Here is a 64705-nt window from a genome sequence, read left to right on the forward strand (position 1 = left end):
TTCCAGAAGAACCACCAAGCCATCTCTTCAGCCCCTGAAGATCTTTAAATTATGTATATGCATGTGTGTGGGTACATACATGTGAGTGCTAGTGCCTGAGGCCAGAACCCTAACCATGGCTGACCTGAAACTCCTCACAATTTATCTCAGGCTGGCCTCTAACCCACAGGGATCCAACTGCCTTTGCCTGCCAAGGATTAATGATGCGCCACCATGCCCAGCTCCCCAGATGATATTTTAAAAACAGACTTCCTAGCACAATTTGGTGGACAACTGTTATCACAGCACTCAGAAATTGCAAGTAGGAGAATCATGAATTCTAGGCCAGCCTTAGCTACATGATGAGATTGTCTCAAAAAACAAACAAAAAACCAAAAGCCAGAATGTGGCTCAGTGGTAGAACACTTTCTGGGAGCCTGGGTTCTATCCCCACCACCACAAAAATCAACCAGCCAACTACCCTAGAGTTTCTGAATATGTGTAATTCGGGATTAAGTTCACTAGCCCAGGCTTCTAGCTTAAATAAACTTAGAAGGTTGAACTTACAAGTTCTGTTGGAAGTACTAGCAAAAAAAGGGGGGAGGGTCAAGGTTTTTTGTTTGGTTGGGTTTTATTTTAGGGGGGCTACATCTCAATATGTAGCACATGCTGGCTTCCAAGTTGAAGCAATCCTCCTGCCCCAGCGTCCCAAATGCCACATGCCCTGTCAACGTCTGAATCTTATGCTTCAGTCTCAGTGAAAACAAGGTCAAAGTGGAAATTGAAAAATCTTAAACCTCGGAAAGTCTTGGATTTCTTAAACTGAGACCACAAACCTGGGGGTTAAGAGAAGGTGTTTTTGAGCTGCTGCATAAGCTGAGAAGAATGTGATCGAAGAGTGAAACCATGTCTTGGGGCAGGAAGAGGAGATGATCACGAGGAAGCTAGCCCACCTACAGAGAAAGAGGGAGCATGGAGGTGGAGCAGGCTCAGAATTGGGGAGGGAAAGAGAAGTAGGCATTTAGGACTTAGATGAAATGCAGGCCGGGCACGGTGGCATATGTAATCTCAGCTCTCGGTTTGAGGATGGAGGAAAAGCCTGGTCTACAGAGGGAGACCCTGAAAAGAGTGCCTGCTATAAGCCGCAAAAATATATGAAGTAGGATTTCAGCTGATTATGACAAGATAATACCTGGAAAGAAGCCAAGGGCCTTCCAGAGGTCAATCTGAGGCTCACGGAGTCCTGGTGATACTGACTTTTGAGTATTAGCCATTTCCTATAATAACACATGAATTTCTCATGTGTTATTATAGCTTTTCCATCATTCATTGGGCACCATTTCCTCTCTACTAAAGGAATATTTAGATAACCCTCTGTGCAGTAACGCAGCCAGGATCCCTAATTTCAGGCCTGTCTGTCATTACTGTCATTAGCAGCATCTGGCCAGGACCATCCCTGGACACATGAAAGTATCTAATTAGAGATACCTCTGCACTCTCTAAGAACAGACTTAAGCATCTAGACTATCTGTTTGAGAAGGCCTGGCGGATGTGCTAATTAAGCTTAACTTTCTTCCTTTCCCAAATCTTATCTCTAGTTTTAGATCTACCTTTAACTATTAACTCAGAACTAAAGTGTTTCTGCTTACAGGTACATCAAGCTGACTCAGGCTGCTGATAGACTCTTAACACTTTAACTAACCACTTCTAAGAATATAGTTGAGCACATAAAATCCCCCTTGCTCAGATATTAACCGAATTTAGCCCTCAGTGGATTCTATTCCCCATTAGTCACTTCCCTTTTGGGTTGCAGATGATGGCTGGCAGTTACTGCTCTTTTGTGTGGGTCTTATTGCCCCTCCTTTTGACCCTGAGGGAATTCAGGTCTGGTGACCTTGCTTTAACCCGAGCATTGCTATTGCATGTTTATATAACTACAAACCTCAGAGACTTGGGAGGAAGAGATGGAGAAGAAAAAGAGAGAAGGAAGAACTAGATGGGTAAGAACTGGAGGGGAGGCCAGGCGGTGGTGGCGCACGCCTTTAATCCCGGCACTCGGGAGGTAGAGGCAGGTGGATCTCTGTGAGTTCAAGGCCAACCTGGGCTACCAAGTGAGTTCCAGGAAAGGCTCAAAGCTACACAGAGAAACCCTGTCTCGAAAAACCAAAAGAAAAAAGAAAAAAAAAAAAAAAAGAACTGGAGGGGAATAAACTGAGATGGGGAAGAACAAGATTGAAGGGCTAGAAGAGAATAATAGAGGAATGAGATGGAAGATGAGGAAGAGCCAGATGGGGAAGAACAAGATGAGGAAGAAGGAGATGGGAGAGAAGGAGATGAAAGAGGAGATGGGAAAGAACTGGATGGATGAGAACCTAGAAGGGGCAGAACTAAGATGAGAGAATTAAGATAGAACGTAGAGGACAGCAGATAAATGTAGAGAGAAATCAAGCAAGAAAGGAGCTAGGCATGAGAGCAGAACTGAAGCTGTGTAGACAGAATTTTATCCCAGAGGAATAAAATAGATGAACAAAGAACTCAGTGTACTTAGATTCTTTTCCCGAAACTTATTCACACTGTTCGTAGCTTCTCTTCTGGTTCCCTGGGAAGAAGGTTACTAAGGCCGGATCATAATTCACTAAAAGTGAGGAGAAAGGATCTCAAGATGAAGAAATGCATTATTATTGAAGAAGAAAAATGAGGAAGAAGGTGTTCCTCAGGAAGGGGAAATTCACAGAGACGATGACATCATCGTAAGATCAGGTCCCTGGCATACAGAGGAGTCCCTACAGAAAAGAATGTATACTTTTTATAGGAAAGATGCAGTTTTACTATATTGGCCTGATCATTTCAATTAGGACTTACTAGTCTGTAAAATTGTGCAACCCTTTCCAATTGTAAAGTTCCCTAATAATGTATTTGAAATATTAATTTGTTTCCTTTTGTTTGTTTTTTGAGACAGGATTTCTCTATGTAGCCCTGGCTGTCCAGGAACTCTCCTCAAACTCAGAGATCTGCCTATCTCTTCCTCCCCAGTGCTGGGTGCAAAGGTGTGCACCACCACTGCTTGACTGAAATTTTAATTTTTCTAATTAAAGCTCATTGTAATATCTGTTTTAAACCCATACTTAAAAGATGATCACTTAACCATCACAGTCGAGAAGATAGGGTGTCAAAAAAAAAAAAAAAGCTGGGCAGTGGTGGTGCACACCTTTAATCCCAGCACTCAGAGCCAGAGCCAAGTGGATCTCTGTGAGTTCAAGGCCAGCCTGGTCTACAGAGCAAGAGCCAGGACAGGCACCAAAACTACACAGAGAAACCCTGTCTTTAAAAAAAAAAAAAAAAAAAAAAAAAAAAAAAAAAACTCCATACTATACAATGGTTCACCCAACCCCCACTAACAGGACAGGAAGCAACCCCTCTTCCCATCCAGCCCTGCTAAACTTGTCCTAACACCCCTCCTTCTCACCTTCCTTAAGGCACAACTAAGCCTGATATACCCAGAACCCTGCCCCTCCTCTTCCTACTCCACCTGGTTCACTCATCCCTTGAAGGAGCCTGACCCCAACCTGGGCTAGACCTCGGTATTCCCATGAGTCTGTAAAAGGGTTACATTTTATTATCATTGCAAAGTGCTTAGGTCCCACGTTGAATATGAGCCAAGGGCAGGGAAGATTCTTGCATCCTGATCACAACCGTATTTACAGCATCTTGAATGACAGACATCTAGACCTCAGAAGGTCCAGGTACTTGGTGAGTTTTTCCAGGAAGTCCTCTCTTTTAGGATGGGAAGACAGAGATATCTACACTGTCTCCATCAAAGAATCTGGGGTAGAATCCTCAGTGATGTACCCCTGAAGTTCCGTGGTGCTTGCCTGGCTCTTGAGGAAGGCAGTCAGTTCCGCTCCAGCAGCTCAGCAAAGTGGATCATCAGTCCAGTGGATGGAAAGTGGTCAGCAGTAGCGAGAGCAGCAGTAAAAAGACCCCAACAGCCACCGGTGGGGTCCAAACCCTGGCTCAACTGCTGGTTGACCGCCCTCCCCACAGTACCAGACCTAGGCCAGGCGGCCATCCGGCTCCGCCTGGCCTAGCAGATCCTCTGCGAGACTGGTGAGTTCGTTCTCCTCCAGCGCCTCCACCAGGCGCTGCAGCGTGGCACGGCGGCCCTCGGCTTGCATGAAGCGGCGCAGAAGCTGGAAGGCCTGCTCATATAGCCCATCTCGCTCGTACTCATAGGCCAGCGAGTCGAGAGCAGGATCCCTCAGTGCTCGACAGTTACGCTGCAGCGAGCGCCCCACCCTGCGCCATTTGAGGCCCACTGAGCGAGCGAACGTCTGCTGGTCTTGCAGAGTCAGTGGCCGGTTCACTGCCGAGAAAATGAGGAGACGTGGGTGAGCACCGGTTCCCTAGAGCCAGCACCCTCCCGCGCCTGCCCGCGGATCCCTGGGCCCAGTCATGCTCCAGCCCAGATCAACCTATTGGTGACCCCGCTTCTGCTGGTGAACCTCACCTATGGGCTGACCATGGAACAGAAAAGTTTGGCAGGCCGCCGGCAGTGGTTTCTCCTTGGCCGGAGAGGGAACCAGGGACTTAGAAGCGGCTGAGTCAACTTGTATGGTTCCACCCTGGCCAGTGCAGTCGCACGTCAGCTTGCCCAGCTCCTTCTCCAGTTCCGCGAGTTCCTCGTCCCGGAGCCGGTCCGGCTGCGCAAGAGGGTGCACAGTAAGTGCTGCTTTTGGGCCGCAAATCCCCGCCCATCCCATCCTAACTCCAGATGGTAGCACCTTCTGGGCTAAGATGTAATTCAAACAGCGCTCCTCGTCGGTCAGCCAAGTGTCCAGCTGCTCTGCGCCAGCATGCAACTCCAATTGCAGCCGCACGGCTTCCAGGGCAAGTGCGGAGGCCATGCACCTCTGCAGCGCGGCGCGCAGCGCCCCCTCGCGGTAGGCTTGAAGGAAACGGCCGCACAGCAGGCGCCCGCAGAAACGCAATTGCACGATGAGCTGCGGGTCGCTGCAATGGATCTTGAGTATCTGCAGTACGTCAGGGCTGTCCGCACTCTCTGCAGAGGCGAGCAGTCAGGCCACCTGCTGTCCCCAAACAGGACTTCTCTCCAAGCAGCCAGAGCAGGAGGCTAAGCCTATAGTCAGACCATTCTCCCGACCCCAACCAGCTACAGCTTCCTGTGGTCTCTGCCCTGAGAAGGGGAAGGGGAACAGGAAGGATAGGCACTGGGGAAGGATTGGGCAAAGAGTATTGCAGTGAGAGGGGAAAAGGAGACAGAAAAGTGCAATTAGTAGCAAAGAGTGAACTGGTTGCTCAGAAGTGGGGATGGATTACAGCAAGGTGACATTAGAAAAGAAACATGTATATCTAGATAGACACAGACAAGTGCACAAATGTCTACACTCAAGGACATATGAGCAGGAAGCAAAGGTTGCGGACCTCACACAGCCGGGCGGAGGGGTGGGGGGAGCCAGCGACGGGGTCCTCCCGCTCTCCTCATACCTCTTCCAACCCCACACCAAAACAACCTTTTTCTTCAAGGTGTCTGAGCCCCCGAGGCAAAGACGTGGGGCCCCAAACCCAGTCCCACTCACAACGTCCCACAGTGTGTGTCCTCCACCTGTCCAGCCACACACCTGACAGTGCAGTCTGCAGGGCCTGGTATATGGCCACCTTCTTCTGGGGATCTGTGTAGGCTTCAGACAGGACCACCTTGTCCATCGAAGACTCCAAAAACAGGTATGCGCTGCCTACCCACTCTTCATGCCCATTCTGCCCAGCTGCCATCTCGCCTCCTAGAAATGCAAACAATTTGTCTCCAGGCTTGGAAACAAATATCCAGTCTCACGTGGCCTCGCTGGCCTTCCACAGAAGTCCCAACTTTTGGCTCTGCCCACAGTCTGGCCCACAGTCCGACCCAGACTTGAACCCGGGATTGTCCCTCCACCACTTGTGACAAGAAGTCTAGGGTCACAGTAACAGAATAAGAGAAGTGGGCCCTGCAGTGGGCCCCAGGCCAGTATGTCCCTCTTACCAAAGCTGACAAAAGACATCTTCCTTCTGGATCGTGCCCATGCTTCGAGATCAACTGGGTTCATGTCTTAGCTTTGCCTTCAGCTTAACAGTAAGTTCCCAAAACCCTTTCAGGTGCAAAGTACCACTATGTTCCCACTATACCTGGCTTCACTTAATTTTCACTGCCTAGATCCAAGTTTGGATGTGAAAAGCAAGGCTGACCAGTCTACACATCCCACTCACCATTCATCAAGAGCCAGTCAAAACTCAATATAGGACTCAAACTAGACACCTTTAGTCCCAGCACGCGGGAGGCAGACCCAGGCGGATCTCTGTGAGTTTGAGGCCAGCCTGGGCTACAGAGTGAGATCCAGGACAGGCACCAAAGCTACATAGAGAAACCCTGTCTCAAAAAAAAAAAAAAAAGAAGAGAAAAAAAAACAGAAAAAGAAAAAGAAAGAAACTCACCTCTGCATCCCCGAGTGGACCACTAAGGAAGTGGCATTAATTTCCCTACCCTTGGGGTTGAATTGGAGGGAAGGAATAGGTCTCTTTGGCTACTGTTTAGAAAGAACCTATCTGAGGGAAGGAGAGAGCCTACATGGAAAGAAACAAGGCCAAGCGATGAGAACATACACTTTTTTCTTTTCTTCTTTTCCTTTTTCTTTCTTTTTTATTTATTTATTTTTTCTTTTGAGACAGGATCCCTCTGTGTAGCCCTGCCTGGCCTGGAACTCACCATGTAGATGAGATTGACCTCCACCTCACAGAGATCTGCCTGCCTCTGCCTCCCAAGTGCTGGAATTAAAGGCATAAGCTACCATATCTGGCAGAACATGCACTCTTATTTTTTCATTGTTTTGCCTGCTTGTATGCCTACACGCACACCTGGTGCTCATAGAGACCAGAAAAGGGTATCAATTTCCTGGGATAGATGGTTGTGAGCCATCGTGTGGGTGATGGGCATCTAACTGGGTCCTCTGGAAGAGCAGCCAGTGCTCTTGACTGTTTAGCTCTATATTGCATCGCAGGACATACAGGGTTTTTTTTTAAAGACTTATTTATTTTTATGTACACTGGTGTTTTGCCTTCGTGCATGTCTGTGTGAAGGTATCAGGTCCCCCGGAACTGAAGTTGCAATCAGTTGTGAGCTGCCATGTGGGTGCTGGGAATTGAACCAGAGTCCTCGGGGTGCTCTTAACCCCTCAGTCATCTCTCCAGCCTCCAGGACATACACTCTTGTTTTTGTTTTGTTTTGTTTGTTTTTTGAGACAGGGTTTCTCTTTGTAGCCCTAGCTGTCCTGGATCTCGCTCTGTAGACCAGGCTGTCCTCAGCTCACTGAGATCTGCTTACCTCTGCCTCCTGAGTGCTGCGTTTAAAGACGTGTGCCACCACCGCCTGGCAGGTCATACACTCTTAACCATAGATCCACATCATGACTGCTCAGTTATGTAAGCTAAATCATTCTACTTTGTTATAAGTCCCTTGTTTTCTTCAGGTGTTCCTAAACAGATTCCCTAATTGTCAAGAGAGACAGAGCCCCTCGGTGCCATGATCTCTTCCATCTATCACCTGTCAGAATCCTGCTTCTAAACCTCTAATGAGGGTCAAGGTTAAGAAAGCCCCTGGTTGGAGGCTATATAGCAGAAGGGACCCTAGGATGACTGTGGCTTATAAAAAGTTTTGGTTTTACTCAATTACTGGGCAAGCCTCAGTGAAACATTTCACTATTAGGATAAGAATTTGTACCGTATCAAGCTGATAATAGAAAAAAATTAATTAATTAATTAAAAAAAGAAAGTCCTGGGCAAGGTATCATACAAACCTTGCCAAGAGAAATGATAAGTTGGTTGGCAATTTAGGGGACACATTTTTGAAACCCCTCCATCAGTCTCTTCATAGAAAACATAATAATACATGTATATGTATGAAAACAGCCTGCAAGTTATTGTTTCTCACTGGGGGGGGGTTGATTTCAATTTTCTTTGTATTTAGCAATATCTCCTATTTTGCATACAATAGACATGTTTCTTTAGTATTAAGAGAAAAGAGATGAGGCATAGTGGGACATGTCTTTAATCCAGCATTCAGGAGGCAGAGGCAGGAGAATCTCTTAGTTTCAAGGCCAGTCTGGTCTACAGAGAGAGATCCAGGACAGCTAGGGTTACACAGAGAATCTCTCTCTCTCTCTCTCTCTCTCTCTCTCTCTCTCTCTCTCTCTCTCCCTCCCTCCCTCCCTCCCTCCCTCTCTCAATCTCTCTCTCTCTCTTTCTCTCTCTCTCTCTCTCTCTCTCTCTCTCTCTCTCTCTCTCTCTCTCTCTCACACACACACACACACACACACACACACACACACACACACACACAGAGGAAAAAAAGAAAAAAAAGAAATCCTTCCCAGGAGTCCTTCCACGAATGCCTACCACCCACTGAGAGGCTTCTAGGCTTGGGTCCTAGGACACCAATACTAACTCAATAACAAATGCCCCCATTAACCCGTAACGGTCCCCAGGCAACCCCACTCCTGGCTGGGTGGACAAGCATAGCATCCCACTAGAGAACTGAAAGTCTGAGATTCCCATACCATCAGGGCACGCCCCCCGCTTGGCTACGCTGTACGCCACTTAGCAGAGGGAGGTTCCCAGACTCCCCACTACCCCGCCTTCAAGCTAGGTTCACACACGCCGTGGCTCAGGCACAAAGGGGGCTCTCAGAACCGTTCCGGGCCAGCCCTGAAGCCAGATCCTCTCGCCTGCAGGGCCCTGACACCCATTTAGTTGATACCCACTTACTTAAGACAAGAAACCAAGGAAGGTGAAGGTCCAAAGACCCTCGCGCCTCCCACCGAAGCAGCCCAACAGGCACCCACCACTAGCTAGCCGGCAACTGCGTGTCACCCCGGCGCGGTGCCCACCCTCGGGAGCCGGATCGCTCTCTGCTCCGGTTGCACCATGGGAGCCCACCCATTCTCCGCACTAACCTGGCGGCCACACACTCGCGGGGCTCCGCTGCGCGCGGCTTCCGGGTGTGCGCGGAGACGCAGGGGCGGCGCCCCAGCCCGAGCCGCCGGGTCAGCCCGCGCGTCCCGCCTTCTCCGCTCAGGGCCTCTCCTTCCTGCCCCGCTGTCCTCCGTGGCCAGTCCCCTGCCTCCGGGCAAAGTCCTCCTAGTCCGCTGAGCAGGTAAGAAAACGACACCCAAGGTTACATGGCAGGACGAACTGCCCGCTAGTCATGACCTAAGCAGCTTGAGGTTTTTGAGGCCGAAGGACTCCAGAGTGAGAGCTGCCAAACTTAATTCAGTTCTTGGGGTTCAATGAGAGGGTGTTTCCTGGAGATGAGAATTTTTCTGGCGCCCCCTAGGAATCTAGTTCGGTGATCTAATCTCTGCTACTCTTTAACACTTAAAATGGGGGACCGTGATTCCAGAACAAGCCTGGCTCGGGGTATACGAAACTCTAGAGTATTCTTGGAGCAAATTCCACGAGAAACCATACGCTTGGAAGACATGGGGAAATTAAATGGCAAGTGGTATGAACATTTACAAAAACCTTCAGCACCTTGAAACAAAACTGTCAGCTTCAAAAAGAACTCACAGCTTCCAACAACCCCATCCTCCTTCTAAAAGCTGAGTGGGTCTGTGGAGTTCCAGCCGAACCTTAATTAGCCAGGGCTACGCAAGGATCAGGGTCCTAACTTGAACAACAACTCCTCAAGGTGCCAGAGCAGTCCGGCTCCAAAGCCGCAAGCTTTTTTCCACAGGTCTGTCACAGAAAGCATGCGGGAAGTCAGTTCCTGGGGGTGGAGACAGCACGAAGGAGCCTCGTTTCCTGATTGGCTAATGATCTAAAAAAAAAAAAAAAACACCACTAAATACACGCCTGATAAACACAGCAGCCCCTTTCTAGTGGAACGGCTGAGGACACGATTCCTCAAATCAAAACGGATGGAGTCAAGTAAAGTTTGTTGAACAAATGAGAAAGTAGTTTAAAGAACCGTTGATAGCCGGGCTTGGCGGCACATACCCTTAGTCACAGCACTCCAAAGCAGAGGCAAGTGGATCTCTGTGAGTTCAAGGCCAGCCTGGTCTACATAGTGAGTTCCAGGCCAGCCAAGGCTTTTTGAAAAAGAGGAAAAGGAGGAAGAAGAGGAGGAGGAGGTGATGGGGGTGGTGTTGGTGGTGCTGGTTGGAGAGATGGCTCAGGTGTTAAGAGCACTGGCTGCTCTTCCAGAGGTCGAGTTCAATTCTCAGCAACCACATGGTGGCTCACAACCAACTGTAATGAGATCTGGTGCCCTCTTCTGGCCTGCAGGTATACACGCAGGCAAAACACTGTATACATAAGTAAATAAATCTTTAAAAAATAAAAATGAAAGAAGGGGCCGGGCAGTGGTGGCCCACGCCTTTAATCCCAGCACTTGGGAGGCAGAGCCAGGCGGATCTTTGTGAGTTTGAGGCCAGCCTGGTCTACCGAGCGAGATCCAGGACAAGCACCAAAACTACACAGAGAGACCCTGTCTCGAAAAACAAAAGGAAGGAAGGAAGGAAGGAAGGAAGGAAGGAAGGAAGGAAGGAAGGAAGGAAGGAAGGAAGGAAGGAAGGAAGGAAGGAAGGAAGGAAGGAAGGAAGGAAGACCAAACCACTGAGGCTGGAGTATCTCACCTTCAACACCAGGCAGGCTACACATCAGAGATGAGACAGAAGAAAAAAGAAGAGAGGCAAGAGGGGAAAGAAGTGTGTGTGTGTGTGTGTGTGTGTGTGTGTGTGTGTGTGTCTCACAAGCACTGAGCTACACCCTTAACCCTTTGGGGAAAATTAATAACATTCTGAACAGAAACCTCTGCGTTTTCTTTTCTTTTTTGTTTGTTTGTTTATTTTGTTTCGTTTATTTATTTGTTTGTTTTGTTTGGGTTTTTTTTTGAGACAGGATTTTTCTGTATAAAGGTCCTGGCTGTCCTGGAACTCACTCTGTAGACCAGGCTGGCCTTGAACTCAGAGGCCTTGAACACCTGCCTCTACCTCCTGAGTGCCAAGATTAAAGGCCTGCACCAAGCCCAGCTAGCATTTTCTTTTTTTTTTCCCCAGGGCTGAGGACCGAACCCAGGGCCTTACGCTTGCTAGGCAAGCACACTACCACTGAGCTAAATCCCCAACCCTGCATTTTCTTTTTTTAATTAACTAATTTATTTAATGTGTATTGTTTGCATGTATGTCTATGTAACATGAGTGTGCAGTGCCGTGGAGGCTAGAAGAGGGTATTAGAATTCCTAGAACTGTAGTTACAAAATCCCCACCTTCTATGAGGGCAATGAATGCTCTTAATTGATGAGCCATCTCTTTTTGGTTTTTTTGTTTTGTTTTGTTTTTTGAGACAGGGTTTCTCTGTATAGCTTTTGGTGCCTGTTCAGGATCTCACTCTGTAGACCAGACTGGCCTCAAACTCACAGAGATCTGCCTGGCTCTGCCTCCTGAGTGCTGGGATTACAGGCGTGCGCACCGCCACCTGGATCTCTTCAGTCTTTAAATGATTAAAAAATCATTTTTAGATTTGCATTTTTATGTGTATGGGTGTTGGTCTGCATGTATGTATGGGTGTGTGTGCCTGGTGCCCACAGAAGCTAGAAGAAGTGTCACATCCCTGGAACTGGAGTTAAGGACAGTTGTGAGCCACCATGTGGGTGCTGGGGCCAAGCCTGGATCCTCTGGAAGAACAGCCAGCTCTCTTAGCTGCTAAGCCATCTCTCCAGGCCCATCCTGTTGTTGTTTTTTAAATCTATCATTTATTTATTTACCCATGTGCATATGTGTTTGGAAGTGCTCCATCCAGGGTGGACATGCATGCCAGTGGAGGTCAGAGGACAACTTACAGAAGTCACTTCTTTCTGCCACTGATTCCCAGGGATAGAACTCAGGTCATCAGTGTTGAGGGCAAGTGCCTTTATCTGCTGAGCCATCTCACAGGCTGGGATCTCTACATTTTCTGCAAGTTTTGGATAGCATCTCCCAGGCTATTGGCATCTCCCAAGCGTTGGCAGTTCCGAAATCCTTCGGCCTTTCTGAGCCCAGGGCTTCCTCTTTCGCTCTAGGCCCAGTTGCTGGGAGCAGCAGACCCTGTCCCCCAGCCACACCATGGTGGAGCCCGTAGAAAAACTGCCGGAGGAAGTGTTGGCACTCATCTTCCGTGAACTGCCTCTCAGGGACCGTGCGGTGGCTGCCAGAGTCTGCAGGGCCTGGGCTGTGGCCGCCACGGGCAGTGCTGTGTGGCACGATACCAGTGTCAGGTGAGTTGCTGCCTGCCAACCACTGTCTTCAGACTTGACAACACGCAAACCCATTGGCCGCCTACCATACACCAATTAGTACTGGGTAGTTTCGTTTTGTTTTCTTGAGGACCGGGGATTGAACCTAGGGTCTCACACTTGCTAGGCAAGGATTCTACCACTAAGCTCTGACCCCAACCCCCAAGGAATGTTCTAAGTGCCTTACATAAATTAACTCATATAATCCTCATAAGAAGCTCCTGTAGCAGGTAGATAGTATCTCCTTTGCACAGGCAGGAAACTGAGGCTTAGAGACGTAAGCCACTTGGGCCTGGAGGCTTCAACTAAGTGGCAGAGGCAGAATTTGAATCTGGCAGTCTGGAGGCCCTGCTCTACTTCCACAGACTAATGAGCAAGCCTAGTTCCTTAAATAAAAAAAAAACATTGGTTTTTCACAGGGCTGGGGGGGGTGGGTGTTCAACCTGAGGCAGAAGCCTCTGAAGACTTCTAAAAGAATAGAGCCAGGCATTGTTGGCGCAGGCCTTTAATCCCAGCACTCGGGAGGCAGAAGCAGGAGGATCTCTGTGAGTTCGAGGCCAGCATGGGTCTACGGAACATGTTCCAAGATAGGCTCCAAAACTACAGAGAAACCCCGTCTTGAAAAAAAAAAATCAAAATAAGGGGGCTGGAGAGATGGCTCAGAGGTTAAGAGCACTGGCAGCTCTTCCAGAGGTCCTGAGTTCAATTCCCAGCAACCACATGGTGGCTCACAGCCATCTGTAATGAGATCTGGCGCCCTCTTCTGGCATAGTCATAAATTCAGGCAGAATACTGTATACATAATAAATAAGTTCAGGGGGAAAAGACCTTAAAAAATTAAAATAAACAAGCAAATAAACAGAATGGAAGTTCCCATCACAGAAAATAGGGAGGGCCGGTGGAACCCAAAGTGAGGGCACATAGAGATGGCTCCTCAGTTAAGAGCACTAGCTGCTTTTCCACAAGACCTGGATTCGATTCCCAGCTCCCACACAGCAGTCATAACCGGCTGTAATTCCAGTCCTAGAGGATCCAGCGACGTCTTCTGACCTCCTCAAACACCAGGCACACCTGGGGTGCACAGACATACATGCAAGCAAAACAACTATACACCAAAAAATCAATACATTAATTTGTTTTTTAAAAAGTTTCTTCCTCTATTCATGGTGATACCGCTAATTCCTTTCTGTGTCGCTCTAACACAAGTTGTGACTGTGAGCTGGAAGACTTGTTGCCACCCTATCTGTCCGCCTGCCTGGACCATATTCACAACCTAAGGCTGGAATATGAGCCATCAAAGAAGCCCAGCCGCCGTGCGGCCACTGAGCTACTGACTGCTCTGGCAGGCCGAGCCCCAGGACTTCGAGGCCTACGCTTGGAATGCCGCGGAGAGAAGCCACTTTTCGATGCCGGCGGCGACATCCTGAGCGCTGTGCATGCAGTCTGCAGAACCGCTCACCAACTGCACCATCTCGACCTGCGCCGCTTGCCCTACACGCTGGACGACTCACTGGTGCTTCAGGCTGCACGTGACTGTCCCGAGCTCCGCAGTCTTTTCCTGGACAACCATGCACTGGTGGACAATGTGCAGCCCAGCTCTGTGCTCAAGCTTTTGGAGGCCTGCCCGCACCTACGCGCCCTTGGACTGCACCTGGCCAGTCTGTCGCGTGCCGCGCTGGAAATGCTGGCCGCGCCACATCGCGCCCCTTTTGCACTCCTGGCACTGCGGTGCGCGTGCCCCGAAGATGCTCGTGCGCCCCTCCTGCCTGATGAAGCCTGGGCGGCATTGAGTTGCCGCCACCCTGGGCTGGAGGTGGAGCTGGAACTGGAGCCCGCGCTTCCAGACGAGGCCGTAACGCGTGTCCTGCAACCTGCAGTACCAGTGGCTGTGCTGCGTCTCAACCTCTCGGGTGACACGGTAGGGCCAGTGCGCTTCGCAGCGCGCCACTACGCCGAAACTTTGCGCGCCCTCGAGGTGCGCGCGTCCGCTTCCACCGAGCTGCACACCGCTCTGGAGGAGCTGGCGGCGCGCTGCGCGGCCTTGAGGGAGATACACTGCTTCTGCGTGGTGAGACCCTCGGTACTGGACGCCTTCCGCGCGCACTGTCCGCGCCTGCGCAGCTACACGCTCAAACTAAAGCGTGAGCCGCATCCCTGGCGGCCCACGCTGGTGCGGTGATTGGGCAATCTCACCACTCCGGGACCGCGCAGACCCGAAGCCACTGAAAGGCCTGAGCAAGTTGCGCAGGCACTTGCCAGCGGCTAGCCCTGTCCTTAGTAGTCCGTTGACTATGATGCTTCTCGGGAATTGTGGCCTATGAGGACATCCAGACCAGATCCAGGCTCCATAGATTCACGGGGCCTTCTCAACCTCGGTGTCTCTGCCCATTCTAGGCTCTCCCTCCCCTCTGTTCACTCTGCGCCAGCTGCGAGGCTCGGAGGCCCAGAGCTGGGGGAGGGCAGGCACAAATACAAGCCAAAAGTCAAGGGTGAGTGTGAAGTAAATAAATCCTTTAGTATTCCTGCGTCCTGTGATCTCGAGTCAGCTCTGAAGGGGAGGGCAGGAAATTCACAAAGGCTGGACGAGCAAGCAGAACGGCTAGAAGTGCAAGAACGGAGATCTCAGGGGCTTTTGTGCTGTGACTTTGCTGGGTCGGGATCGGTGCACTCTGTATCCCAGGGATGACCAATTCCCTGGCGTTCCGATAGTCAGGGGAGGGCCAGCAGCACCCAGCACTCTTTCTGTCCGCCCTCCCTTACCTAGGCTTCACTATGTCCACAGATGAACTTCTAGGACTTCTAGCCCACAGATGATTTCTCCCAATCAACCCAGAAAGAGAGGGACTTGAGAAGGATGAGACTCGAACCTGGGTTCCCCTCCTCATGCCCACACACCTACGTTGCAGTCAGCCCTTTCTCTCTGCGGGTGGCTGGGCCGCTGTCCGAGCCCCGCCTCTAGGGTTCGCACGCGGCCCCCGCCTGACCCGGCGCCCAGGGGCGGAGTAGGGCGGGGCGGGCGGCAAACGCAGCACTTTCGCGGCTTTGACAAGCCCGCAGCGGCCGGGCTGGAACGCTGAGCCCGGCCGAGACTGCGCCATGCAGGAAGCGCCAGCTGCGCTGCCCACGGAGCCAGGCCCCAGCCCGGTACCTGCCTTCCTCGGCAAGCTATGGGCGCTGGTGGGCGACCCAGGCACAGACCACCTCATCCGATGGAGCCCGGTGAGGGCTGGGGCCCCTCAACTCCCTCAGTGGTCCCCGGGGTCCCTCCAATGTCTGTGAACACCCATGTCTACCCAGCCCCCGCCTGGGACTGGGCTGTGAGTACCTCGGTTCAGCTGTCCAGAGTGGATCACGGTGGAAGGGGTAGGTGAGATAAGGATGAGGAGGAGTAAGGGTCCTAGAGCCCAAGGGACCTAAGTAATTCTCTCTTTATTTACTTCATCGACTGATGAGAAAACAGGCCAAGGGAAGGGAAGGGCTGGCTCTACCTCTGGCTCAGGGTCACATAGTGAGTCTGGGACGTGCTAGTTCTTTCTGAGAACCGAGTCTGGGTCTGGCTCGGGGTAGGGATTACTTGTGGTTATGGCAGAGTAGGCCTCCTATGGTTCTGACCTGGTTAAGTCCCACCTCCCAGTGAGGTGCAAACCTGGACCCCAGAGTGAGTGAGTGTGGCTCAGCAGTGGGTGGCCGCCACTCACCTAGTCTGGTCTGCACCCGGTGGGCGTCCTTCGTTCTTGGTAGAGCGGGACCAGCTTCCTCGTAAGTGATCAGAGCCGCTTCGCCAAGGAAGTACTGCCCCAGTATTTCAAGCACAGCAACATGGCGAGCTTTGTTCGCCAACTCAACATGTGTGAGTCCCTCTGCCAGGCGGGGAGCGGGTTGGGGTTACTTGGTGCAGAGGATGGAGCGGCTCACACTCATGCCCCCGCCCCCCCCCCGACCCCGACCCCGCACCGTTCCCCAGACGGTTTTCGGAAGGTGGTGAGCATTGAGCAAGGTGGCCTGCTCAGGCCAGAGCGTGACCACGTTGAATTCCAGCACCCAAGCTTCGTGCGAGGCCGAGAGCAGCTACTGGAGCGCGTCCGCCGCAAGGTGGGACAAACTGAAAAAAAAAAAAAAAATGGGAAAACACCAGTGTTGGTACTTCTGGCTCGGTTTTATGTGACCCTGTCCGGGATGATGCCTCCTCCCTACAGGTACCTGCCCTGCGAGGTGATGACAGCCGATGGCGTCCTGAAGACCTGGGCCGACTGCTGGGAGAGGTGCAAGCTTTGAGGGGAGTACAAGAGAGCACCGAGGCCCGGCTGCAGGAACTCAGGCAGTGCGGGACAGGGAAGGAAGGGTGGAGTTATGGGTGATCGAATCCCGGCACCGCGGGGCTCTGGGCAGCTCCTTCCACTCTTAGGCTAGAGCCTCCATCCAGACCATGGGTTCGGCTCTGGAACTTTAGCCTCGTAGGATACAGGTCCCTTCTGCTGGTGACCTCTCCACTCTGTGGGGGCTTGGGGTGCCTGAGCAAACTGGGGCGCCTCAGCATCTCCCCACCCCTTCCCCCCAGGCAGAATGAGATCTTGTGGCGAGAGGTGGTGACCTTGCGGCAGAGCCACAGCCAGCAGCACCGGGTCATCGGCAAGGTGTTCACCTACCCCTACCTCTCCTCCTCCTCTTCCCCACTCCTGGGTCATCGGCAAGGTGTTCACCTACCCCTACCTCTCCTCCTCCCCACTCCTGGGCACCCTATACCTCCACCCCTGTCCCTCAGACCCGCCAGAAATCGCCTTTCTAAGGTGAGGGGCCTGGCCTAAAGTATGAATTAACCCTTTCTTTTCAGCTAATCCAGTGCCTGTTTGGGCCGCTTCAGACAGGTCCCAGCAGTACAGGAACCAAGAGAAAGCTGTGAGTCCCAAAGCGTGCAGTGCTCACACCCACATCCCCACTGCCAGGAGTCCCTCCCTTGTGAGGGACCCCCTCCAGAGACTTCGCCAGGAATCTTTATTCCTGCCTCCATCCGGGACTCCCCCTACCGCTTACCCCCAACTCCATCACTCATCACCTCCACTTCACACCCCCCTCCCCTCTCTTCCATTCCAGGGCTGTAATTACCCTCAAATTCCTATGCCCAAAGTAGGCACCCCTAGCTTGGGGCTCAAACTAAGCTCTCTCCCTCCCCTCTCAACCCCCAAAGGGCCCCCATCTCTCAGGGAACCCCTTCCACTCCAGCATGTGACTGATGCCCTGGAAACAGGCCTCAGCTCTGCTGACTTGGCTGCTGGGGCCTGAGGGAGGGAGAGAGGGGGGAGGGAGGTGCAGGCTGAGGGGCATGGAGGCCTAACCTGCCCACCCTGCACAGGTCCCTGATGCTAGATGAGGGGAGCTCATGCCCAGCACCTGCCAGATTCAATGCCTGCCCCCTATCTGGTGCCCTCTTCCAGGACCCCTACTTTATCCAGTCGGTAGGTGGTGTTTCCTCCTCCTCCTCTTCCTAGGGCATAGGGAGGATTGTGAGGAGCCTGCTTCTTCTCCCCATTTCCCCCCTAAAAGATGGACGCCACCATTCTACCAACCAGACCTAGGCTCCCCAGCATAGATAGATTCCTTTTCAAACCCTGACCCTCAGTCCTGGTTCAGGTGGGTGCTTGTTGGGCTGTTTCTATAGCTAGAGGCCAAAGGCTAGGCCAAGCCTTCTTCTTGCAGCCCCTTCCAGAGAGTACCTTGGGCCTCAGCCCTCACAGGGCCAGAGGGCCCATCATCTCTGACATCCCAGAAGACGCTCCGTCTCCGGAAGGACACAGGCTTTCTCCCTCCATTGGTGGCAGGAGGTAAGGAGGACGGGGCTGCCTTCTGGGGACCCTATGGGAAAGAGCCCAGAGCCCAGAAGCCTGTGGGGGTGGGAAGAGGTCGGTGTCAGGGTCTGGTTGAAGCTTTTCTCTGGTGCAGGGTGAAGGGTCTGGCGCCGCTCAAAGAAGAGCCGGCCAGCCCAGGGGGGGATGGCGAGGCCGGGCTGGCCCTGGCCCCAAACGAGTGTGACTTCTGCGTGACAGCGCCCCCACCGCTGCCTGTGGCTGTGGTGCAGGCCATCCTGGAAGGGAAAGGGAGCTACAGCCCTGAGGGGCCCAGGAGTGTGCAACAGCCTGAACCAAGGGGCCCCAGGGAGGTACCTGACAGGTGAGCAGAGCCACTGTTGATGCGTGAGAGATAGAGCCACATGTACTGGCCAAAGAAGAGTCTGCTTTGTCTGTCCTGTGGTGGCTAAGGGAGGGCACTGGGCATCAGACTCTCATGACCCTGACCTGATTTCTCAGAGTACGCTCCAAAGAGCATCAAAATTATTTAGAAAATGAAAACTCCTCATCAAGTCGCTAAGCACCCTGAAATTAGTTCACTAGGATGATTATAATTCACAGGAGCTTAACAATCAATGGTAGCTGGTCTTAGTGGCACAGGGGTGTCAACCCAACTACTTGGGAAACTGAGGCAGGAGTATCATAAGTTCAAGGTCTGCCTGGGCTACAGTGGGAACTCAAGACCAATGTTGGTGACTTAGTGAGACTCTGTCTAAATATAAAAGGAAGATCTGGCAGGATGGCTCGGCAGGTGGAGCACTTGCCACAAAAGCCCCTTGACCTGAGTTCAACCCCTAAAACCCATGTAAAGTGGAAGGAGAGAATCACTCCACAAACTGTCCCCTCTGACCTCTACACATGCCCCACCCCCAAGACACATAATACACACAATAAATAAAATAAATCTGCCAGGTGGTGGTGGCGCACACCTTTAATCCCAGCACTCAAGAGGCAGAGGCAGGCGGATCTCTGTGAGTTCGAGGCTAGCCTGGTCTACAGAGCTGTTACACAGAGAAACCCTGTTTCCAAAAATCACATAAATAAATAAAAAATAGAAATAAAAGGGAAAGGGTGGCTGGGCTGGAGACATAGCTTAGTGGTGGAGTATGTGCCTAACATGCTCAAGACCTAAATTCTAACTCCAAGACTGGAACACCCGTGCATCCACAACAAAAACCAAATAGAAAACCTTTACTTGTATTTACACTTATATAGGAAGGGGACCTCTCCCAAGACCTCGGGTCTTAGGTAGGAAGCAAAAGCAAATCAAGGTGACCTATTAGAAGCTGGGCATGGTGACATACCCCCCCCACGCGCTGTTGTAATGCCCGAACTATGGAGGAGGTGGTGGCAGAAGGGTCAGGAGTTCAAGGTCATACTTAGCTAGTCAAAGTTCATGGACGGCCTAAGCTACCCGAGACCCTTTCTCAAACAACAGCAAAGATACTCCTTTAGCACCCAGGAGGTTGAGGCAAGAGGATTGCTGTAAGTTTGAGGCCAGCCAGGGCTACATAACAAGAGGATGTCTCACTCCCACAAAATTTAAAAGGGGGGAAAATCTTCTTTTTTAGGGAGGGGATTGAAAGAAAGTATTGTCTCTTAGCATGTTCTAGTTGTTGGGGCAACTTAAACCTGAGGGTGCAAGTTCCATAGGAGCGACCAGGAGGTGGGTATTATAGACCAATAGTGTTTTTTGTGCACAGGGGAACTCTGGGCCTGGAGCGGGGTAACCGGAGCCCCGAGAGTCTGCTGCCCCCAATGCTGTTTCGGCCTCCCCCTGAAACCGTGGAGTCCATAGCACCCACGGATGTGAGTATCTCTTCGCCTGGAGCAGGGCACGAGACACAGGCAGTTGGGCTGTCTGTCTGTGCAGCCTGTGAGGGCACCACTTACCCGAGCTCTTCCCAGGTGCTGGGCCCTAACCTGCAAGGACGAGAATGGACCCTGATGGACTTGGACATGGACTTGTCTCTGGTAAGAAAGGCGTGGCTGAAGGTTGGTTTGGCTCATGGCTGGAGAATTGCCCCCCCCGGGGGCGGGGGTTCCCCAGCTCTCTTCCTCACCTCCTGGGCTCCCCTCTGAGCTGCTTCCTGGGGTTCTCCCATGCAGATGCAGCCCTTGTCTCAAGAGAGGGGCGAGGCTGAGCTGACTGTCAAGGAGCTGAATTCTTCAGGTGTAGGTAATGGTGGTGGGGACTCCTGGGCAGAAACCACCACGATCTGAATTACCATGATCGGGTGGGCTGGGCAGCTTAGGTTGGGGAGGGATGACCCTGAATTCAGGCTGCCCCGTAGAGTCTTCTGGAGTCACCCATACTATCATCATTGTGTGAGAGGAGTAAGGTCAGGAATGATATATTTTTCTTTCCATTTATTTATTTATTTATTTATTTTGGTTTTTCGAGACAGGGTTTCTCTGTGTAGTTTTGGTGTCTGTCCTGGATCTCACGCTGGCCTTGAACTCACAGAGATCCGCCTGACTCTGCCTCCCCCACCACAGCCCAGCAGGAATGATGTTTTAAGCTAGATATGGTAGTGCATGCTTGTAATCCCAGCACTTAGGGGTCTGAAGCAGGAAGATGAGCTCGAGGCCAGCCTGGGCTATGCAGCAAGACCCTGGCTTTCAAGGGTGCGTGTGCATGTGCATGTGTGTGTAATGTTACATCCTAACTGCAGGAGGGCTCTCCTAAGCACCGCCTACTCCTCCTAGGGAAAGACCACACCCTGGGAACCCCACTCCTGCTGGACGTTCCCGCGGATTTGGAGGGTACAGCCTGTCCGTGCCTGGGGCTTTGACCCTTTACAATACCCCTGAAAGCAGTGCCTCCTACTTAGACCCTGGAGCCAGTCCTTCCTCCCCCTGAAGCCCGCACCCCTCTGAAAAAGCCTGGCTAAGGAACCGGCACGCAGCACACACCCCCTTAGGCTTCCTGGCGTCCCCTGGGGGGAGGTGAACGAAGCCCCCGTTATGCGCAGCCTCTCTCCACTACCCTAGCGAGTCCTGCAACATAAACTGCATTCCCCAAACTCTGTTTCTGGTCTCTCCTTTTTTTCTATCAAACAAAGATCACTAGAGTCATGGGTGGGCGACGACTTTGCGTTCATATAAGTGTCCGGATGCTTGGACTTAGAAACGTCCAGACGCTTGGACTTTCATGGAAGCCCCTACCTGGAGAATGGTGGTACCTGGAGAGTCAGTGCCCAACTCTCCCACTGGCAATGAGATGCCAGCCACTGTAACCTCCGAGAAGCAGGCGTTTCTGCGCCACATCCAACTCCTCCATACACGTGTCTCTGACTCTGGGCAAGTCAGTTCCCTTCTCTAAACTTATCAGTGACAGGCAGAGGGAGGAATCGTAGGACAAATTAAAAGCACCTAGCAATCAGAAGGCCCGGAGTGGGCTGAAGAGCTGAACTGACCCCCTGACTCAAACCCGGGTGCTCTGGGGCGGGGGAGGAAAACCGACTATGTGTCCTCCCCTGCCAGCGCGTGGCCACCGCGTCCAGCGTCCGAGTTCGCAGAGCCAGAGAAGCGTGCCCCTCCCCCCGCCCATTCCCGGCAGCCCTGGCCGCCCCGCCCCCTTGGCAGCTGCTGTTCGCGTCCCCACCCCGCTTGCTCGGCCCTTTCTGCACTGTCATCTGCCCCGGTGAAGCTCAACTCTGGAGTGGGGCCGTCCGAAACGCTCCGGACCACAAGCCGGACTCCACCCAGCAGGGAGGGAAAGGAAACAGATTGGGCAGAATTACCGTGCCGCACCACCAGCAGCGGAGCTCCAAGGTCTGTGGGCCCCGCCCTCCCGCAGGTCTGAAGCTTTGGGACTGGTGAGGGGGACCCTTGCGGTTGCGCATGCGCGACCGGCTCCTGCAGGTTCTACCCTAGTTTCCCAACAAACCCCAGCCAGCCAGCAAGCTGGGGGTCCCAGACCAAACCAGGTCACCTGGGGCTCAAAATAACATTTAGGCTTGCCCTTTGATGCACTGGCCAGGGCATAACCAGCTCACCTTAGAACTGTGCTAACCTCAAAGGAAGGCCCCAAATCAGCTAGGGTCTAGCCTGGGGGGTGGTGGCCTTTAATGCCAACACTTGGGAGGTAGAGGCAGGCGGATCTCTGAGTTCCAGGCCAACTTGGTCTACAGAGCCAGTTCCAGGACAGCCAGGGCTACAAATAGTGAAAGCTTGTCTCGAAAAAAAGATAGATGATAGATAGATAGATACATAGATAGGTGACAGATAGATGATTAGATAGATAGATAGATAGATAGATAGATAATGACAGATAGAGATAGATAGATAGATAGATAGATAGATAGATAGATAGAGATAGAGATAGATAGATCAGCTGGGGTCTAAAACAGCTAAGGTCTCTGCTTCCCAGACAAGACTAAAGGTAATACTTAAGTTACTGGGGAGCCAGCTAACATAAAAATAACTTGGGGTACAGGGAGGGAGAAAGAGAAGGCCAATACAGCCTCAAAGTCTGGCCAGAATGGGTGCAGGCCTCACCCCCTTCCTTGTAACCAGTGATGGGAGACAGTCTTTGGAAGCCTCATTGAGGGGAGCAGAGGTCCTGAACACAGAGTTTAGTGATCCCTGAAAACACAGTAATGAGGACCATGGCACACAAAAGGAGCTAGCTACCTTTGAATTCCCAAGAATTGGGGTAGACATGGGAGCATTTGTCTTGAGGGCTAGATCCATTGAGTAGAGGGGAGAGAGGAGAATCCCAGGCAACAGCATCCGCAAAAGCTGAAGTGCCAGGAGCATAGTTAGTTCTTGCAGGACTGAATGGTGGATGGAAATGGCAAAGAGCCTAGATTTGGAAGGGAGGGAATTAAAATAGTCGGACCAGGTAGCTTAGACTCTTTGATGGGTAGTGGGGACGGAGGATAGGCCTGGCATTCAACCAGGCAAGAGACATTATAGTTTAAGGTAGGCCAAGTCAGATTCCAGTTTTTACTGGGTTTCTCTGAGCCTGTCTCTTCACCCACAGAACTGGAACAATAAACGCTAGCCCAGAGTTGTCAAAGTCACTGTGTTGGGGGGAGGGGAGGGGAGAGAGGGGAGGTGTGGGCATGGGTGAGGTACTCCGAGGCACTCATTGTTCCAGGAGGCAAAGTGCTGATGGTGGGCTTAAGGGCAGAAGCTGATGCAGTGTGACTATAGGGCCTCTGGCACAGAGAGGGCGTGAAGAGGGGAGACAGTGGGAAGAAATGTCCCTGGTCTGTGCTTAGTGGCCCTGGGGGAGGGCTGACACTTAGATATGAGGCGTGAAGTGACCAGGAACAGTACAGTGAGAGAGTCCTGAGACCTGGGAGGCATGGTTGTGTGTGTGTGTGTGTGTGTGTGTGTGTGTGTGTGTTCCAATGACCTAGGAAAGAAGGTAGAACAGGGGCATTTAGGGTGGAAGAGACCTAGAAGGATGCTGTATGGACAAAGCTGAGGCAAAAGGAACAAAGGAACAGCCAGGTTTCCTTTTTCCTTAATGCCAGGGTCCTTGCTGGCTGGGTCAGGCCACCCAACCCAAGTGAGCAGTAGTCCTCGGTTGATAAGAGAGATGAGCAGAGTAGATTAATTTGCACCCAGTTCGGTAGAGGCAGCCTCTCAAAATGGGGATAATCCACGGAGAGGAAACTAAAAATTTGGTAAGCGTTCCTTAACGGTTTTTAAGAGCTGGGTCTTGGGTGTTTCAAGGTCAAGTAAGAGATGACTGTGAGTCACTGCCAGGCCATCAGGAAAACAAGTCGGTCCTGGATGCCAGGAGGTCTGTCAAAATTCAGAACTCAATTCTCCTGCTTAGTAAGGACCCAGAAGAGCCACAGACCATGTTGACATTGCAGTGTGGTGATGAGTGAAGGGCAAGGTTCTGGAATGCCTGCCCCTTGGGGTTAGGTGAATGGAGCGTGCATGCCTCCACACTTTAGGCTTCGGATGCAGACCAGATTGTATGAGAGATCAGGCAGGCTGCCCTGATCCAGGATTTGCTGCTGGGGTTCAGAGAGGGGGTATGAACCAATCCTAGGGTTTTCTGTCAGTTTAGGTAAGGAATTGGGTTTAGAAAAAATAATTCAGTTGGATTAACTGGGTCTCAACTGGTGGCCAGCTCGGCAGGTGGCTGGGGCTTAGGAGGGACGTCCTAGCTGCAGTGAGCAGCAATCAGCTGACAGGTAGAGACTAGAACAGGAACCTGAGGAGTCAGGACAGCAGCAGCCAAGAAGCTGGAGGGTGAGTTCTGTGCCCTGGCCTCCAGGTCTTCCGCTGAAGAACCATCCAGACTCTGATGCTGAGGTGAACTTAGATCACTCCTGGGAGAGGTCAGTGTGTGGGAACACCAGCCGCCCCTCCCCCCATTTCTCCCCTTCTCTTTGATATAGCCCAAACATGGGCAACGTGCAGGAGCGGCCATCGGAGACCATTGACCGGGAACGGAAACGGCTGGTAGATACGTTGCAGGCTGACTCTGGGCTGCTGCTGGACGCGCTGGTGGCCCGGGGCGTGCTCACCGGGCCTGAGTATGAAGCCTTGGATGCGATGCCTGATGCAGAGCGCAGGGTGCGCCGCCTGCTGCTGTTGGTGCAGAGCAAGGGCGAGGCAGCCTGCCAGGAGCTACTGCGCTGTGCCCAGCACACCATGCGTTCGCCAGACCCCGCCTGGGATTGGCAGCACGTGGGGCCTGGTGAGCACCAAGAGGGTGGAGCCTTGTTGAGATCGGGGGCGTGGCTTGGGGTGAGGCAAAACTAAGGGTAAGTGGAGGCCAGAGAGTGTGGAGGTCACTAACCACAGAGGGGTGAATTGAGCCTCAAGTATTCCACTTCCTCCCCAGGCTACCGGGACCGCAGCTATGACCCTCCATGCTCAGGCCACTGGACGCCTGAGGCACCCAGTTCAGGGACCACATGTCCTGGACTGCCCAGAGCTTCAGAGCAAGAGGAGGTCGGAGGCCCTGAGGGCTCTGAGGCAGTGCAATCTGGAACTCCAGAGGAGCCAGAACTAGAAGTTGAAGCCTCAGAAGGGGATGAACCAGACCTGGAACAACAAACGGAACCGGAACCGGAACCGGAACCAGAGCCTGAACTAGAACAAGAGCCTGAACTAGAACAAGAGCCGGAGCCGGAGCCGGAGCCGGAGCCGGAGCCGGAGCCTGACTTCCAAGAAGATGAGTCTGAAGGTTGTACCTAAACCCTTGCTTATAGGCTTGTTAGAGGTTGTAATGAGGGCTGGTACCCATTCCACTGACCATCGTCCTCTTCGTCTCTAGATTCCTGAAGGCCAGAATCCTGACCTGTACAAATCCTATCCAAGCTGGATAAGACCTGGGAACCTGCCAGAGCTTGACCCAATGCACCAAGACTCCATTTTCTGCAAAATGAATAAACTTGGGAGGGTTAGCCTGGACCTGACTCTCCACAACTCTGGCTCTTTGCTCAGGAACTGAGGGTAGGTGTGGGTTTGAATCCCACTGACCTGAGCAGGCTTGTGTGAAACACCCCACCCCTACAACCTCATTCCACCCCCAAAATAGCCCAAACCATGTGTCTGGAGGTCTCAGATCCAGGCCCCAATGGGACCTGACACCCCCCCACACACACACACACCACGCTCTTTTTCACTTCAGGAGCCAGCTGGGAGCCTGTGGAGACAACAGTCCTACTTCATGGGAATCACTAGGCTTGGTAGACTGAGAAAGGGAAGGGGACAGGCATCCCCCACCCCACACTTGATGAGGGAAGTCTTGGAGCTCACAGTCTTTAAGGGGGACCTGAGAGGGAACTTGAGTAGACAGAAGCCACACACATCATTGTAACTGCTGTTTAATTATCTGGCTTTCCCCTGAACTGGGAGCTCAGTGAGGGGTCTAAGCAGTCACAGACATACACAAGGAGCTCTGTACATATCTATTTACGTCAGTGAATAAGAACTTCCCAGCTATGATTCCAAGCTTCACAGATGAGAAAATAAAAGGCCAGGGTAGGAACAGTACTGGCTCAATCCCTCACAGCGGAATCGAGACGTGAAAATGGAGGCATTCACCAGCTCTGTACTTCTCCTGGCCCGAGACGGGCTCAGAACTTAAGATAACAAATCCCATAGGCCTGACCTGCAGGTTTGATTGTGGTTGCTTCCAGCCTGGACCAACCACTGCCAGAGACCAGCTGTGAGGGTGTGGTCAAAGACACGCACAACCCAGACGAGGGTGGGGGCTGAGGGTGGGGGCCAGGGGCTGGACTCACAAGTCCAGTGTGTCTGCCTGGTGTGATAAGAGGGGGACTAGGAACAAATGGTACCTTTCCAAAGTGTCCCATCCCCTCCACTGCACTTTCAGGCCCTGCTGCCTCCCAGCCCCCACTGGAGGCATGAATAATGCATGGAGGCATGGAGGCAAACACATGGAATAACACATGACCAGTGAGAGGAGCAAAATGCTGAAACGCGGATTCCAGCCCAGCTGGGTCTCTGAGCCCGACTGAAAGCCAGGACCCTATGCTCTGGCAAGCCACCTCAGAGGGGATCCCCACTCCCACTAGACCCAGTGAGAGGTAGACGGTAGGTATGAATGCTGAAGAGCACCAATAGGCCAGGTGGGGGAAGGGAAAGGCCAGTACCAGACACCAAAAGTCATCTCATGCAGGAACAAGTTTCTATTCCCCAATCAACCCACATTCCTATTCACACTCAGGTCCCCTCCTCTCCCCAGGTCTCCCCTGTTCAGGAGTTTATGTGACATGCTGCTGCTAGTTTGCAGGCCCCAGGAAGACTAGCAAGGACAAAAACCTTCTGACGTTGCCTCTCATCTTCCCAAGATGCTCCTGGTCGCCCCAGTGCCCCCCCCCACAAGAAACACCTAGGCTATAGAACCATAAAGAGCTTCATATTCCAGTCTGAGACCTCTGTCAAGAGCTTCTGTCTATAATCCTTAGCCAACATCAGTCCGGGAGCAGGCGGCCCAGCTCTGCTTCGTCCAGTCGGTTGGTGGTCATGATGTGTTCCAGCTGCTGCCGGTAGCGTCCCAAGTCCTTCATAAAGTGGGGCACTCGGGTATTATCTAGTATTCCATGGGGCTTCAGTTGGTCCACATCTTCATAGGAGACCTACAGGGAGAAAACTAAGCCTCAGGGCTAATCACAACCTCTGGCTTTTAAGCAGCTAGTCCCAGATCTACTAATGGCTCAGGGCCATTTGCTCCTGTGATGACTCCTCTATTCCTGACCTACAATAGACCTACCTCTATTTCTCTGTTCCTACAATAGGTACCCTCAGGCTCAGCCCTGGGTCTGTTCTCTTTTTCTCTACATCTTCCATCTATGTTCTACAACCCATTCTCCTCCATCCCAGATTATCCCCTCACCTTAAGCAGCATTCAATTGATACCTGGGTATCTCTCAGGTGTCTCTCACATCCAACACCAGACTGCTGAATGTCAGCTGTCAGTCGTCACCACAGTCAGGTCCAAGAAAGGGAAGCTGGGTTCTCATCTTCCCGTTCAGGGAGTCAAACAGAGTTCTACTATCTGTAGTTTATCTCTTTGCAACCATGATACTGCCAGGTTAGGTCAAACCATGATCAATTCTGTAAGAGTGAAAGGCCTCCTCCATTTGCCTTTCTTCCGTACACATGACATCCAGTAGGAGCCTCCTAAAGCAAAGCTGTGCCACACCTTTATTATAGCCCCTCCAGTTCCCCTTTGCTTCTGAGAAGGTTTGCTTCCCTCAATGCAATACAGGACTTGGGTTTTGCTCCATGGTCATTTCTCCAGCCTCCTTCCTCAGAACTTCCTGACTGCTCCCTTGTCCTGGAACACTCTCCTCCTTTGAAATGTATGCATATATCTGCAGGCTGGGTCACACATCTCATCTGGGATACCAAAGTTTTATCTCTTCTTGTCTGCGTACCTCCACTCAAGTTCTTACCACCAGAGAGGCCTGGTATCCAGGCCTCCATCAAATATGTACTCAAAGGTACAGGGAGGAAGGAGGAGGAGTCGCCTGAGGCCTCTGTAAGCCTGCAGCCCTTACCTTGCCCAGTGAGGTCAGCAGCGGGAAATCGATGGTCTGACGGTGCCGCAGGATGCGGACAATACCATCCAGGTACACCTGGTCCTTGCTGAAGCAGCCTGTGGGAACGAGAATCAGTCAGTCCTTACCTAAACCCACCCTTCACTTTGCACTAGCTTAGGCATTGCCCTGGCTCCGCAGCTCCCACCTGGCTGGGAAGTATCCGTCTGTCCTCGCTTGGCCCGGACACAGTACTCCCAGCGTACAGCCTCATCCTGCACATATTGGGCCAGATCCTGGAAGAGCTGGCGGAAGGACATGCGCGCAGCCTGGTGAATGGTGTAGTAGAGCAGGGCCGCCCGCCACAGGAAGGGTTGCTTTCTAAACAGCACACTGTGCAGGCTGGCCAGGCCCTCCTCAGTGGGGTTGGCTGGCCGAAGCCCATACTGCAATCTGCCTTCAGTGCTGTGCCACGGTTGTCTGGCATTGTTCACACCACGCAGGTAGTGAGTGCCTGTGGGGAGGACGAGGAGGTGGCTGAACTCACTCCAAGGACCTCTAGTGGAGAAGCTTAGATCTTCATGCCCCCAAACTCACCCCATGCAAGTCATCCCAAGCCCTACCTAAATTCATTCTCACCCAACTCCAGCAACAAGAAGACTCTTGGTCCAGCAGACCCCTCCCTGCCTATTTTCTCATCTCCTGCACACCAGTTCATACTGTGCCCTGGCTCTCCTAGAGACCAAGCGCAGGCCATCCCGCCCCAACATCCTAGTGCCCAGGCCCATCATCTTGACAGTCACACAAATGCCCCAATCAAAATCACTGCTTGCCAGAGCAACAAGATTCTTGTCTGATGAGGACAGTGACTAGTGTCCTGTGCTTGCCTTCCTATCCTGGTCTCCTAAACTCCTATCCATGTGGTCTCTTCAAGCAATTCCCTTCTTAGGATCTGGCCTGCCACCCACCCTGGTGGGCCTGTATGTTAGCTGGTCTGGTGGAACCCTCAGATTCTTTCTGGCCTGTTAGGACCTTGCAACCTTCCCCTCACCAGAGGAACTGGAGAGACAACCAAAGGAAGAAGAATGAAGGGCAGCAAAGAGGGTGGGCAGGCATGTCTGACCTACTTCTATGAATGAGAAGGAAGGAGTATCTGCTTAGGGACGAACAGGCCTGTCTTCTCCCAGAGGGAAGGAAGGAGGAGAAAGCCCCACACTGCCCTGCCCTGATCTCTTAATACCTTTCGATTCTACCCACCCTCACAAATGCCACCCACAGACTGACCGATCTCATGCCGCAGCATGCCCTCCAACCAATACTGGCGGGCTCCAGTCAAGTTGATGGCCAGCGTGGGTCGGCTGTTCTCCACCATCATCACTGCCTGGGACAGCAGGTCCTCACTCAGCTGTACCACAACCTGCAAGGTGGCAGGGCTCTGAGCCATGGCTCACAAGCCCTGAAAGGTAGTGGGCAGCCAGGCTCCTGATGCTACAAGGCAGCCAGGCTAAACACCGGTCAGGACATCCACCCTTCAAATCCAGCTCTTACGTATCTGGAGCTGGAGCACGGATATGTTTGGGGATTACAGCTGGCCAGGTGTGTAACCGGGCCTATCAGTTAGGTGGTCTGATTGGGGGCATATAGAATATGGGTCCCGTAGAAAGGGCAAACTTACCTCCCCAACGCAGCCCTCCTTCTGCATGTATTTTCGCACAATGGACCAAATTTGGCACTTGGTCAGCAGCTGGCCCCCTGTGGCGGCCTCAAAGTGTTCATAAGTGCCAAACTTCTCCAGGACAGCCTCAATGATGCCAACTGCCTGCACACAGGGCCACAGTCACTAGTCAGGCTAGGTCCCTTGAGTAGTCAGGGCCAGGGTGAAATGGGCAGGCTGGACTGACCTGATGGATGAACTGTCCAGAGGCCTCCTGGTACTTCTCCAGCACACTCATTGGCATCGGTTCCTGGTACTCGAACTGTGGATTGTAGGTGTAATGGGACTGGAAGAATTTCTCCCGTTCCTGGTCCATGTTGGTTGGCCGCAGGGCCACTAACATGCAGGGGCTCTTGTTGCTACCATTGCCTACATACTTTCGAGTCTTAGCAATGTGAGGTAAGGAGGCCGCAGGCCGTAGGGTCCCTCCACCTGGATCACATCCCCGTCCAAGTGGCGCTTTGCCTCGCCCCCGCTGGCCAGTACTATTTACACTGTAGGTGCTCTCACTGCGACGCATGTGGCTACGGTTTCCCAAGTGCAGCTTTGAGAAGGTCTGCCACATAGGCTGAGACTGTAGTGATGAGGGAACTGCCAGAGCCAAAGGCATAGCCAGGGACTGAGGCCAGGGGTACAAGGGTGGCCCATTTCGGTTTGAGGGCTTCAACCTATGGCGCTGAGATGAGGGGCTAGCAGGTGGGCTGGGGGGTGCCTGCTCATACACCTGAGCCCCTGAATCCAGCACCATTCTGTCCTGAGGGTTACATCCAGCTCGGTCGTTCCAACTTCCCACACTGTTGACCTCTAGGGACACAGAAGGGCACGCAGAGACCAGCATGAGGGGATGTGGTCAGAGGAGAAAGCCCTGTGTCCACGTTATCCTTGTTGGATCCAGGGTCTGCTGCCAGGAACCTGAGAAACGATCCCCCCTCCCCAGTATCCAGTCCTTCCACCAGGTTTACCCAAGCAGTCTGAGGTGAGGCAAAGCGAGAGGAAGACTTTTATACATTTTCCTACTCACTAAAATCCTCTCAGATGGTTAGCTCTAGAGCTAAAACTAAGGCCCTAAACATGGTTCTAACCTCAGTGCTTAGCACTTACCCAGTCTGGGAGTTGGCAAAATGCAGCCTCAGATCCCTAGATGGACCATAGGTAAGGGAAGCCCACAGACTGCTTTACAGATGGCATCTTCTCAGTCCCATTTTGTCCCCTTTACCTAGCTCTGTCTATATCCTCCAGCCCATCTGTGATCAGTCTGAATGAGTATGCCCTGCTCAGGCCAGTCCCCACAGGAAATACTGTCTCTCCCATTGGTCATCTATTCAGAACTGAATTACAGTCTGCTTTTGGGAATCAGAGGAAAACCAGTACATTCAAACTAGCCCCTGGCCTGTCTCCTATCTGAGGTATCTCCCTAGCAGTCATCCGAGGCACAGGTACTCACCCCTGACTCTGTGCCAGGGCTCAGTGCAATCCAGTCTCTCCCCAGACACTGACTGGAGACGCCAGCCTCTGACCTCCCTTGCCTGGTCAGGGACTCAACTCCAACATTCCTCCTTGATCCTACATCACCAGGCTTCCTCTCCACCGGGTTCTGTCCATCAGCATAAATAAATGCTGTTATTCCTCCATCTTAAAAACAAAACAAAACCTCTACATGAATCCACACACAACACCCTCCAGCTGATCTTTGTTGTAGCACAATACCCCGAGTCGTGCACACCATCTCCCACTTCTTTCCTGTTCTCTCCCAAGTTCACTCACACTGATTATGCATTTGTCCTGCTCTCCATTAAACTGAGCTGATCAAGTTCACTAATGATCATCATATTGATCTATAGCTTTTATCCTGGAACCATAACGCCCATTTCCCTTTCCAAATACACTAGGCGTTAGTTTGCCTCCCACATCCCTGGCTGTTTCTTCTTGGTCTTCCCAACTTCTTAACACTGTAACACCCCAAGACTTGTCTATGGTAACTTCTCTCTTCCATTAAACTCACACCCTAGAATCCTATGATCCCATCCAATTTTGTGGTTTCTGGTTTTGCTTTGATGAAGGGGATCAAACCCAGAGCCTTGTAAACACTGAGTATGTCCTCTCCTACTGGCCTATGTCCCTGGTCCTACCATTAACTTTAGATCACTATAGTGACTTCCAATACATATATAATTTTGTTTAAGATAGAGTCTCCCTATGTAGACCATACTAACCTTCAACTCACAGTCTTCCTGTCTCAACCTCTCTAGTCCTGGGTCATGGTTAAGCCAACATACCTGACCTTCCAAGATATCTTTAATATTTAATAGTGAATTGCCCACTGTGTAAAAAGGTAGCACCCACATATAGTAGCATGGGTCACTTTCTTACTTTCCTAAAAAATTTAGAAAAAAAAATGCCCTACACACACACACACACACACACACACACACACACACAGAGAGAGAGAGAGAGAGACAGAGAGAGACAGAGAGAGACAGAGAGAGAGTTTAGCGTGTTGAGTGAGTAGGGAAGTGGAGAGGTCCGAGAAGAGTTGGAGGAGGATAAAAACATGATCAAAATACATGAAAATGTTTTTGGCGTTCTTTTTTGGTTTTTGTTGTTGTTTTGTGTAGCCCTGGCTGTCTTGGAACTATGTAGACCAGGCTGGCCTCAAACTTGGAGAACCACATACCTCTGCCTCCCGAGTGCTGGGATTAAAGGCAAAGCATTTGACACTACGGCCCCACATAATAATGTTTTAATAAAAAAAATTTAGAGGCTGGAGAGATGGCTCAGCGGTTAAGAGCACTGGCTGCTCTTTCAGAGGACCTGAGTTCAATTCCCAGCACCACATGTCAACTCACAACCATCTATAACAGGATCTGATGCCCTCTCCTGGCATGCAGGTATACAGGCAGAGCACTCACACATTCAAAAATAAATAAATAAAAATAAAATAAATTTAAAAACAGAAGAAAAGCTGCCCTCCATCAGATGTAGTGATACATGTCTGTAATCCCAGCACTCCTGAGGATGAAACAGGAGAACTGTCAATTCCAGGCCAGCCTGGGCTACATAGCAATACCTGTCTCAAAAGCTTTAAAAAGAGAGAAAAGAAAGGATGAAAGAAAATCAGCTTTAGCAAATTTCGACAAAAGAGCCCATCTCCTCTCTCTTCTGGAACCTTTTTTTTTTTTCTTTCGAGACAGGGTTTCTCTGGGTAGCTTTGCTCCTTTCCTGGATCTCACTCTGCAGCCCAGGCTGGCCTCGAACTCACCGAGATCCTCCTGGCTCTGCCTCCTGAGTGCTGGGATTAAAGGCGTGCGCCACCACCGCCCGGCTGGAACTGTTTTTTCTGTAGCAGCTGTTGCCATCTAAAGTGTACTGCAGTGAACTTTGTATCTGGTGGTTTTATCTGTTTTCTCCTTTCCAGGATCTGCAGCTGTGTTTCCAAAACCCAGAACAGTTCCTGATCCCGCATTGTAATCGATAAAGGAGTGAGCCCGAGTCCTCCTAAGAACTGGAGTCGTCGCAGGGCTGGAGCGGCGGCACAACAATTAAGAGCCCTTGCCGCTCTCCCAGAGGACCCAAACACAGTTCCTAGCGTCCATGTTGGACAGCTCACAACTACCTCTGACTCCAGGGGCAGCGGGTTCAACGCCCTCTTCCGGCCTGCACAGGCACATGCACATACCCATAAATTAATAAATATAAAAAACAAATCTTAAAAAAAAAAAAAAAGAACCAGAATCATCCCTTCCCCAAACTTAGATTCCCCATCTAGACCTGCTCTTCCTCCTCGGAGCCCTCCTCCGACCTTGTCTAGTGATCGGCTATGTGAAAAAAGGTTTCAAGTCTTAGATCTCACTCGCCCTCAAACTGCATGCTTTCCTGGACGCCTACTGACTACTGCCTGGGCCAGTTCATCCATTTCCCCTTCGTTCGTTCCAACCTACCTCCTCGTAATGACCAGAATGCACCTGTTTCTTTCACGTCTCAGGTTCTTCTGCCAAGAATTCTTTGGCCAATGTGTCCCTGGAGTAACCTCTTAACCATTTTTCAGGGCTCGGTTTAGGCCTCACTTTCTCTGAGAAGCCTTCCCGATGTGTAAAGGGTCCCAGGGTCTCGATGGCTTCTTGACAGCCCTAGGCTGTCACGGTTGGAGGCTAGGTCCATATTCCCCACCGTTCCCTGAACTCCCCGAGGTCAGGGAGGGTCTGATCTACCCTCTCGTCCCAAGCACTCACTAGACGCAGAATGAATGAAGGCAAGGTGAGGATGGAGACCCTGAAGGCGGGGTCTGGAGACAAATGAGAGGGTGTGGCCCACACCAATAAGAACCCCTAGACAGAGGTTGACGTGAGAGAAGAACCAATGGGAACCGAGAGATCCGAGGGGCGTGCCCTGGAGGCCAATAAAGGGCGTGGGGCAGGGTGAAGGGCGTGCCCAATGGAGGGCGGGGCTAGAAGACAATGGAGTGGGGGAATTCTCTGGTAAATGAAGAGGGAGGGGTCAGGTCGCATGCTTAGTCTCGGTCTTTGGAGTGGGATGCGGGTTCGGTTCGCGTGCCGTGCCCCCACCTGTTCGCACCTCTATTGCTGTCCGCAATTCCTGCTCCTCAAAGCCGATCGCTGGCCTCCGAGACTGTGGGAGCCGGCGCCAAAGACGCACGCAATCGGGCGCGCGCACGCTCACACGGACATGCGCAGGCTCACGTCAGTCTCCGCGGTAGCGCGAGCTTAAAGCCACTGTGGGCGGAGCCAGGAGTGCGAAGGGGGCGGGATCACTGCCACGCTACGCCCCCGGGCGGGATGTGGTCCTAACCCTCCCCCTCCACAAGTTTCCCCACTTCTAAAGCGACTCGCGAGGGCGGGGGAGACACTTATTGCCGGCGGGTGGATACGTGGGTACTGGGTTCTTCCGCGGGAGCCCAGGGTTTGGGGCACGCAATTCACAAAGAGAGCAGATGTCTGCACAGGCGAGATGCTGTCAGAATACTAGGATTGCAACCAGGATTAGGAGTGCCACTGTGCACGGACCCCTAATTTCACCGCTGCTTTCAACACCCGCGTGCCCCAACACAGATTCCGACGCGCGGTGGACGTGGCTTTATTACGCAGGCAGACGGGTCAGGAGCAGGGACCCGAGGGGAGGCAGGAGGACAGCGAGGGCGTGGGCGTCGGCACGAGGCTGAAGAGGGCACGGCGGCCAGCAGAAGGTGAGGGCGGTGGGCCGGCCTGCAGAGAGCTGAGTGCTGCCTGGCGATGCTCTCGGGACACGTCCCCGCGCAGGTCCAAGAGGGCGGAGACATGATCCTCGCTGCAGGAATATCGCCACGCGTGGCGCCTCAGCCCCGCCCTTGCCATCCCGGGCTCCTCCTCCCCTGTCCCCTCCCACGCACCTCACGTCGGGAAATTTTTGCCTCAGGCCTGCCACCTCGAGGCCAAGCAGCGTGGGATCGTGGAGGTTGAGCAGTTCCCTTAGCGCGAGCAGCACCGGCGCGCAGTGAGCGCTCTCCTCCAGGCCCTGAACACATTGGGGCAGGGTTTCCAGCCGCCCTCGGCTCCCACCCGACTACTGAGATTCTCGACCGTCTGCCCTCCCAACGAGCTCTCACCAGACCCAGGAAAAGCTCCTTGAGCTGGGCAGCATCGTGCCGAAGGCGCTCGGCCGCCTGGGTCCGCTCGTCCGCACCGCGGCACACCAGGCGGCCCTGCATCAGCGCGCGCAGGTACTGCAACACCACGGTTCGTTCCGCCTCCGCCAGCAGCAGCTGCAGGGCAGGCACGCAGTTTGAGTACAGATTCCCATCGGCCGTGCCCCTGCCCCAGCCTCCCTCTCCCTGCTCCACCTGAACGGCAGGCTTCCGCACACGCCAGAAATCCTGGCAGAAGTGCGACGTCTGCTCACACACACCGTCCAACAACTCAGAACTCAACAGCCACTGGCGGGAGGGCAGAGATGCGAACAGGGGCTAGGGAAAGCATGGCAGAGACAGGCTAGAGCAACGATCCGGATCCCGCAGGGACCCTCAGACATGTACCGTGTCCCCCCTCCCACGCCCATCCTGACCGGAATGGAAGCCTCACCTGGAGCTCAACCTGCAGTGCTTCCAATACCAGGCGGCAGATCCTCCTCTGTACGTCATCCAACGCGGACTCTATTGGAGCCAAGACCCCCGAAGCTTCTCCGTCGGGCAGCAGGACAGATAACGAAGAGCTGAACCAACCAAAAGTAACGACTTCAGGACCAAGGCCAAGGCTCGCGCGGGCCTCAAGGAGTCATCCATTCTGGCGCCACCTTGTGGTGCAAAGTGTGTGGTGGGAGCGGGGGCCGGAAGGGTGGCTCTGAGCTGATGGCGGTCTCGGGTATTCTGAAGGGCTAGGAAGGGCATACCCAGAGGTACGCCTCTAAGGTAACCTCGAGTTAAGTCATCCTTCCTGTTACTTCGTTTCCTCATCGGTAAGGGAGTGGAGCTCATTTTAGTCAAGCGGGAGCTAAGAAGCATCAGCTTGTATGTCTGTCTGTCCTTGTGCCTACCACCAAGAGCATAATACTCAAGAAGAGAGCCGGGCCTGGTGGAGGCTGAAGATGGAAGATTGCGACCAGTCTGAGGCCAGCCTGGACCACAGAGTGAAACTCTTGTCTCAGAGCAGGAGGAGCAGAGGGAAATTTTCCTGTTCATGGCTGTAACTTCACACACTATCTGATCTAGAGTAACGCCTTGATCGATATTTGCTGAAAGAACGTGGTAGATATTCACGTCTTTATCTCAAATGAGTCTCGGACTATTCTACTGTAACCCAAGGAATACTAATAAGAAAGTGACAGGTACCCAGGTACAACTAGCAATGAGCAGAGCTGGGATTGGAAACCCACCTTTGGGGGCCCAAAGTGGTTCTAATGTGGGTGGCATCCATGCCTGTGGGGAATCCAGAAGTGTTAGTACCTCAGTGCCGACTGGTGATTGAAGGCAGCCAGTAGGTAGGGCACATAGTGAGGGGCTTCTCCCCTCAGGTGGTCTCGAGAGAACCGGATCAGAGCGTCACTGAAGCTGCAGAGGGTAGAGGGGACTCTGGGGTTTGCTGCTGCTCTGGCACCCCCCCACACACACACACAACTGCAGCCCCACGTCCAAGCCCTTGTTTAAAGGAGCCCTCGCCCACTGGTGAGGGGTGCCCCTATTCCCGCAGAGCCCTCTGGCTGTCGGGGATTGTGAACGAGTCCCCGCTTGGCAAACCTCCTCAAGAATGCGGCCAGTTCTGACAGTGCCATGTCATGCACCCGCCGATGCAGTGAGTCACTGATCAGGCTGGTCACTTGAATGTTCTCGGCCAGGATCTACAGGCAGGGAGGGGCAGCCTTTAGAAATTCCCTAGAGCTGCCCACCTCCCTTTCCTGGTGGGAGCTGCTGCTTACCTTGGGTACTTGCCACCCACCTGCAGGACAATGGCTGGCATTGGTGAGTGGTAGAAGCCCGACGGGTCTGTGTTGGGCTCCTGTTCCTTGCTCCACTCAGCTACCTCCCCATCTAGTGCCTTCTGCAGCCACTGAGCCACACTCGCCTTGGAAGAAAGGACAAGGAGCAAGACTTGCCAGGGCATCGGCAAGACATTCAACTAGACAACGGGCACAGCGATGGCACAGCACCTCAGTTCTCTGCCCTAACTAGTCACCTGGACTTGGGCCACAAATGCTGCCTCCAGTTGCTCGATGTTCTCCGGGGTCAGGAGGGGCGCTAGCTGGGACACATCCGCCTCGGGCCCTAGCTCCAAGTTCCCCATCATTTCTTTCCTAGAGACGGAGGGCAGGACGTCACGCTGAGCCTCTAATCTCCCCCACTTGCCACTTCCCCAAGAACACTCACCCCATGTACACATGCAATGCCCAGTGCAGCAAGGCGAAGGCGTCCGCAGCTCCCAGCTCAGGCCCGGAGAGGAGCTGCTGCACGCTGCGGCGCAGGCCACTGTGCAGGGTGTGGGCCCAAAGCTGCACCACATTGTAGTGTGGTGGGCAGCAGGGTGCTACTAGTGCCTCAGCTGTTGCCAACTCGGCAGGCAGAGCTACCTGCAGAGCCTCAAGCCACCCTGCTAGGGCCCCGGGCTCGGGCAGCACTGGCGGCGATGAGAAATGGACCCGCTCCAGGCCCTCCTGCAGTGCCCGAAGACATCGCTGTCGCCAGTCTCGCGGCGCCTGCCCCAGGATGGTACGCTCAGTCTCCACCTCTGCCACGCGAACAGCAGCTACCAGCAGGGCTGGATCCTCACGTGCTAGCCGCCCTGCAGCCCCTGCAGCTGCCTCCACTGCTCGGCCCAAGGCCTCAGCCAGAAGGCCCAGCCCCTGGAAGAGGGGCAACTCCAGCCCTCCTAGGGGTGCCCAGGTCTCCTCTTGCAGCTGCTCTAGCTCCCGTAGGCTCACATACGCCTCCAAGAATCGCTGAGCATCAATCAGGGTCTGTGTGTGGGCCATTGCAGCTGGCACTAGTGAAGAAAGGAGTCGGCTTGAGGTCTCAGTCTTCCCACCTGTGCTGTTGGTACAGCAAGGGATGCTGAGGTCCTGAGACTGGGGCGGGGTATCAAATATTTAGTAATACGCACAGTAGAGCATTGGTTAATCTGAACATTCAGGCTCAGGCCTAGAGTTGGGCCACATGTCAATCCCTGAGCCAATAGAACAAGAAATCAAGAATGCTAGGGAGGTGGATAGGAGGCTGGAGAGATGGCTCAGTGGTTATGAGCACTTGTTGATCTTTTGCACAGGACCTGGGTTTGATTCCCAGCACCCATGTGGCCTCTCACAATGGCCTCTAACTCCAGTTCCAGGGGATTTAAGTCTTCTTTTGACCCCTGCATGTACCAGGCACTCATGTGGTACACATACATACATACATTCAGGCCCTCAAACATACACTTAAAATAAAAAAATCTTTAAAAAAGAATGTTAGAGGGCAGACAAAATAAATGAGAGACCATGCTGGCTGCTATTTACCCATCTTGTTAGGGAAATATTTACAAACATAGCTACATATATATTTATATTTATGTGGATATACATTGATGCATACATATGGATGCAGGTATTATTGAATTTGTATAGATACATGTGTAATTTTGGGGGGGATGCTTGGGATTGAATTTAGGGTCCTGAACATACTAAGCACATGTTCTACCACTGAACTACATCCAAAGCCCTTTCAATGTCCATGTTGACTCTAACATCCCAAGCTTGAGAACCCCAGAATGAGCTGGTTATGTACCCTATTTCTTACACCCTTTGAGGCTGAGGTTACTCTCTGGGATGTCCCTGGTGCATCTCTCCATGTAATCACTTCCCGAGTGTCCCAGCTGCTGATCAGTTGGGGTGTTTGTGGACTTTAAGAAACTGAGCCAGGTCCTCCATACTCACCGGCTTGTAGTCTTGGCAGCAACTGAGTCAGGACCTGGAGTTGCTTGTGCTGGACAACACGTTCCCTCAGGGGCGCCAGGGTCTGTGAGGTCTGAGACAACCCCTGGAGTAGGTGATGGGCCTGGCTCAGGGCTTCACGGGTTCCCTGCACAGCCTCAAGGGCTCGAGCCAGTTGCCACACACCAGTCTGTACACCTTCCAGGTACGACTGCACCACCGACTGTGGAGAGTTCGATTGTCAGGCCTGGCCAGCCCTGCAGCCCACTCCAACACTCCTCTCCCCTGTCCTGTACCCACCTTAATCCGTGCTTCCAGGAAACGGGTCCGCTGCACTTCGCGGCTGCGGTACTGGCCCAGCCGGGCCAGCTGCTCTGGCCGGTAGAAGATGCCCGAGGCCCACTTGAGCGCCGCACCCCGAGCCAGCTGTTCTGCCCTTTCCTGCTCTGGCCACTCAGGCCCTGGACAGGAAGAGCCTGGGCAGTTGTGCCAGTCGGGGAGGGCCTCCAGCTAACAAACCTGCTGCCCGGCTGTTTCCTCGGCCGATCGCCCGGACAGCCCACCCTTTGCTATCCTGTCAAGTTCTAGCCAGACCTGGCAGGAAAACCTAGCCCACTCTGTCCATTTTTCTTGCCATCATCCTCCCCCCAGCCAAGCTAGCAAGGCTCATACCAGGAAGAAGTGTGGGCTGGATTCTGTCCTTGGCTGCTGAGTCCATGGTGTGCCTTGGGGAGCTGGAGATGTGGTAGGAGTGGAGGTGAGAGCCTGGAGAAGACCAGGCAGGCTGACTATTCCTTTGGCCCCTCTGAGAAAGAAGAGCGAGCTCCTTGCCTAGCCCGCTAAGGAAATAGGGGAGAGGGAGGTATGATAGAAGGGGGGATACCTGGGAGGCCTTGGCTCTCTCTGAGGTTCTGGGTTGTACCTCTGCAGATGCCAAGTGTGAGAGCATGCAAATAGGCCTAACGTGCTAGCTGCAAGTCCCTTTTCTGCTCCGTAACACCCTGGAAACTTGGTACAGAACTTACCAGATCTGACCGGTATCCAGCTCTCCCTCCTCTGCAAACGGCCTTGGCCTTGAGAATGGCCTTCTCTCTCCTGCAGAGCTGGGCACACCCTCACAGCTCACGGGACCTAAGTGACTCCAGCTCCTGGGTCACCCGCAGCCAAATTCCTCTCCCCAAGGAAGCCTCTCTCCCACTTCCCAGCCCAGACGCCCCTTCTTCTCCCCAAGGCCCCTCCCTTTCCAAGGCAGAAAGGAAGGAAGTTGAGTCTCTGGCACTTTATTCCCAACAGGAAAAGCATCTGCACTGAGGTGGGGAGAGCTGGGCGCCACTTCCTGTGGGGTGGGGGCAGGCGTCAACTCCCTGGGATCATCAAGTCTTGAGGAGCCCACCTAGGACTTGTAAGAGCTCAGGAAACACGCACATATGCACATATGCAGCTGACTTGGCCTCAAGCTGGTTTGAAGGATGACCCTCTCATGTGTTGATGTGGCTGTAAACATGACAGTATAACTACTGATGACCCCTCCCGCCCCCTACCTCCCCCTCCCCCCCACACACACAGAAAAGGATATGAACCTCTGTAGAGGAAAGAGCACCTGTGGTGAGGAGAGCCTGTAGTGGGAGATGGCAGTTAGGAATCATAAGAGTTATTTTGTTCCTAAAACTGATAGGGAGCCACGGAGGACATTGGATGATAATAATGTAGCCACCACTTGGGGCAGCAGGCAAATCCATCCATCCGGGTAGAGACCTGGCTGCAGAAGGGTAGGCTGATGGGGGCTTGCAGCTAAAGCTCTGAGTCAGTTTTGATGTACAAAGACCCAAGCCCTTGCTAAATATGAATACCTCAGAAAGACTGCCCCAATTTCAGAGCTAGCACCGTGGGCTCTATTATAAGTAGGTTTTGTGAATTTTGCTTGTTTTACTCTCTTACAAGTATGAATCCTCAATAGTTTTGCTGAAGGCAGTTTGCTTCCTAGAGGAACTGACCAAAATAAACCGGTAACAAGTGATAACAATGTTAAAAATAAGACTTGTGGCTGGGGATTTAGTTCAGTGGTAGAGCTTGCCTAGCAAGCCCAAAGCCCTGGGTTCGGTCCTCAGCTCCGGGGTGGGGAGGTGGGGGGGGGGGAGAAAAAAAAGACTCGTCAGCTGGCAAGATGGCTCAGAAGTTAAGAGCCCTGGCTGCTCTTGCAGAGGACTGGGTTCAGTTCTCAGCACCTATATGGCAGCTCACATTGCCTGTTAACTCCAGCTTCTGGAGATCTGACACCCTCTTCTAAACCTCCCTGAGCACCTGCACACTGTGCACAAACCTACACATATACAAGTAATAAAAATAAAATAAAAACCTTTAAAAAAAATAACGAGACTTACAAACACACAGTCCTTTCTATATGTCAAGAACTGCCTTAAAGGCTTTGCTTATAACCACACATATGTGTGCATGGACTGAGAAGTGGTTATAAATGAGACTCTGGCCTCTGTGAACTGTATGTGGCCTGGAGGCCAGAGGAAAACGATGCTGGAACTAAAGAGGAGTCTCGGAGATGGAAGAGGTGGGCAAGCTAGATATAGTTAGTGCTTGCTAGTCTGGCAAGAAGCCAAGAAGGCAAGGACGATCTCAAAACAGCAAGGAAGCTTCAGGAGCAGTTGTAAGTTAACAGGCTAAGTTTATCAGGTGGTATAGCTTCCCTGCCCTAGATTGGGGGGATGGTGGGTCGGGCAGCTAGTAGTTTGGAGGCCAGTTAGCAAGGAAGATTTGGGTGGTTCCCTCTTCTCTGCTGCCGGGACTGCTCACTGACATTCCCCCACCCCCACTTCCTTTTATACAATTTGTCAAGTCTACTAGCTGTCCTAGGGTTGCTTTCGTCTTCTTTGCTAATGGTGCATTTGCTGACGGTCCCCGAAGTTTTACGTTCAGATCTGCAGACAGGAATTGCACCAGATACCCTGGGAGGGCGCGAGACGGAAGCGGAAGCAGCGGTGATAGCTCCGGTGGCCCGGCGACTATGAACGGAAGCGGAAGTGGCGCCGCCGCCGGCCTGGCCTGGCCTGGCTGAGGGGAGGCGGGCGGGCGGGCGGGCGCGATGGCGGAGGCCGGGCCACAGGCGCCACCGCCCCCGGGTACTCCAAGCAGGCACGAGAAGAGTCTGGGACTTCTCACCACCAAGTTCGTGTCGCTTCTGCAGGAAGCCAAGGACGGCGTGCTTGACCTCAAGCTGGTGCGGCCCGGGCGGAGGGGGCGACAGGGGAGATGCTGGCCCAGGCCTGGACCAGTAGCGGGAACCACGGGGGCTGCCCCGCCAGGTCCCCCAACAGCCGGCCGCCATCCGTGTGCTTCCTCACCCGGGAGAGGCGGGAGGCTCTTTTCATTCACGCCGGCCATGGAGCGTCAGCTCTGAGTCGGGGCTGCAGGTGCCGGCCCTCGTGGCCCTCCGTGGCCAGCCCAGGGAAACGAGCATCAGAATAGCAGGACTCAACTAAGCCAGGACGTTTCCCAGCACGCTGCTGGAATGACTGGAAGGAACTCCAGGGGAGGGACGCAAGACTACCCCCATTCCAGACTAAAGGTATCGGGGTACTCACTTAAGGGTGGGACTAGCATTCTCCATTCTCTTGTACTTACCAGGCAGCCGACACTCTAGCTGTGCGCCAGAAGCGGCGGATTTACGACATCACCAACGTGTTGGAAGGTATTGGTCTGATCGAGAAAAAATCCAAGAACAGCATCCAGTGGAAGTGAGTAGGGATGGACGTTAGAGAGGGCAGAAGTGTGGGGTGTGGGGTGATGGTTGTAGGGGAGAGCAGAGGTATGGGACCCAGAGTTCTCAGCAGTCCCTCTCAGTCTCTCATTCCTCCGGTTCAGGGGTGTGGGGCCAGGTTGCAATACCCGGGAAATTGCCGACAAGCTGATTGAACTCAAGGCAGAGATCGAGGAGCTGCAGCAACGAGAGCAAGAACTTGACCAGCACAAGGTGTGGGTGCAACAGAGCATCCGGAATGTCACAGAGGACGTCCAGAACAGATGATATCCTCTGGCCGTCCCTGCTCTGGGGAGTGGGCAAGGGGTCCTCAGCTGGTTTTGCTCTATGGAGCTTTGGGCCCTGTCGCTCTTGGGAGAATGATCCTGCAGCCCCTGGTCAGATTCAGACTTGAGGCTTCCCTTCTCTTCCAATCTTAGCCCATGATCCTTACCCACTTGGACCCCAGGTTCCAGAACAGCCTCTGAGGGCTTGTTGTGTGTCAGACATCTGCTAAAACACTGGGTCTTCTGTGGTCTGCCATCTGGCACAATAAGAAAAGCATCAGCTGTTCTCCTTAACCCTCACACCTTGGCCTACGTGACTCATGAAGACATCTGCAGATGCTTTGCTGGTGAGCAGAGCCTGGGGAGGGGGAGATGGAGGTGGGACTGAGCTAAGCTACAGAGACCTGAGCATCAGGTTCAGTGCTCAAGGAGGAGTTCCATCTCCTAAAAGGGCTCCTGATGCCCGCTTAAAGAGAAACCAGGCAGAGTCTCAGTATAAAAGTCACTGGAACTCTGTTGAGACCAACAGTACTGAGGGTACAAGGGTCCCAGTGTGTCCCTGGGTTTGGTTCTTAGATATGATAGAGGAAAAGGGAGACTGTGTATGTTTGTGCACAGTCTTTCACACTTGTATTCCCAGGGTGGGGTGGGATCAGTGGTGTCCATTTCTAATCTGTAGCTAGTGTATGTAGGAACTGTTCATGCTATTCCATCTTGTATCTTGGTCTTGGGAAAACTTAGATCTGTTTCTAGGGATCAGTGTCATTTGAGGAGTGAGGTGCTACCTGTGGCCAGTGACCTCACTCCAGAATGTGATTATACTTTAATCCTAGCACTGGGAGGCAGGGGAAGGGAGATGTCTGAGTTTGAAGTCAGCCTGGGATACACTGCAAGTTCCAGGACAGCCAGAGCTGTTACACAAAGAAACCCTGTCTTGAAAAAAACAAACAAAAAAGACTCAAAAGGAAGAAAAAAAGTGTGTTTGTACTAGATTTTCTGGTTACTGAGCATAAGTTTTTGGGGAGAAAAGAGTTTTAGCTTTACCTAGCACTCTGGTATGGTAGAGGCTTAATATTCAGTCTCTTAGAGACTGGTCTCTTGTCCTGCTCCAGTGAACAGACCCTTCCTGTCCTAGCTCATAATGAGCTCACAGGCCCTGACGCATTCTCCCTGTCATTCTAGGAGACACCCTCCTTGCCATCCGGGCCCCATCGGGCACCAGTCTAGAGGTGCCCATCCCAGAGGTAGGTGCTCATCCCTGAAAGGCGGTGTCAACCGAGGGCGGATACTGGCTGTGGAGCTTGATAAGTTCTGGGTGGGGTAGGTAGGGGGAGGCCTGGAGTTTGGGGTTATCTGGGTGGACTGGCAGCCGAGGAGTGGGATGACAGTCTGGCTCTCATCCAAAGTCAGGCGGGAGCCTTGCCTGCTCTCAATTCTACTTTGCACCCACCTCCAGGGTCTCAATGGTCAGAAGAAGTACCAGATTCACTTGAAGAGCATGAGTGGCCCCATCGAGGTGCTGCTCGTGAACAAGGAGGCATGGAGTTCACCCCCTGTGGCTGTGCCTGTACCTCCCCCTGAGGATCTGCTCCAGAGTCCACCTGCTGTTTCTACCCCTCCACCTCTGCCCAAGCCTGCCTTAGCTCAACCCCAAGAAACCTCTCGTCCATGCAGTCCCCAGCTAACTGTCCCCGCTCCCGTCCTTGGCAGCACTGAAGTCTCAGGGGTGGCAGGCCAGACAGCTGAGATTGCAGGTGAGACACTCCGGTAAGATGGGATGGGTTGTTTCCTGAAGCCCACACGAAGGTGCCTGTGTTAGGGAGTACTGTACTAAGAATTGGCAAAGGCTGCTGGGTCCCTGCCTAGCTTTCCTTGGTGTCGCAGTGAATGTGGCCTTTTACATTATGTTTTTCCTTTATTTATTTGTAAGGGGGCGGCATGCCACAACATTCATGTGGAGGTCAGAAGAGGTCAGATGGCAACTTGAAGAGATTAGTTCTCTCTCTCTTTTTTTTCTGGTTTTTCGAGACAGGGTTTCTCTGTGTAGTTTTGGAGCCTGTCCTGGAACTCGCTTTGTAGACCAGGCTGGCCTCGGACTCACAGAGATCTACCACCTGGCCTTTTTTTTTTTTTTTTAAAGTTTTATTTATTACATAATTACATAGTGTTCTGCCTGCGTGTATGCCTGCAGGCCAGAAGAGGGCACCAGATCTCACTATAGATGGTTGTGAGCCACCATGCTGGGAACTGAACTCAGGACCTCAGCCAGTGCTCTCAACCTCTGAGCCATCTCTCCAGCTCCGTTCTCTCCTTTAATATGGGTTCTGGGGATCGAACTCAGATCATCAGGTTTGGCCACAAGTGTCTTTACTCATTGGCCATCTCACTTGCCATGAATATGCCTTTTCTAACAAGGAAGCTTTGACTGTACGGAGCATTAGTAGGGAAGTTTATCCAAATTGGACAGTATTTAATGGATCCTGGCAACCCCAGAGTCTCCCTCCTCCAGGACTTGTGCTCCATCTTCAGTGATCTTTTCTAGATTGCTCCTTGGTAACTGGTGGTGGCTAATTCTCCTTGGGCTTGGGTACCAGCATGTGGTTGTCCTGGCCAAGTTCTAGGATCCATTTCCTGACTCCATGTGATTGGGTTTGGGGATGTGGTTGCAGTGAGTGGTGGCCCTGGAACTGAAAACAAGGATGGTGGTGAGCTCAGCTCACTCCCGCTGGGCCTGACAGCACTGGACACTCGGCCTCTGCAGTCTTCTGCCCTCCTGGACAGCAGCAGCAGCAGCAGCAGTAGCAGTAGCAGCAGCAGCAGTAGCAGCAGTTCATCTGGACCCAACCCTTCTACCTCCTTTGAGCCCATCAAGGCAGACCCCACAGGTGGTGAGTGCTTACTGAGTGGTGGGGGCCAGCAGGGAAAGCCAGCCCAATGCTTTGTCAAGCACATAGCTGGAAAGTGCTTTCCTGCTAGCCCTGTTCTCTGCAGCCAGGCAAGGGTGTCTAGTCTCAGGGTCAGTGCTGGTGCCTTTTGCCCCCTATCTGCCACCATTTGGAACATCACAGAGCCTCACTTGTTACTCTTTGTACTTACCTTACCATTCTTGTTTCCTTTCTTTGTCTAGATGCCTTTAAAAAGTAATCCATGTTCACACACACACACACACACACACACACACACACACACACACACACACCACCCCTCCCCGCTGTAGCTCTTGGTGCAGCCCCTAGCCCAACAGGTTTCTGAAGTTAGGTATAGGTCTGGTACTTTCTTGGTCCCCACTGAAGTTCTTTCCTCGTTTGTCTTTACTCTCAGCTCTTGGCTTAAATGTTGGTGCTTCCCATATCATACCTGGGGAGAGCCTCAGCTCTAGGGATAATGGGCTTCAGCCTCTACGTAGTCTAGGTGTTTCACCCAGCCTCCACATCTCTGTCTGACATCCATCTTCTGTTTCCCTGGTGGACACCTCATTGCTGCATGTCTTCAACTGAACTTGTCCACCCTGCTCCCAGTTTGACTTTCGACTCTATCACTGGCCCTCGTCACCGGGCTGGAGGCACCTCTGTCACCTCAGTTCTTGATCCCTCTGCTGCCCACCTTATACCAGCCAAGTAGATTCTGTGAAGCATCTCTTCTCATCCCTCTTTCGTTCTCAGCACTCCAGATAACTCTGAGCATCTTAATTATTCTAGATTTATAGTCATCTTTTCCTTTAAAGCTTTTTTATTTTTGTAATTTCATACATGTATACAATGTGTTTTTTTTTATTGTTGTCTTTTTGAGACAGGTTGCCTATGTAGCCATGGCTGTCCTGGAACTTGCTATGTAGACCAGGCTGGCCTCTGCCTCCTAAATGCTGGGATTAAAGGTGTGTGCCACCATACCCAGCTCTATATATTTTGATCTTTACAACCCAGATCTCCCCTTCACCCTCCTAGTACTTTTCTTCCATCTTCATCTTTTTTTGTTTGTTTGTTTCTCCATACAGGATTTCTCTGTGTAGCTTTGGCACCTTTCCTGGAACTCACTCTGTAGCCTAGGCTGGCCTCAAACTCACAGAGATCCGCCTGCCTCTGCCTCCTGAGTGCTGGGATTAAAGGCGTGCGCCTTACTACATGCAAGCACAGATCCAAAGAAAAATGACTTTCCCTATCCCAGCTAGTTGGCTGGCTTGGTCTTCTGTAGGTAACCATAGCTGCTTGTGAATTCATGAGTATACCCAAAAGACAACATTTCACAACACTCTTCCCCAACCTATGGCTTGTACAATTTTTTTTTATTTTTATTTATTTATATATATATATATATATTTGGCTTAATACGTTCTTTCCATACCCTCTTCAGCACTGTTCCCTGAGCCTTAGGCTGAGCACTCAACTTATTCTCAGCACTTTGATCAGCTATGAATTTCTGCATTGACTACTGCTGCCTATTTTCTCTGATCAACATATAAACGTAAAATTTATGGCTGGGCGGTGGCACGCCTTTAGTCCCAGCACTCGGGAGGCAGGGGCAGGCAGATCTCTGTGAGTTCGAGGCCAGCCTGGGCTACCAAGTGAGTTCTAGGAAAGGTGCAAAGCTACACAGAGAAACCCTGTCTCAAAACACCAAAAAAAAAAAAAAAAAAAAAAGGCTGATCCATTAGTCCCAGCACTCAGAAGGCAGAGGCAGGCAGATCTCTGTGAGTTCAAGGCCTACCTGGTCTACAAAGCAAGTTCCAGGAAAGGCACAAAGCTACACAGAGAAACCCTGTCTCGAAAAACCGGGGGAAAAAAAAAATAAAAAATTGAGATGGTTTGATGGTATACCTATTTAGCAAAGCAATAGAAGTAAGTTCCTCCCCTGGGGTCTATGATCTCCTCAGCCATGGGTCTTTGGCAAGATTTACAGTCCTCAAATCTAAGCAAAAGGATCTTGGTTACCCTTGTACCGGTTATGCCACTATTGCCTGGTAGGTTGGTATTACCAATGGAATGACCTTTCTGCAATGCAATCCTGACTGGAATTTCTCAGTTTGTAAATATGGCTAGGGATACTGCTCAGTGGTAGAATGCCTGCTAAGCATGTGTGGAGACGTGTTCAATCACCAGAAACAAAAAGTCCTGGGGGATGGAGAAATTGTGCATATGCACTGTTCCATGAAATTGGTTCTTTTTATCCTCCGTAACGTGGGCTCCAGGAATTGGAGTTAGGATGTCAGGCTTTAAGACATCCTACTGAGTTACCTCACTGGCCTCCCAAAATCTGAACTTTTAGAAATTACTGTATGCTGGGCAGTGGTGGCACACACCTTTAAGTCTAGCACTCGGGAGGTAGAGGCAGGTGGATCTCTGTGAGCTTGAGGACAGCCTGGTCTACAAAGCAAGTTCTAGGACAGCCAGGACTATAGAGAGAAACCCTGTCTCAAAAAAACAAAAATGTGTATGTGAATGGAACTGAAATTACAGGTGGTTGTGAGCTGCCTGGTGTGGGTTCCAAACTCAGGTCCTCTGAAGAGCAGGAAACACTCTTAACACTAAGCCATCTCTCCAGCCTTAAATCTGAACTTCTGAGCCCTGCATGTAACACCCCATCATGGTCTGCTTCCCACGTGTGTCCTAATCAGAGGTTTGTAGTAGGTTCATCACACTAGCCAAAGGCCAGAGTAGGTGCCCAGGAAGGGCTGGGGTGGACGGGACATCTTCTGTCAGAGAAGGTGTGCACTCCCAGCTCGGAAAGGGATTGGAGTTTTGCAGTGTCTCTAAGTTGGAATGGCTATACTTGTCACCTGCTGTGGGCCTTTGGTAGCCTTGGCTCAGCACTGAGGAATTTAGGTCAGCAGACAAGACACCTATACCTCAGGTAGGGCCAACATTTCCTCAGCTCTGTGGAGCCCTGAAAGGTGGACTATAGTGGGACCCAGCTAAACCTCCTTTGAGCTTAGCTTTCTTCTCTTTCAGTTCTGGATCTCCCCAAAGAGCTGTCAGAAATCTTCGACCCCACACGAGGTAGGCTGTGTTCCTCCTTTGGAATGGATGTAGGGAGTAAGGAACATAATTTTTTAGTTCCCTTCTAAGGATCATGTTGTGCTGGGTATCCCAGAAAAAGGGTGAGGCTTCTAATGGCTGTGCATGAGTCTTTTTTATGGGCTTTGGTGGGTGGAGAGGTGAGAGTCAGAATCTGAGTAAATTGTGTTCATTCCCAGAGTGCATGAGCTCTGAGCTGCTGGAGGAACTGATGTCTTCAGAAGGTAAGTAGCCCAGGAAGATGGGGAGAGCTTTGAAAAGGGGGTGGGTGGCTGCTGGGGGTTTTGGCCTAAGACAGCCTAATGCTCTCTGCAGTGTTTGCCCCCCTCCTCCGACTTTCTCCACCCCCTGGAGACCACGATTACATCTACAACCTGGACGAGAGTGAAGGTGTCTGTGATCTCTTTGATGTTCCTGTTCTCAACCTCTGACCACAGGGGCATGTCCTGTGCAGCTGCAACCCACACTGTTTGGGCTGGGAGCCAACTAGGGATTGCCCCCAACCCCCACCCCCAGCTTGAGAGCCCCTGACTCTTGGCTTACTCAGCCTTCCCCAGTTGCTCAGTTCTGGCCATGCTACCCTGTCTTGCACTGACACTTGTACTGTGCTAGCAGAGCGGGGGAGAGAGCTTAGCCCTCTCTATGTGGAGCCCAAAGTGTTTGCCTTTTCTCTTCTGAAGCCTTCCCCAGCCAGGCCCAGCTGCCACCCAGTGGCACAGCTGTCCTGCTCCTACCAGCCACTCTTCTCCTAAGGAGGGAAAGGGGTGAAGCTGGGTAGTTGCTAACCACCCTAACTTCCTTTCCCACCTGCTCACCCTGCAGCTTCTGGACTTCTCATGTGCCCCCTTTCTGCCATGCCCTGAGACCTGGAACTTGGGGATGGCCATGGTGGAGAGGGTTAATAAGAAGGAATTGATGTGTCTAGCTAGGAATCTGGGTGGGCTGGTCCCTGAAGAGTGGCCCACCCTCCTGATACCCCATACTCACTCCCTTCACTTCCGTTTATTCACTTACCCTCATTTAGAGCCATTTGCAGAGATTTAGAAAGATTTACAGTAACGAATGGATTCCTATATAAAGATTATTTTTATACTTTTTTCAGCAAAAGGAAATTGTAATATTTGTACAGCATCCAAGTGAATAAAGACATGCCTAAGGCTATCTCTGATCTGTTTCTTTGGGGCCCTTCCCTGGGACTGCTGGGTTGTTGCAACTGGGTGGGTCACCTTACTGGAATGGGAGGTGTGGCCGCTGTGTAGGATGCCTGCCCTCCCAGTCTTCACCGGCTGCACCTTGGCTTGGGGCGGGGCCAGGCCTTCTCAGTGGGGCGGAACGGGTCAGGGCAGGCTGGGTCCTACCCTCCTACCCCTGAGATTAACCCGGAACTAACAAGCTCCTTTAGGAAGGCCTTGGAGCCAGATTGAGTGGTAACCTGAACTGTGAGTGCAGGCCACTGGAGCCAGGCTTTAGACAGAGGAGGACCCAGCCCCAGACGAGGTACACCCTCGGCGGGAGGTGGCACAGTTGTGCAAAGTGCCGACGGCCACAGCGGCAGGACTATGGCGCCCCCAAGGAACGTGGTGAAGATCGCCGTTCAGAAGTCTGACGCCATCCCACAGCTTATCCAGCTAGACCAGGTCAACGGGACTGTCCGAACTCCCCCTCCCACTTCTGGATCGTTCCTCTTCCCTCGGGCTAGCCCAACCCACCCCTCTTAGGAGTCCCTCATCCCAACTCCTTACTAGCGCCTTGAGTGACAACTCCACTTGCAGGCAAAGCCCCTGGCCACTGTGCTGAAGGAGGTGTGTGATGTGTAAGTAGGAATGGGCAAAAGCGGGAGAAGGGCAGGGACGGGTGGGAGAGGTGACCCTGGACTTCCCTCGCTGAGCTTCCTGTCCCACAGGTGGAACGTGACTGACTCCGAGCGCTATGCCCTGAAGTTTGCTGATGGGCACAAGAGATACATCACAGAGAATGTGAGCCCCCTCCCAGCCCCACACCGCACAGGGTCCCTCTAACCCACCTGGCTTTAATTCAATATGTTTATTCTCCCTGCTCTGAATGTGAGTTCTTTTACTGACCCCCCTCCCCGCCCCCACAACAGATGATCCGGTTGACCATTCCCCAGAGCCCTCTTTAACTTTGCTCCTTTCTGCTCTTTCCTCCAGAACCGCACGGAGATCAAGAATGGAAGCATCCTGTGCCTCAGCACTGCCCCAGTAATGCCCCTTTCAGCCCTCTCCTCCCCCTCTGCTGGGTCCCTTCGCTGCGTGCCTAGTGGCTTCTGCCTCGGGTCTGGAGGCCCCAGCTACTTAGTGCTCCACCTAGTGGACACCCAGGCCATCACACTTGCAGTTCCAGTAACATTCTAGTCTAACCACTTCATCTCTTTACTGCTCCTGCTAGGACCTGGAGGCCCAGCAGCTGCTGGGTGGGTTGCAGAGCACAAGTCGTGAAGGGTGCTACCAAGCCCTGAGAAACCTGGTCCCGCTGGCCTCAGACATGACCTTTGCCCAGGAGGTCATCAGCCGTGATGGGCTTCAGAGACTAAGCGCCATCATTGAAAATGGGGATGAGTGAGCACAGGGCCGTCTGTGGTGGGCTGGGTGACATAGCGGGGCTTGGGAATCGTGGTCTGATCCTCCTCATCCCCAGGTGTTCTCTGTAGCCTAGGGGAGATGCTGGCCCTTGGTCTAAGGGCTTTCTTGGAGCTCATGGAACACGGCGTGGTGTCCTGGGAGACACTCAGCATCCCCTTTGTCAGGAAGGTGTGTGTTCTCTTCCAGGGGCAGTGGAGCAGTGCCCGCATCTAGCCCTCCCTCGTGGAATGGTAATGACGCCCTCTACCCCTTGCAGGTGGTATCTTATGTGAACATGAACCTGATGGATGCCTCTGTGCAACCCTTAGCTCTCAGGCTGCTGGAGAGTGTGACTTTGAGCAGCCCCGCCCTGGGCCAGCTGGTGAAGAGTGAGGTGCCGCTGGACAGGCTGCTGGTGCACCTGCAGGTGTAAGCAGCCTCTAGGGTACAGTGTGAATGGGGAAGTGCAGAACTGGCCTCCTGACGTCCAACTGAGCCTGTTCCTCCTCTTGCCATAGAATGAACCAGCAGCTGCAAACCAAGGCTATGGCATTGCTGACAGCCATGCTGCAGGGGGCCAGCCCTGCTGAACGGAAGGTGAGTGTTCCGTCCGGGGTGACCGAATGAAGAACAGCAGTGGGTGGGTGCTGTGTTCCAGCTAAGAGCAAAATCATCTGAACCCCTTCTCGCCTACTGCAGCATATGCTTGACTACCTATGGCAGAGGAATCTTCGCCAGTTCATCTACAAGGTAGGATGGACCAGGCCAGGGAGACCCGCTCCCCAGTCCTCCTTTCCCAGGGAGTCTGATTCAAGCCTGGTTGTTTTCCAGAATATCATCCACAGTGCAGCACCCATGGGCGATGAGATGGCTCACCACTTGTATGTGCTGCAGGCTCTTACACTGGGGTTGCTGGAGCCAAGGATGCGGACACCACTTGACCCCTACAGCCAGGTGCACAGCGGTACAAAGGCTGGAGGGTCACCTGGAATTCTGTTTTGAATCTATGATCTTGACATGGTCCTCCCCGCTGACTTCAGGAGCAGCGGGAGCAGCTGCAGGCCCTGCGCCAGGCAGCCTTTGAACCAGAGGGGGAGCCCTCGGGCACAGGACTGAGTGCTGACCGCCGCCGTTCTCTTTGTGTCCGAGAGTTCCGAAAGCTAGGCTTCTCTGTGAGTGGGCCCTACCTTAGTTCCCACCCGAGCCTCCACCCAGGCTACAGTTCCTCTAGGACTGTGGCCCTTCCTGAGCTGCCTGTGCTCCCCTCTCTAGAACAGCAATCCAGCCCAGGACCTGGAGCGTGTGCCCCCAGGCCTGCTGGCCCTGGACAACATGCTCTACTTCTCCAGGCATGCGCCCAGTGCATACAGTCGGGTTAGTAACAGACTGGGGCAAGCGGGGATGGCAGCAGCAGCTCAACTTCTTCAGGGTCTCCCTGGAGTCCTGTTGCCATCCTCTATTCCCACTGCCTTAGTTCGTGCTGGAGAACAGTAGCCGAGAGGACAAGCATGAGTGCCCCTTTGCCCAGAGCAGCATCCAGCTGACAGTGTTGCTGTGTGAGCTGCTCCATGTTGGGGAGCCTTGTGAGTTGAGCTAGATCCAGTGTACTTGGGGGCAGGGGACGGAAGGGCAGAGAGGGCCAGGGGCTGTAGACACTTTCTCCCTGAGCCCCTCCTGCCCCCCCGCTCCAGGCTCCGAGACAGCCCAGGACTTCTCACCCATGTTCTTCAGCCAAGACCATAGTTTCCATGAGCTCTTCTGTGTGGCTATCCAGCTGCTGAATAAGACCTGGAAGGAAATGCGGGCAACACGGGAGGATTTTGACAAGGTGGGTGGGGTGGAAGCAGCAAGGCCAGGGGCCATTTCTGGAAAGGGGTCCTGAACACAGGTCCTACACTGAGTTTCGGTGGTCCTAGGTAATGCAGGTGGTTCGGGAGCAGCTAGCCCGGACGCTGGCTCTGAAGCCCACCTCCCTGGAGCTCTTCCGAACCAAAGTGAATGCTCTCACCTATGGGGAAGTGCTGAGGCTGCGGCAGACAGAGCGGCTGCACCAGGAGGGCACTCTGGCCCCTCCTATACTGTGAGTTGGTAGGGTTCCGGTCTCAGTCCCCACCTCCCCAGTGCCCTGTGGACCATGCTCCGGGTCAACCCTGCTTAATGACTCCCACTCTCCATCCAGGGAGTTGCGGGAGAAGTTGAAGCCAGAGCTCATGGGCCTGATCCGCCAGCAGCGTTTGCTCCGACTCTGTGAGGGGATGCTCTTCCGCAAGATCAGCAGCCGGAGACGCCAGGGTCTCTGAATGGGCACTAGGTGTTGTGGGGGGGGGGGTCTTAGGGTTTAGGGCCCCTCTCATCATCACTGCTCTCTTCCCCTTTCGGCAGACAAGCTGTGGTTCTGCTGTTTATCCCCCAACCACAAAGTGCTGCAGTACGGGGATGTGGAAGAGGGTGCCAACCCACCCACCCTAGAGAGTCTACCTGAGCAGCGTGAGGAGGGCAGGGCTGGGCCCCTACACCTGTTCTCCCTATCCCCAGATGCCCCATACCTTGGGTCAGCCTTGGGCCACAGTGGTCAGCCAAATCTTCTCTCTACAGTCCCTGTGGCAGACATCAGGGCACTCCTAATGGGCAAGGACTGCCCCCATGTCCGGGAGAAGGGTTCTGGGAAGCAGAACAAGGTGACTGCGGTAGGGCCAGAGGCTTCGCCCCTCCTATTCCTGTCTGCCTGTTCCTGTTCCCTACTCAGTGTTCTTGCTCCCACTTTCCTAGGACCTCTATGAGTTGGCTTTCTCCATCAGCTATGACCATGGGGAGGAAGAAGCATACCTCAACTTCATTGCCCCTTCCAAACGGGATGTAAGTTTCTGGGCTGGGCTGTTGGGCAGATGGGCAGGGGGAACAGATAAGCAGACACTCAGAGTGGGCCCTGTCCATCCCTAGTTCTACCTGTGGACAGATGGGCTGAGTGCCCTGCTGGGCAGCACCATGGGCAGTGAGCAGACTCGGCTAGACCTGGAACAGCTGCTTACTATGGAGACCAAGTTGCGCTTGTTGGAACTGGAGAATGTGCCCATTCCCGAGCAGCCTCCCCCAGTACCCCCACCCCCTACCAACTTTAACTTCTGCTATGACTTCAGCATCACTGAGCCTTGACTGAAGTTGGCCATGGGCCACAACTGGTGCTGCTGTAGCAGCCACAAAGAGAGATGAAAAGAAAGCACAGACAACCTGACCAGCAGAGCCTCTAGCAGAAATAAAGTTGGCTTGGCTTATAGATACGTGTCAAATCGGCTCTGAACCTGTGGGCTAAGCCTGTTGATAAACATGGACATGTCTTCAAACGTAGAAAATGACGTAAGGGCACCAGGTAAGACCATACACTTGGACAGCTACTGCCTTTGGAAGGCTGGTGTTGGGTGGAGACAGGTAGGGACTATTGCCCTTCTTGAAATAAGTCCTTAGCATCGTCAGTTTTGGACATGAAGAGAGAGCTGACCTGTCATTTGAGGTAGCAGCCACAGAAGAGATTGGCATGTCAGCCAACTGCAAGAGAAGTAGCAGGGCTGGACACATTGCCCCAAATGGACACAGTCCTGGGCCTCAGCAACAGGGGTCTGTCTGGAAGCCGCACTTCAGAGGCTCCTGGTAATCTGCCCTCATTTCCCAACCTTGCTTGGCCCTGGCCCTTGTCCTCCATGGGATGCAGAGACCTTTGGTGAGAGAGAGAGGCATGAGGGAGAGATGCAAAGCTGTGGAGAAGGCTGTCAGCTCCAAAGGGGTAGATCTGCACAAGAGAATTACGAGCTAACTCATGATCATGTGTAAGGTGGTGATCTCAGGCAAGCAAGAGTCTGTGGGGGCAGAAGTGCTGAGACAAGGTGGGTCCAGCTGGAGGCAACAGTCACAAACTCCAAGCCCCTAAGACAAATAATTCAGCAATCCAGGGGCCCCACAAGGTAGGCTGAAAGCTACCACTATCCTGAGTAATTTCTATATACCATTCATTACTCCTCGAATACTGTGTTTAACATGCTAGTCATCAATGCTGTGCCTTAAAATTGATTAAATGGCATTTCCTTTGGAGAAAGTGCTAGCAAAACACTTGGCCCTGCAAAACAAAAAACAAAAAACCTGACTACACTTCCAATCTTCAGAGTGTCCATGATTGGACACAGAATGTCCATGATTGGACACAGAGCCTTGCTACTACACTTAGAACAGACTTTTGAGTTTAAGGTGGAAACGGGAGGGTAGGGGTCCTAGTTGCAGTTAGTGTCCCAATACAATCAATTCTCAGTATCTTCATTACTTGTCTATGCTACCACCATCCTGGCATAGCCCCCTAACTTCTGGCTTCTAGTCTTGTTCCTCTGATCATTTCAATAGCTGCCACTTCAACACTGCAAATTTAATGTGATTACATACTCGTACATATACCGTATGGTGGTTTGAATGAGAAATGACCCCCATAGGCTCATATATCAGAATGCTTGGCCCCAGTTAGTGGAATGATTGGGAAGGATTGGTAGCTGTACCCTTGGAGGAGGTATGCACTGGGAATGGGCTTTTGAGGCTTCAAAAACCCACACCAGGTACAGTCTAGTTCTCTCTTTGACTGCTGCCTATGGATCAGGATGCAAGCTCTTAGCTACTGTTCCCCACCATGATGGTCATGGACTAACCTCCTGCAACTGTAAGCAAGCCCCCAGTTAAATTCCTCCCTTTATAAGTGTCTTGGTCATAGTATCTCACCACAGCAACATAACAGTAACTAAGACACATCCTATATTGTCCAGTATCTCACTACTGTTCTATTACCATGGTTACCACAGTTGAGTACTGAGTTAAGCTAGTAAGTTGCACAGACATGTTTCAGTCCTTCCATTTGGTCTTCAAGGTTCCTGTTGTCAAGCCAGCATCCTCCCTGTATCCCATCAGGGCCTACACATACCCCTCCATACCAGAACCAGCTCCAGTCTGTCCATCTGACCTATATGCCCTCTTCTGCCATTTTCACTGCCTTCATGCCTTCCTTGACCTTCTAAATTCATTGCTGCCCTAGGTTCCTTGCCCCGGGTGCTAATTCTCTGTTCATACATGTCCTACATACCAGCCTATTCTGTCTATTGTCTTATTTGCCTCCCTATGGAGTGTGGTGATTGGGAGAACAATGGCACTTCTGAATTCCAACCTGAAGCACAGTGACTGCAGGTACTCAGCACTGGCTAGCTGCTTCTAGAACTAATAAACAGACAGACAAGGCATGGGGACACACAAGAGGATCACTGGATAGACTACCTCTGATCTGCTATTGAGAAGGCACTGGCATTGTTCAGAGGGTTTGGGCTATATGACCACTTAGGACCCTCCTACTCAGAGATGCTGTTTTATTTCTTACCCTACCCCAAGATGGTACAGGAATCTGCTAAACAGTTGTTCCCAAGTCTGGTTAGGACCAGTGCCTTTGCAGCAGGGCATGTCCAGAAGGGATGTGCTGGGAAACGCCTCCAAAATCTCCTATGTGGAGGAAGCCAGGACCTAATTGAGTCAGTGTGGGGGCATCTAAGGTTCTCTGCGTTAACTGAGATGGAGAAAGGAGAGACCCCTTAGTCTGAGAACATCAGAGGAAGACATAAAATCTGGAATTTTTAATCTTGTTTGGTTTACAGTGAAGTTGATGAATTGACTGCTAAAGCTCAGGAGGGGTGGAGACCCCCTGGGAGCAGGCAGAACAAAGGCTTTAGGTCTGAGTAGCAGGCTGGCAGGAGGCACAGAGTCTGGCCCTCCCCAGCATCGGGCCCAGCTCCTCTGTGAGCAGGGCCCATGGCAGCCAACATGTAGCTGGAAAGAGGTCGCTGCCATCTGTAGGGTACACTGGGGCTGCAAGTATCCTGGGATGGTCCCATCCTGAGTCTTAGAAAAGGTTCTAGGGCAGGGGAAGGCACTAGGGCAAACTCAGGTCCAGAGGCCTGGGCGAGGGCTATACTGGTGAAGGGAGATGAGCTTCAGGGATAGTTACTGACCTGGCTCAAAGCGTCAGGGTCAGGTCAGCCCCTCCCACAAAGCGGGACTGGATGCAGGTCACCTGAGGCAGCTGTGCTTGAAAGTGCCTGACGGCTGCCATGTTGATACCAGGACACATGGCCACATCCAACACTCGAAGCTGCTTGCATGCCTGCCCAATGGTATCCAGAGTTCTGCAAGGAGGCCACAGCATGAGTGCCTGAACCAGTGAGTGTAAGACCCAAGCCCAGCCCGTGCGTTGTGGCTCAATGTAAGGCCATCAAACACTCACTGCTCTGTGAGCTGACTGCAACAGGACAGGTTGAGGTGCTGCAGCCTTGGCCAGAACCTGGCTGCCTGGGCCCATCCCTCATCACTGAGGTGGCTGCAGTGACTCAATGCCAAGCGCTCCAGGCTGGGACAGCCCCTAGCCACAGCTACCAAGCCTATGTCTGTGAGTGCTGGCAGTAGGCTCAATGATAACTGCCTCAGCTGAGGGAACTGGAGCACCTGCAATAGGGATATAGAATGGCATTGGGACACAGCCTGGCCCCTTCCAGGTTCCTTGCTTCTACCAGAAACCGAAGAGAAAGGGACTCCAAGAACAAAGTGGGTTGGCCCAATCCCCTAGCACCAGCCCCAATGTCCTCAGCTTATTCACACCTTGGCCAAACTGGCATCAGTCAGTTTGCTGCAGGCCGTGAGGTCCAACTCCTGCAGGGCCTGAAGCATGAGCAGGGAGGGGCCCTGTGACTCAGAATTAGGCTCCTGAGGGTCTGGGGCCTGATTTTCCGCCTCTTGGGGTAGCTGTGGGAAGAAACCACTGCTTCTCAGATTCTTCATAAGTTCTGCTAAAGATTCAGGAGGTGCAGAGGGCAGCAGAGACCAAGGTCACCTCACCCTCCCTAATTTCAAGGATCTCATACCTGGGGACTTAGCATAGGCTCCTCACTTGGCTCCTTCAGCCCCAAAAGCCCCCAGTCCTGGAGCTCCTTGCACCAGGCCAGGTGCAGGACTGACAGGTGAACAAGGTAGGTACAGATGGCCTGCACGGTCTGGTTAGTGAGGGCCACACAGGAGGACAAGTCCAGCACTTTGAGGCTTGGGCCCAGTGCTGGGATCATGGAGAGCACTGAGGCATCCTAGGAGGAGGACAAGAGAAAAGGAGCAGCAGCTTGTGCCCCCAGGCTTGGCAGGGGTCATCTGCAAGGGTCCTAATGAGAGAGAGCAACATGGTCCCTGTGTTGGTCGTGAAAGTCTGGAGTGAACAGGGTGGGCTGTGAGTGGTGGGAGACCTAGATGAAGCTGCTGAAAGACACAAAGGCCAAGACTGTGTGGTACAAGAACAGATGTAGCTAGATATTTCTCAGGTGGCTGCCATGCCCGTGCTCAGCCCGTTTGAAAGGATGGGCTGAGGCAACACTGATCACAGCCCCTGGACCAGGAGTGGCCAGGTGAACCAATCAGATGTGTTTCCTCTAGATTTTGAACCTGAAGGAAGCATCAGTGATGCCACCACCATGAGAAGTTGGCAGCAGGAGCTAAAGGCAGAGCACACAATCTGGGTGTGTAGATTCAGGGGGAGCTGTGGGGCTTGAGGACTGGTAAAGCAGCTAAGAGACACTGGTGGCCAAGGAGTTGTTAGGGGGGAGTGCTTGCCGTGAAATGAAGCGGAGGTAAGTCTGAGGTTTGGAATGCTCTTGTCATAGTAAGAGGTTAAAGGGATAACCCACAAAAAGGGACCAGCTGACACTGTCAGAAATGAATGCCACCCATATGGGCAATACTGGGCCCTATGAAGGGTTTGACTTCAGCCAAGAGGTGACCGTAAAGCTCCCAAGTGACCCACCCCAAGGCCCTGCCTACTGAATATCTTCTTCAGTGCAATACAATACAAAACCTCCTATTGGTTTTTGATTTTTTTTTTCCCAGACAGGGTTTCTCTGTGTAGCCCTGGCTGTCCTAGAACTCACTCTGTAGACCAGGCTGGCCTTGAATTCAGAGATCTGCCTGCCTCTGAGATAAAAGGTGTGTGCTACCATGCCTGCCAAGTTTTCTTTCTTTCTGTTTTTTCTTTTCTTTTCTTTCTTTATTTATTTTTGGTTTTGGTTATTCAAGACAGTATTGCCCTGGCTGTCCTGGAACTCACTTTGTAGACCAGGCTGACCTCTAACTCACAGAGATCCGCCTGCCTCTGCCTCCCAAGTGAGTGCTGTTAAGGATTAAAAGCGTGCACCACCACCGCCTCTGTCACATTTTCTATCACTCTTTGGGCTTCCTCCTTCCGGAACTCACATACAGTGTAGAGACAGGCCAGTGAGGACAGTAAAGGCATGTGCCACCACATTATCTATCTAAGCTGCTGTTACCTTTCAGACCACATCCCAAATTCATGTCTAACTACTAATCCTGGGACACAAACACTGGTTAGCGCCTCTGAGGCCACAGGCCCAGCTCCCCCAGGTGCCCTGGAAAGGAAGGGAGGGAAAGTAACTCACCTTCAGTGAAGAGCAGTAAGCCAGCCTGAGAGAAGTCAGTGCAAGTGGAGCTCTGTGAACTGAGCCTAGGACCTTGGCCAGTTCCCGACCGCTCACAAGACAGCACTCAGCCATGTCCAGGCTCTGCAGTTCATGCAGGGCCCCCAGGGCTGCACAACCTGCATCGGTCAGCCGCTGCAGCTTCCTCAGACTCAAGTGCCGCAGGTGTTGGAGGCCTCGGCTCACAGCCAAGAGTGCCCTGTCAGTCAGCTCTGAGCAGCCACTGAGGTCCAGGGAAGTAATACCAGGCTGCTGGTGGCACAGGGTGGCCACAGCCTCTGAGGAGAGGTCTCTACAGCTGTGTAAGCTCAGCTCCTCCAGCTGCAATCCAGTCACTTGGCCCAGGGCTTGTAGGGCCTCAGGTGGCAAGCCAGTACCACTAAGGTCTAGGGCACGCAGCCTACCAGCTCGCTCTTTGACGAACTGAAGCAGGTTGTGGAAGGAAAGCTGGGAGGGAGAGGAAACCTGCGGGGTAATGGAGCCCCAGGTTGGGCCTAACTCAAAGGTAAGATGGCAGTAGGCCAAGGAGAGGCGCTCCAGGCTGGGGAAACAACCACTGAGATGGTTGAAGCTGAGGTCAGTCAGGTCACGCAGGCAAGCCAGGTTAAGATCACGAAGGCCACTCAATGCCTTTCGGACACACTGCGCTGTCTCAGGCTGAGCCAGCAGAGTGCCTGATGTGAAAAGACTGTTGCAGCCGCTGAGATCAAGGGTGCGCAGGACTGGGCATCCCAGGATCAGGGCCAAGAAGGATGCCTCTGTGGGGCTGCCCCCACCCAGGCAAAGGCTCTCCAGGTGTGGGCCTAAGTGGTAAGCAACAGACTGCAGTACCTGGTGCGAAGCTGGTGAGCCATCCAGATTGGTCAAGCTGATGTGTGAAATGCCCCTGAGGCCCAAGTTCTTGATGGCCGAGAGTGAGGCAGAGGACACAGGAATGTTGTACCGCACATTTGTCTACAGGGTAGCAGCAGGTCTGAGGTTAGATTTCTCAGAGGTTGAAGACAGTTAAGAAAGGCCATTTTACAATGAGCACCCATCCCTGGTGTGTGTGTGTGTGTGTGTGTGTGTGTGTGTGTGTGTGTGTGTGTGAGAGAGAGAGAGAGAGAGAGAGAGAGAGAGAGAGAGAGAGAGAGAGAGAGAGAGAGATGTGTAGCTGAGGAGGTGTAGGCAGGAAGTGGGAGCTGGGAAGAGAAACAAAGTGGGAAGCAGGAAGGCAAACCATGCTGGATTTGGGAGGAAATGACTATTGGGCCATCAGGAAAGTGAGTGGAGGACAATCTAAATACCACAGAGGGGCAAGGATAGCGTGGGGAGTTAGCAAACTGAGCACAGGAGGGCTGTGGCCTATGGGACACCACTGACGCCTCTGTGGGGTGGGAGAACAAAGAAGGCTGGACCATGATCTTTTGCAGTCTCAGGTCTTGAGATCTGCTGGCCCAGCCAGGACCTCGACACTAGCTAAGCAGCTGACTGCCCCAACTTCCTAGAGAGGGCTTCGAGGACTGGAAGGTAGAAGTGAAGCAGGTGTCACTCAGCTTCTTGTGGGCCAGGTACCAGAGGGCTGGAACAAACACCAAAGTCTAGTCCCCTGGTGGCCTGAGTGCTCAAGCACATGAATATTTGCAAAAAAATGTGTGAGCAGAAGTGTGCATGTGTGTGTGTGTGTGTGTGTGTGTGTGTGTGTGTGTGTGTGTCTGTGTGTGTTTATTCTAACACATGCCTAGAACACCTGTATCACATCTCTGCAGGTGGCAGGATCTAATATAAATCCCAGAGAAGCCAAGGAAGTTAAGCTGAACTTGCTTGGGAGAGCAGTTCACGTTGGTTGGAGTAGGGGTGCAACTCAGGAGTCAAGCTCAGGTTTAAGCTGTGGCAATATGATGGCTTAGGCAGCAGTTTGGGAGAAACTAAGGGAAATACTTTCATAGAACCTTCCCTGATCTCATGCCAAAAGGAGTTTAGGGGAAGTCAGTCTAATCTGTATGGAATAGATCTGTAGCGGGGAAGCTGACATGGGACTCCCCAAATCCTGTCCACTAGATCAGGGATGCAGCTCAGTAGTAGGGTGCTTACCTAGCATGTGTGCAGCCCAGTTAGAGCTTCAAAAAAAATCACCTAGTCCAATTGCCCTACCTGTTGCCTAGGTAGCAGGAAAGTGGTTCTTAAAGAAGGCTTTAGTTTTACTATCAACATGGTTCTGATGCAAGAAAGCTGAGTTCTAGAAAACACTTACCTTTGTCAGCAACAACAAAAGTACCCTGTTCTCTGTTTCCCTCAGGATAGCACCAACAGGGCATGAAAAAGGCAGCCCTGACATGCAGCAGGCAATCCTGCAAAATCATAGAGGCACTATCCTCCCAACCAACACATAACCCATCCCTACCAATGGGGGAGACAGCCTGGCTTCTTTCTCAGCAGAAACAGCCACCATGACTGTTATGGTGAGGAGGAGGATAGGTTAAGAGGCAAAACTGGGGAGCTGAGAATTGAGAAGCTCAATTAGTAGAGTACTTGGCTGTCTAGCACAAAGTCCTAGGTCCGATGCCTGGTACTACAGAAACCAGTATTTGAGGGGTAGAAGCAGGAGGATCAGAAGTTCTAGGACATTTTTGGCTATATAGCAAGTTTGAGACCAGGCTGGGCTACATGAAACCCTGTCTCAAAAAAAGAAAAAAACAGAGGCCATCTCATGGTCTCTCTCACAGGAACCCCTGTGACCCTCTTCCTGATCCCACTTCTAGACTGTGGTTGTTCCCTGGTCCCTGCAAGAGGAGCACTCACCACAGGTCCCTATTAGATCCCCTTGCTATAGACTAGTGGAGACTCCCAAGGGCCTAGGTTCCTCTCTCAGGTTTAAGGAGAGCTGGGGGAAGTTCCCAGTGTGAAGGGCTGGGGAAAGAGATCAAACGATCTGAGAAGGAAGGCTGTAGAGAAAAAAGCGAAGCAGCCTCCAGCCACTGAGAAGCCCCAACACCATGTGGATCAGTCGGATGCTGAATCAACTGGAGCCTGAGGAGCTGTGAGCAGCTCAGTTGCCCAGGCAGCGCCTGCCCCCACCACTCATGTAGCTCAGGAGCCTAAGAGCCGTAGGGCCTCTGTGCTAACAGCTACAAGCACAAAGGAGCTTAGCTTCCTTCCCTTCCTGGGAGCCTGAGCAGCCAGGAATGTTCTTCCATTTCCCACTACCTCTCTGTGAACAAGGCAGACACACAGCCAAGAGAAGGCACTGGCAATCACCGTAGGGTGCCGTCCACAGTTGGCAGCCACAAGACAAATAAGCAGAGTCCGGCCCACAGGATTTCCAGCTACTGGGCAGAGACTTGAGACCATACCTGCCCCCCCAACCCCCTACCCGTTTGTTTGAGACAAGGTCTCACACAGCTCAGGCTGTCCCTAAAGTTGCTATATATCAGGACTTCTTGATTAGATTTCCTCCCAAGTGCTGGGTTACAGGCATGCATCACTACTATTAGTTTTATGTAATACTGGGAATCAAGCCCAGGGCTGAGTACAGGCTAGGCAAGTCTTCAACCAACTGAGCCACATCTCCAGTGGCCCCTGACTATTGTCAGTGTTAGCCATGCCAGCCTTGAACCTTTTACACAATGGTCAACCTGCTCCTGAGGTCAGCTGGATGGAATTGCAGGGGCCAAAGGGCGGTCTTTTACATTTTTTTTTTTTTTAATGTAGAAGAATATTTACCTTTTTGAGGGGCAGATGCGAGTAGGGCTCTTGGGTTCTGAACTTTGGCCTTTTCCAGGCCCTAAGAAACTGCTTTTGGAGGCTTGAGGGAGGACTGGAAGGGTACCTGCTCTAGCTTCAGCCACTCCACCCACAGATGACCAAGGAAGCCCTTGGTCTACTTTCCCCATGTTGGCATCTTAGGAGCAACTGCTGTCACTTTAAGTACCCACTTCTGAAAACGACAGTTGCCCCTTGACTGTAGGAGGTCGGGGCTTTTCAGTGCCTAGTGAAGTCTCACAGTGAGACCACAGGCTTGTGCACAGGCTTGGAGAGCCTCTAAGAGAGAAGTGTTCCTGCTGCTTAGTACTGGGATCCAAAAGCCAAGGCACTTGCTTTCCTTTCAGAAAACTGCAGTGAAATACAACTCTGGTGCTCAGAGGTACTGGTCTCTGGGGAGAGTTAAATACTTTGGACAGGAAGACGACAGTGGAAAGAATCTGAACTGCTCCACAGCGACCAATCCAATGGTGGCCACCCAGGACGTGCAGGGCACTAGGCAGAACTTGGAAGCATGTGGGGGCACTGCCTTTCAGAAGTCACAGAGCCCAGGTGTCCTAGCCTGGCGTGGGGA

At 52.5% G+C, this 64705-nt stretch overlaps 9 protein-coding genes across 42 annotated transcripts in view; 5 read left to right on the plus strand and 4 right to left on the minus strand.

Moving 5' to 3' along the window:
- Positions 1-3572: 3572 nt before the first annotated feature.
- Positions 3573-9077, minus strand: Tradd (TNFRSF1A associated via death domain). The gene is made up of 5 exons (XM_028854355.2): positions 8979-9077; positions 5619-5777; positions 4761-5038; positions 4487-4679; positions 3573-4342 (listed from the first exon to the last, which is right to left on the minus strand). The coding sequence occupies exons 2-5, from the start codon at positions 5767-5769 to the stop codon at positions 4032-4034; spliced, it is 933 nt and encodes a 310-aa protein (XP_028710188.1). The 5' UTR covers positions 5770-5777; positions 8979-9077; the 3' UTR covers positions 3573-4031.
- A 19-nt stretch (positions 9078-9096) lies between these two features.
- On the plus strand, positions 9097-14822 carry Fbxl8 (F-box and leucine rich repeat protein 8). The gene is made up of 3 exons (XM_028854354.2): positions 9097-9178; positions 12083-12277; positions 13502-14822. The coding sequence occupies exons 2-3, from the start codon at positions 12126-12128 to the stop codon at positions 14472-14474; spliced, it is 1125 nt and encodes a 374-aa protein (XP_028710187.1). The 5' UTR covers positions 9097-9178; positions 12083-12125; the 3' UTR covers positions 14475-14822.
- Positions 14823-14917: 95 nt separating this feature from the next.
- Hsf4 (heat shock transcription factor 4) lies at positions 14918-21167 on the plus strand. Of its 3 annotated transcripts, none has more exons than XM_028854349.2 (13): positions 14918-15514; positions 16037-16145; positions 16260-16387; positions 16492-16616; positions 16854-16929; positions 17127-17191; positions 17646-17748; positions 17990-18114; positions 18233-18460; positions 19842-19947; positions 20047-20112; positions 20248-20317; positions 20848-21167. In XM_028854349.2, exons 1-13 carry the CDS (start codon positions 15392-15394, stop codon positions 20931-20933), a joined length of 1410 nt encoding a protein of 469 aa, XP_028710182.1. In that variant the 5' UTR covers positions 14918-15391; the 3' UTR covers positions 20934-21167. The 3 variants fall into 3 exon arrangements, with proteins under 3 accessions (XP_028710182.1, XP_028710183.1, XP_028710185.1); XM_028854350.2 differs by having other exon boundaries at positions 16492-16557; positions 16858-16929; XM_028854352.2 differs by lacking the exon at positions 14918-15514 and adding an exon at positions 15521-15658.
- Positions 21168-21715: 548 nt separating this feature from the next.
- Nol3 (nucleolar protein 3) lies at positions 21716-25550 on the plus strand. 4 transcript variants are annotated; one of them, XM_028854342.2, is made up of 4 exons: positions 21716-21940; positions 24386-24811; positions 24959-25303; positions 25394-25550. In XM_028854342.2, the coding sequence occupies exons 2-4, from the start codon at positions 24517-24519 to the stop codon at positions 25399-25401; spliced, it is 648 nt and encodes a 215-aa protein (XP_028710175.1). In that variant the 5' UTR covers positions 21716-21940; positions 24386-24516; the 3' UTR covers positions 25402-25550. The 4 variants fall into 4 exon arrangements, with proteins under 4 accessions (XP_028710175.1, XP_028710176.1, XP_028710174.1 ...); XM_028854343.2 differs by having other exon boundaries at positions 24510-24811; XM_028854341.2 differs by having other exon boundaries at positions 21716-21915.
- A 380-nt stretch (positions 25551-25930) lies between these two features.
- Positions 25931-34820, minus strand: Kiaa0895l (KIAA0895 like). Of its 8 annotated transcripts, none has more exons than XM_037206203.1 (8): positions 33780-34820; positions 31286-31473; positions 30029-30103; positions 29803-29946; positions 29412-29544; positions 28336-28641; positions 28149-28246; positions 25931-27224 (listed from the first exon to the last, which is right to left on the minus strand). In XM_037206203.1, exons 3-8 carry the CDS (start codon positions 30083-30085, stop codon positions 27060-27062), a joined length of 903 nt encoding a protein of 300 aa, XP_037062098.1. In that variant the 5' UTR covers positions 30086-30103; positions 31286-31473; positions 33780-34820; the 3' UTR covers positions 25931-27059. The 8 variants fall into 8 exon arrangements, with proteins under 8 accessions (XP_037062098.1, XP_037062096.1, XP_028710170.1 ...); XM_037206201.1 differs by having other exon boundaries at positions 30029-30645; XM_028854337.2 differs by having other exon boundaries at positions 34404-34534.
- A 96-nt stretch (positions 34821-34916) lies between these two features.
- On the minus strand, positions 34917-40707 carry Exoc3l1 (exocyst complex component 3 like 1). 13 transcript variants are annotated; one of them, XM_037206195.1, is made up of 14 exons: positions 40251-40707; positions 39898-39959; positions 39526-39686; positions 39229-39319; positions 37691-38345; positions 37500-37617; positions 37263-37388; positions 37064-37164; positions 36773-36877; positions 35913-36042; positions 35675-35797; positions 35441-35596; positions 35225-35349; positions 34917-35142 (listed from the first exon to the last, which is right to left on the minus strand). In XM_037206195.1, the coding sequence occupies exons 2-14, from the start codon at positions 39941-39943 to the stop codon at positions 34953-34955; spliced, it is 2127 nt and encodes a 708-aa protein (XP_037062090.1). In that variant the 5' UTR covers positions 39944-39959; positions 40251-40707; the 3' UTR covers positions 34917-34952. The 13 variants fall into 13 exon arrangements, with proteins under 13 accessions (XP_037062090.1, XP_037062083.1, XP_037062086.1 ...); XM_037206188.1 differs by having other exon boundaries at positions 39229-39448; positions 40251-40706; XM_037206191.1 differs by having other exon boundaries at positions 39229-39448; positions 39898-39990; positions 40251-40706.
- A 1582-nt stretch (positions 40708-42289) lies between these two features.
- E2f4 (E2F transcription factor 4) lies at positions 42290-50432 on the plus strand. The gene is made up of 10 exons (XM_028854252.2): positions 42290-42454; positions 42862-42971; positions 43099-43260; positions 43564-43607; positions 44443-44504; positions 44717-45014; positions 45930-46148; positions 49206-49253; positions 49451-49495; positions 49587-50432. The coding sequence occupies exons 1-10, from the start codon at positions 42320-42322 to the stop codon at positions 49700-49702; spliced, it is 1239 nt and encodes a 412-aa protein (XP_028710085.1). The 5' UTR covers positions 42290-42319; the 3' UTR covers positions 49703-50432.
- Positions 50433-50473: 41 nt separating this feature from the next.
- Positions 50474-55124, plus strand: Elmo3 (engulfment and cell motility 3). 2 transcript variants are annotated; one of them, XM_028854244.2, is made up of 20 exons: positions 50474-50908; positions 51044-51084; positions 51175-51247; positions 51440-51490; positions 51678-51847; positions 51940-52039; positions 52128-52279; positions 52369-52447; positions 52550-52600; positions 52682-52804; positions 52891-53022; positions 53123-53224; positions 53325-53433; positions 53542-53678; positions 53767-53930; positions 54030-54142; positions 54233-54337; positions 54446-54528; positions 54620-54706; positions 54791-55124. In XM_028854244.2, the coding sequence occupies exons 1-20, from the start codon at positions 50831-50833 to the stop codon at positions 55001-55003; spliced, it is 2163 nt and encodes a 720-aa protein (XP_028710077.1). In that variant the 5' UTR covers positions 50474-50830; the 3' UTR covers positions 55004-55124. The 2 variants fall into 2 exon arrangements, with proteins under 2 accessions (XP_028710077.1, XP_037062103.1); XM_037206208.1 differs by lacking the exons at positions 50474-50908; positions 51044-51084; positions 51175-51247; positions 51440-51490 and having other exon boundaries at positions 51760-51847; positions 51927-52039.
- A 2359-nt stretch (positions 55125-57483) lies between these two features.
- Lrrc29 (leucine rich repeat containing 29) overlaps positions 57484-64705 on the minus strand; it is a 15199-nt gene continuing 7977 nt past the window's right edge. For 4 of the 9 annotated variants that reach the window (XM_028854247.2, XM_028854249.2, XM_028854248.2 and 1 more), the window contains 5 exons: positions 60352-61344; positions 58780-58995; positions 58517-58660; positions 58146-58363; positions 57484-58047 (listed from right to left, as the gene is read on the minus strand). In XM_028854247.2, coding sequence (XP_028710080.1) covers positions 57879-58047; positions 58146-58363; positions 58517-58660; positions 58780-58995; positions 60352-61344 — 1740 coding nt within the window. In that variant the 3' untranslated portion in view covers positions 57484-57878. The remainder of the gene's footprint in view (positions 58048-58145; positions 58364-58516; positions 58661-58779; positions 58996-60351; positions 61345-64705) is intronic. The other 5 variants (XM_037206211.1, XM_037206209.1, XM_037206210.1 and 2 more) reach the window with 5 other exon arrangements.

This window comes from Peromyscus leucopus, chromosome 5 (assembly GCF_004664715.2).
Source record: "Peromyscus leucopus breed LL Stock chromosome 5, UCI_PerLeu_2.1, whole genome shotgun sequence".
Taxonomy (NCBI): Eukaryota; Metazoa; Chordata; class Mammalia; order Rodentia; family Cricetidae; genus Peromyscus; species Peromyscus leucopus.

Bases quoted from the DNA above. Each gene is read 5' to 3' on its own strand.
- Tradd (XM_028854355.2), bottom strand. From the start codon at position 5,769: ATGGCAGCTGGGCAGAATGGGCATGAAGAGTGGGTAGGCAGCGCATAC. The intron at 5,039-5,618 runs GTGTGTGGCTGG...TCGCCTCTGCAG, and splicing joins CCTGCAGACTGCACTGTCAG to AGAGTGCGGACAGCCCTGAC. The intron at 4,680-4,760 runs GTGCTACCATCT...CCTCTTGCGCAG, and splicing joins ATTACATCTTAGCCCAGAAG to CCGGACCGGCTCCGGGACGA.
- Fbxl8 (XM_028854354.2), top strand. From the start codon at position 12,126: ATGGTGGAGCCCGTAGAAAAACTGCCGGAGGAAGTGTTGGCACTCATC. The intron at 12,278-13,501 runs GTGAGTTGCTGC...CTCTAACACAAG, and splicing joins TGGCACGATACCAGTGTCAG to TTGTGACTGTGAGCTGGAAG.
- Hsf4 (XM_028854349.2), top strand. From the start codon at position 15,392: ATGCAGGAAGCGCCAGCTGCGCTGCCCACGGAGCCAGGCCCCAGCCCG. The intron at 15,515-16,036 runs GTGAGGGCTGGG...CGTTCTTGGTAG, and splicing joins ACCTCATCCGATGGAGCCCG to AGCGGGACCAGCTTCCTCGT. The intron at 20,318-20,847 runs GTAATGGTGGTG...TACTCCTCCTAG, and splicing joins GCTGAATTCTTCAGGTGTAG to GGAAAGACCACACCCTGGGA.
- Nol3 (XM_028854342.2), top strand. From the start codon at position 24,517: ATGGGCAACGTGCAGGAGCGGCCATCGGAGACCATTGACCGGGAACGG. The intron at 24,812-24,958 runs GTGAGCACCAAG...CTTCCTCCCCAG, and splicing joins TTGGCAGCACGTGGGGCCTG to GCTACCGGGACCGCAGCTAT.
- Kiaa0895l (XM_028854326.2), bottom strand. From the start codon at position 30,679: ATGCTGGTCTCTGCGTGCCCTTCTGTGTCCCTAGAGGTCAACAGTGTG. The intron at 28,642-29,411 runs GTCAGTCTGTGG...TCCTCCCCACAG, and splicing joins CATGCTGCGGCATGAGATCG to GCACTCACTACCTGCGTGGT. The intron at 28,247-28,335 runs GTGGGAGCTGCG...TCGTTCCCACAG, and splicing joins GACGGATACTTCCCAGCCAG to GCTGCTTCAGCAAGGACCAG.
- Exoc3l1 (XM_037206188.1), bottom strand. From the start codon at position 39,943: ATGGACTCAGCAGCCAAGGACAGAATCCAGCCCACACTTCTTCCTG. The intron at 35,798-35,912 runs GTGAGGCTTCCA...TGCTTTCCCTAG, and splicing joins CACTGCAGGTTGAGCTCCAG to CCCCTGTTCGCATCTCTGCC. The intron at 35,143-35,224 runs GTGCGTGGGAGG...ATATTCCTGCAG, and splicing joins CAAAAATTTCCCGACGTGAG to CGAGGATCATGTCTCCGCCC.
- E2f4 (XM_028854252.2), top strand. From the start codon at position 42,320: ATGGCGGAGGCCGGGCCACAGGCGCCACCGCCCCCGGGTACTCCAAGC. The intron at 46,149-49,205 runs GTGAGTGCTTAC...CTTCTCTTTCAG, and splicing joins CAAGGCAGACCCCACAGGTG to TTCTGGATCTCCCCAAAGAG. The intron at 49,254-49,450 runs GTAGGCTGTGTT...GTTCATTCCCAG, and splicing joins AATCTTCGACCCCACACGAG to AGTGCATGAGCTCTGAGCTG.
- Elmo3 (XM_028854244.2), top strand. From the start codon at position 50,831: ATGGCGCCCCCAAGGAACGTGGTGAAGATCGCCGTTCAGAAGTCTGAC. The intron at 53,023-53,122 runs GTGAGTGGGCCC...TCCCCTCTCTAG, and splicing joins TCCGAAAGCTAGGCTTCTCT to AACAGCAATCCAGCCCAGGA. The intron at 54,707-54,790 runs GTAAGTTTCTGG...GTCCATCCCTAG, and splicing joins TTGCCCCTTCCAAACGGGAT to TTCTACCTGTGGACAGATGG.